At 53.9% G+C, this 64,052-nt stretch overlaps 1 protein-coding gene across 4 annotated transcripts; it reads right to left on the reverse strand.

Moving 5' to 3' along the window:
- Positions 1-51,133: 51,133 nt before the first annotated feature.
- Positions 51,134-59,455, reverse strand: PSMG1 (proteasome assembly chaperone 1). Of its 4 annotated transcripts, none has more exons than XM_040986627.1 (7): positions 59,272-59,455; positions 57,432-57,538; positions 55,129-55,280; positions 54,808-54,855; positions 53,734-53,932; positions 53,215-53,351; positions 51,134-51,330 (listed from the first exon to the last, which is right to left on the reverse strand). In XM_040986627.1, exons 1-7 carry the CDS (start codon positions 59,406-59,408, stop codon positions 51,256-51,258), a joined length of 855 nt encoding a protein of 284 aa, XP_040842561.1. In that variant the 5' UTR covers positions 59,409-59,455; the 3' UTR covers positions 51,134-51,255. The 4 variants fall into 4 exon arrangements, with proteins under 4 accessions (XP_040842561.1, XP_040842560.1, XP_040842562.1 ...); XM_040986626.1 differs by having other exon boundaries at positions 54,808-54,870; positions 59,272-59,451; XM_040986628.1 differs by lacking the exon at positions 54,808-54,855 and having other exon boundaries at positions 59,272-59,454.
- Positions 59,456-64,052: the final 4,597 nt, after the last annotated feature.

Below are 64,052 nucleotides of genomic sequence, written 5' to 3' on the forward strand. Positions count from 1 at the left end.
CGAAGAAACTCTGGTTTCTAAGACAGTGCAGGGGCCAATGTAAACAACAGCCAGAGGCCCCGGTCTTGAGCCTTTGCCCCTGGAGACCACCCTGCAGCTGTGATGGTCAAGGTTAGTGTCAGTGTGAACGCCATTCCCCATGTGCTTGTGAAGCTGTTCTTAGATCTGAACTGGGAACAAAAGGGAGCGCGTTGAACTTGGGTGTGGTCTGGATGTGTCAAAATTAATTCCCATAGTGAAGCATGGAGAGAAAAGGAACTTCATCCCACGACGGCTTAGACTCGGGGTGCTGGGAAGTGGCAAGCATTACACAAGGTCATCAGAATGGAGCCCAAGATCAAATTCCAGTGGCTTTGCGAGGAAAGGAAGAGGCCGGAGTGCACACACAGGCTTTGCTGGGTAGGGCCACACTGCCTTGGGACTCTGCTAGAACCACCAGCTGTAGCCCTGCAGTCTCCAGGACTACGTGCTCCCCCAGGCTCAGTCACAAAGCTCACTTGGGCCCAGAGCTTCCAAGAAAAAACTAATTAGTGGTAGGAATGGGTGTTACCAGATTAGAATCTGCAGTGTGCTCATGTTCCGATAACTGCGCCTGCTGTCTGCTGGAACCTGTGGCAGGCACCTACATGCTCTACGCCTTCGTCTCGTTGGTTGTGTAAGTTCTCATGGAAACCTCGATGGAGGCTCTCCGGGAAGTGTTGAGACATGGCTACTGGAAGTGTATCCATCTGGCACCTGCTGCAGAATGTGGAGTAACACATTACGCCTTGAGAAACCTCCCCACGTCATTGGTCAACTGCCTTCCAGCATCTGCTCGAAGAAAGTACTGCCTGTATCTATCTTTTGAACCTAACCTCTGCTAGCCAGAGGCGGAAGGCAAATCCATCAGCAGAAATTCGCTCCATTGAAATTGTAACCAGATGTCAATAAGGCTCTCTTTTCCCCCAGCCTAGAGGAAGTGAGTTTAAACCTTCAATTGCACACTGCCTGAGACTGTTGAAGGCCACAAGGTCGCGACCCCAGGGAACACACTCCAGACTGTGGTGTCTTTGGCCTCGGCTGTGTTGACTTAGCTGGAAAACGCAGCCCACTTCATCCGCCTTAGCCAGAAATGCAGATGCGCTCAAGAGCGCATAGGCACACCTGCACATGTGTGCGCTGGCCTGAGCTGCAACAACGGACGTTGAGTTCCCCCAGAGCCTGATGCAAGGAACAGCAGGTTTATTTAAGCGCCTACCTAGAGGAAGGCAGACTACAGATTCTTTCAAAGGACAGAAGCAGAGTGGGGCAGGTTTCTGCAGTGGCCGCTGACGCTTCTGTGATCTGAGGCTGGTTTTGTTTTCATTTGACGGGGGATGCTTAGTGACCCCAAATTCCACTCTAACCTGGTGACTGCTGTTTCAGACTCACACCTTCTTTCAGTCGGTGAAAGTCTTCCACAATCAGCTACCAGAACCAAAACCAACTGGCTTTTGTTCATTCGAATATGAAAGGAATGAAAGGAATATGAAGGAATGAATATGAAAGGAAGAGGTTCTCTTTGCAGTTGCAAATGTGAGGCCCCCAGGGTGGAGCTCCAAGGGCAGACTGGGAAAGGGAAAGGGGCGTATAGTATGGTTACATTCAACAAGGAGAGCCATGCCAGTGTGGTGCAGAGCACATGCATGAAGATTAACATTTACAGGACTTGGCACAGTAGCCTAGCAGCTAAAGTCCCATGTGGCGCCAGTTCGTATCCCGGCAGCTCCACTTCTCATCCAGCTCCCTGCTTGTGGCCTAGGAAAGCTGTAGAGGACCTCCCCAGTCCTCGAAACCCTGCACCTGTGTGGAGACCCGGAAGAAGCTCCGGACTCCTAGCTTTGGATTGGCTCAGCTCCGGCCATTGCGGCTGCTTGGGGAGTGAATCATCGGATGGAAGATCTTCCTCTCTGTCCCTTCTCCTGTCTGTGTATCTGACATTGCAATAAAAATTTAAAAATAAATAAATAAATAAAATCTTTTTTAAAAGACCTTCAAAAGATTGTATGGCTCAAAGAAGAAGAGCAGGTGTCTAGTTTAAGTAGAGAAGATTTTAATTTCCAGGCAGAAAATGGGGAGAGGAGTAAAGAGAGAGTGGTATTAGAGCTGGCCGGCCGCCCCCGCCACAAAAGGCACACTGCCACACGTGTGTGCGCCCCTTCGCACGTGTGGCCCTTCCCTCATCCTCCATCCCGCTCCCCGCTCCTTCGGCCCCTCCGCCCGGCCACAATGGCAGGACCTCTCCCTCTCTCCGCCTCCACTCCTGTCCATGGCCCCTAACCTGTTCCAATGAAGCCCCCTGCACGGCTTGCTGCGTCTGGTGTTCCGGTTTATAGAGGCAAACTCAAACCACGAAGGGCTTATCCAAGAAGACCTAACAGTGGCTCTGTTGCTTCCCACAGATATGGGAAGTGACCCTCAAGTGTTCTCAGAACCACAACCACACTTGGTTTGCCAGCTTAGTGCAGGCCTCCAAAGTCCACCCTGTCAGTGTCACAAAGGAATTTCTGAAATCCTCCCACATGTGCCCTCATGCCCACAAGCGTCTGTTTAGCCCCTCTTATCTAATCCTACCAACAGACCTACGGGGGTATAAACCTGTACGAATTACCAGAGCAACTAAAGCCTCCTTAGCATAGATTCCATGTACATTCAGGCTTGTTGCCTGCAGCCCTCACATTGTATGCAGGGTCTCCACACTTGTCCATCACACATCTGGGGCTGGCGTGAATGTGTACCCTGTATCTGCCCATTGACTTCCTACCTCAGCTCCTGGCAACCACGGCTTCCTTCCCCATCTCTCTTTGGGGTTCTTTCTAATTCCACATATGCGTGAAATTGTGCACTGTTCCTTCTATGGCTGGCCTACTTCACCTGACATGATATTTCCCAGGCTCACCTATGCACAGGTAGATGGTGGTGTGTTGGACTGGACGCTCTGTCATATACACATACCCCACTGTTTATGCTCTCATCTGTGTGTGCATTCAGGCTGCTTCCACAGCTTGGCTACTGCAGATGCTATTCACAATGATATCCCTTCCTGGAAGGATTCTAATCTGGAGCTGGCATTACAGCACAGAGGGTGAAGCCACTGCATGCGGTACTGGCACTAGTTCAAGTCCCAGCTCCCCATCCAAGCTCGTGACAATGTGTCTGGGTAGACAGCAAATGATGGCCAGAAGGTTTGCGCCTCTAACACTCAAGTGGAAAACCTAGATGGAAACCGGCTCCTGGCTTTGGCCTAACCTAACCTGCACCATTAGTCATAGGGGAATAAATCAAGCCTTGGAATCAATCTCTCCCTCTTTCTCTCATTCTGCATTTCAAAATAAATGAGTTTTTTTTTTTAAAGGATACAAAATGTATTGAATTAGAGCCCAATCATTCTGGCCCCATTTGACCCTAATTGCCATCCTGGAGACCTGGTCTCTAGGTGTAACCACGCTGGCATCGGGACACCAACAAGTAAATCACGAGGCAGCAGAAACATCCACTCCGTGACACGGCTTTCCGCCAAACGACCCCGTGTGCGTCAGCGCCTCCATCAGCAGACGTACACGCCACCCGAAGCCGAGACTCGGAAATGTGCTGTCTTCTCAATATTTTTTCTTTTACACTAAACTTTTCACTGAAATTTTTTCTTCCTTATTTGTGCTGAGAGCGCAGAGACAGTTAAGCAGTGAGAGCATGCGTTAGCAAGCTAGAGCAGTTCACCGTGGACAATTTCCAGGAATCCATGACCGAGCCAAAGTTCTCTTTCCTCTTCTTTTCGTTTCAGGCATAGACCTTACAAATACTTTCTCCCAGCCTGTCACCTTCTAGTCACTTCATCTCTGGTTTCTTTCCATAACCACAGACTCCTCATTTTAGGGTGCTAGAAGGAATGGGGCAGAGACAACCAGAAGGACAGGGACAACTTGGAGTCTGGCTCTGTGGTGTGTGGTTCGGGGATCAGCAGGCGGTAGGTCTGAGCACATTGAGTTGAAATCTTCCCAGAAGACTCCTGTATCAGCAAACCAATGAAAGATGGAACCAAGACAAAACTCAGCTCCGCTCCCCACTGTGAACATCGTGGTCATTGCAGAGGAGAAATTGCTGTCCTCAGGTTGTCACACCCAAGGGACTTTTCATCATGGAAGATGCACAAGCCGGCTCCCCAGGGCTCTCAGACAGGCCCGATGGCTGTGTGCAGGGCAGGGGGAACCCAGCAAGCAGCTGTTGATGTCGCTCCAGGTGCCAAGCCGTGATGGCCCCCTTCCACTCCCCGGGCAGGGGGAAGATCAGCCTGGCCCAGAGAGACGTGACTCGGCCAGCTTTGTCAGACAGCAGCACAGGGGCCATGGGACACACAAGAGGCAGCCAGACGCTCTGACAAGAGACCTCAGGGTACATTGGGAGAGAAGGAAGGCCTTGCTGTGACGAGCAGAGAGGGACAGTTGGAAGAGACCCACAAGCGTACACTCCCAGCTCATGGCACTTCCCAGCGGCAGACACCCCAGCAGTACCCTAACTGAAGAAAGCCTGGTGGGAGACACAGAAAGATGCCCCCCAAGGATGTGGACCTGCCCCTGGTACGTCGGTGCTCAGAACTCAGGGGCAGGGCTGGGGGATACTGACTCTCGAGGACAGAGGTTATATTACAAACCAAGCATCTTGACCACTGAACAGGAACACACCTGGCTTCCTGGCTCCAAGGTCAAGTGTACAGCCTGGCCAGGAGGCCCCCTGCTGGCAGCAGCCAGGACCCAGGACTGTCACGTGGCTGCTGAGAAAGAGCCTGCTCAAGACCTCCGCTGGGCACAGCTCACAGTAACTCTTCTTTGACTTTTTTTTTAACTTTAACTTTTATAAAACAGTTTTTACTTTCGTTATGCCCTCTTCTGAACTGTGATAAATGCCATGTGACATAAAACTTAGCTTTCAAAGCATTTTTCGTGGTAGGGATCAGCAGTTTTCCCATTCACATTGTTTGGCAACCATTACCACCACCCAGACCAAAACATTCTCAATAACCCCAGGAACCTGTGCTCCCATATCCCCTGGTACCCCACTTGCTAATTCCTGCTGTTAACAGACACAAAGAGTCTGTCCCTTGGGGTGTCACCGAACCATCAGGCTCGGCAGGAGCTGTTCAGAAGAAAGCTGTGTTTATGGTGACAAGTAAACGGGACAGCAGGAAGAAAGTGTCTCCCTGGGTGGCAAGTGGCCAGGGCTTTGACAGCCAGGGCTAGGGTCCACATCCAGGATGCAGACAAGGCGGTTTGAAGCTCAATCCTTCATGCTTAAGCAACACACGTCTTCACTCATCGTGTGTTCAAAACCCTGATTCTGCTGCAGTCTCCCGTGTCCCCGTCTGTGATGGCCTGGCCACCTCTGAACCTGACATGGCCAGGTAAGCCTCCTAGAAGCTGCTCTGGAGAACAAGCTCTGACAAGGAGGGCATGCAGTTCTGTTTAGTGTTGGAGTCACCCCCTAACCCGTGTCCCCCACTCTGGGTCCCATGGTCTCGATAGGATCTCAGGGCTGGAGTCTCACAGCAGCTGTTCGTTTTCAGTGTCCTTGGGGGCTCATCCATGTTGGAGCTTGTGTATGAATTCCTTTCCATCCTCTGACCATTGCCACCTGGCACTGACCCATTCATCCATCGGGGGGACGTGGGTTTCCTCCCCCTTTTAGCCATCATGATTGCTGCAGGCAATGAATGCACCTGTCCCTGATCCGCAGCTGGGACACAGCCTGCATTTGGATAGGTTTCTCCTGGACACCAGCTCCTTCACTGTCAGTACGAACAACTCAGGCTTTTGCCTTTCATCTTCCAACTCCTGTGCACTTGGTTGGGGTGACTGTTCCAGCAAAGCTCAGAACCATTCCCTGGAGGGTGCTGAAGGCCTCAACAGCTGGAATGGGGACCTGGGGCCCCTCTTGCTGAGCAAGGGTATGCTTGAAGGGGAGAAGGGGAGGACTGCTTAGCGTCAAGCCACCAGAGACCAGTAGGTGTTTGTCTTCCCAGCCAGTGGCTTGTAGGGCACAGAAGTTTATCTTAGAGGTTGTAAAGAGGCAACACAAACATCCGACAACAGCATTCACCCTATCAATTACTTGTGCATCTCAGGAGTAGATTCAAGTGCCCCCAACACTGGGCAGCGACAGGGACCCTGAGTCTCATGGCCCCAAAGTCAAAGGCCCTCTAGGCAAAGCTTGGTCACCAGGCCACCAGCAGAACCCTCAGGGAACCACATACCTGGTGACCAGGTGATTCCACCCAACCCTGGCTGTGAGCAGGATGGTGGTGGGCAGAGATTGGACTTGAAGACCCACAACTGAGCACTGAGTTGAACAAATTATTCCCTGAGACTTGGAGGCTCTGAAGAAGCCCACAGGAACCACTGAGCCTGGCCTGACTTCAGGCCAAGTGTTTGAGTGTCCTCCCTAGAACAGGTGGAGAGTTGCTACATGGCTCTCACACAGCTGATGGAGCCTCACACTCAGGTAATGGCTGTGATTGAAGGTGGAGCATTCGCAGACCTAGAGCCGCAGCTGCGCCTGTGAGCTCAGGGGCCTCCACACTGAATTTCAGGTGCCCATGGCAGTGAGAAGACAGGCAGCAGGCTCAGATGGCTCATCTCCATGACTGATGCACGCTGTGAGCTGGGATCGTTGCACTGCAAGCCAGACACCCAGTGGGTGCTGAATCTCAGATAAACATCTGACTACTTTCTCAGGATTCAGATGTCCCCAAAACTGCAAGAGACATGTCTATACAATGCACAAGAATTAGTCCTTGATGATCTGAAACGGAAATTGAACTAGGCATATTGTGTGTTTGTGCAGTTTTCCTGAGACATAATTAGCTCACCAACCAATCACACAACATGCCCAGGGAATGGTTTTACAAGTACACAATGTCGCATCACTGCCGTCAGGATAATTCCACCACTGACAATGGCAATTACTTCTCACTCCTTTTGCCCACCCAAGTCCCCAGACCTGGCAATCAATACTGCCAGATGTGGTCCTCGGGTTCGGCATCGGTCCCTTCGAGAAGGTGCTGTGTCGCAGCACCATCAGCATCGCACTTGTCAACATTCACAGGATTGTAACATAGTTATCCAACATCAGGCAGTGGCTCTTTGGGTTGTTTCAACCTTTTGGCCACTCCGGATGATGTGGCTGTGAGCATGCGTGTCCGGGTTGTGTTTTAGACAGATGAGTTGCTGTTTACATCTCCTGGATGTGGAGCTAGGAGGAGCACCGACTTGTGAGTCACTCAGTAACTCTGTGTTTAACCTTGAATGGATTCACCAACCCATTCACCACAACAGCTGGGTTGGTGTGAGCTTTTTTTTTTTTTTTAAGATATTTACTTTTTATTTTTATTGGAAAAGCAAAGTTACAGAGAGGAGAGAGAGATGTTTGTTCCTCTGGTTTTCTGCCCCAGGTGGCTCAATGGCCAGAGCCAAGCCAATCTGAGGCCAGGAATTCGGAGCTTTCTTCAGATTTCCCACGTGGGTGCAGAGTCGCAAGGACCTGGGTCCTCCTACCTTCCCAGTAGTGGGGAGCTGGACGTGATGTGGAGCATCTAGGACTTGAACAGCACCACGCAGGAACTCAGTCCTCTACACCACAGCACTGGCTCCATGGTGCTTTAATATTCATACTAGATGTGGAATTAACCTCCACACCCTTACAGTTCTCACTGGTAGCTGGTCTGTCGAACTGGTGCTGTGCCAAGTGGTGTGATCTCACTGTGATTTGGTCTGCATTCCCTTAATGACCAATGGCTCTCTTTCCATGTCCTACTTGAAAGAAAGAAAAAACAAAAGATAACTCTTGAAATGCCTTGACAACTTTTCATTGGGTTGTTTCTCTTTTTATTATTGATTTGTACAAGTTCTTTGTGTCTTCTGGATGCTAGACTTTCTTCAGATAAATAACTTCTAAATATCCTCCCCCCTTTGCGAATCAGAGCTTCACTTCCTGATGATTTTATTTTTATTTAATATTTATGTATTAGTTTGTTTATTTGATACCCACCACCATCCAGGCCAGAACCAAAAACTAGATACTTCATCCTGACCTCTGATGTGAGTGGCAGAGGCCCCAGTGTTCTAATTATCTTCCACCACCTATCCAGGATCCTTTTCAGGGAGCTAAACGGGAGGCATAGTCTCCAGGACTTGAAGCCCCTCTCTGATGTAAGGTGTCAGCGTTGCAAGCAGTGTTTAACCCCACTATGCCACTGCACTACAGCACCAGTTTCAGTAGTGTCCTTTCATGCACAAAGCATCCGGGGGCCAGTGACATGGCATGCAGCTTAAACCTCTGCCTGCAGCACCAGCATCCCATGTGGGCACCAGTTCGAGTCCCAGCAGCTCCACTTCTGATCCAGCTCCCTGTTATGGGGAAGGCAACAGAGGATGGCTCGGGCACTTGGGCCCCTGCATCCACATGGAAGACATGGAAAAAGCTCCTGACTCCTGGCTTTGGATCCACTCAGCTCTGGCCACCTGTGGCCAACTAGAAAGTGAACCAGCAGGTGAAATATTTCTTTGTCTTTGCTTATCTCTCTCTGTATCTTTGCCTTTCAAATAGAAATAAATCTTGAAACACAGACCATCCTGATAGTCTGTCCGTCCATTTTGTTGTTGTCGCTCATGCCTTTGGTGTCACATCTAAAAAGACTGTGCGTGTCCTAAAATTACAAAGACTCACTGCCATGCTTTCTTCTCTGAGTTCTGTGGTTTTAGCAATCATGTGTACATCTAGGATCAATATTTGGTATATAGTGCCAAGGAAGTTGTCCAACCAACACAGGAAATTCTGTTGTCTGCACCATTGTTTCGCTCATCCTAGATTGTATGTGCTAAATCCAGTTTCCTAGTCTGAAACCCCATGTGGGGCCATGGCAATCCACGGAGGCTTAGGGTTGATCCCTTCCCTTTCAGCGTGAAGTCTCTCTTTCTTCAACCCTTTGGCCTTAAACCACAGGCCGGGGCTGCGGGGGAGACGCCAAGCCTTTTCCTCCCAGGAGAATGGGGTTGCAACACTGAGCTGCACACAGCTGGCATGGTTCTTGCTGGATCCAGCTCTTGGCCACAGCTCAGCAATCTGGCTTCATCTCCTATTCTGCTCCAGATGTGAAGCTCTAAGTGCCACAACTACAAGTGACACTCACCAATGCTCCTACTCCCAGGGCCTCAACCTCTGCCCCAGGGCTCCAGGGCTTCTCCCAGGGGAAGGCGCCTGCTTTACCAAGATAGTGGCCAGAAGGTGCTGGTCTATCCTCCACGTTCAGACTTGCGAGGCACTCCCAGCCCACCGTCACCTGGTCACCTCTCTGAACATCACAGCAGTCTGCCTGCGGGAACCCCTAGACACACGCAGGCTGGGCTGTGTCAGGGCTGCTCCACAGCGCCACTCCGGCAGCACAAGGCGGGCCCCAGCAGCCTGTGCTGCCTCCTGCTGGATGCTCTGCCTGGCAGCTACCCAGGGACTCCCTAAGGCTGCCTCGCTGGGGTGCACAGCTCTCTCCTGAGCCCAGAGCAGCCCTTTGCCACCCAAGATGACCTCATCGTTAGCAAGGGGTGAATAATACCTAGATGCACCTCTGGGTTTTCCCACAATCTGCTGACAAACGTGTGTGATAGACAAGGCGCAGTCTCGCCTGCAGAAGGGACTGAGGCAAGCGCCAGCGAGGCTTCGGTGCCTCTTGATCCAGGCTGGGGACTCCTAGCTGAGCTGCCAGCCACAGCCTGCCCTGAACCAAGCGGAACATGGGGAGGGAGGCAGCATTCTCACGGCCTGAGTCACCCACATGTGCTGCAATGGCCAAGAGGCCCAAGCCAGGAGCTGGGGATTCAGTCCAGGTTGTCCACTTGGGTGACACAAGCCCAATGCGTGGAGTCGTCATCTCTGCCCCTCCTGCGCCACCAGGTCCGCACCAGCAGAAGCCCAGATAGGGGTGCGGACGTCCTCCCGGCCCTCCTCGTGCTGCTCAGTGACCTCCAGAATTCAATCGGGAGAGCCAGCAGTGCGGCTGCCCGCTCCTCCCCTCGCAGGGGGATGCATCCTGTTACAGAATTCACAAGTCAACCTCAGGTTTGCCCTAACCAGGCCAGCCAGTCCGAATTCCACCAGGACCTGAGGGCTATTTGAAAAAGCTTGTGGAAAATGGAACTAACAGGGAATTCTGGTACTTCGTCTCACAGCAGAGTCTAGTCCTGCCTCTGGCCCCTGTCTCCAGCTCCCTGCTGGGTCAGACCCTAGGGACAGAGGGCTGCCTGAATCACTGGGCTCCGACCACCCGGGCAAGAGACCCAGCTTAGCTCCCAGCTCTTGCTGTGGCCCCACCCTCGTCCTAGCCCCAGGCCCAACCACTGGGAGCATTTGAATAGTAAGCCATGAGTGGGAGTTCTCCATCTCTCTGCCTTTCCAATAAATGCATTTTCAAAAGTTTTATTTTATAAGTATTTTTAGGTGCAAGGAAATGTGAACCCCACACACAGTGTTCATGATATTCATTTTCTGTGAATGTGTGAAGACCTCACTGAAGGTGCTGTAGGAATCATCTCCAGAACACCTCCCCAGCGACACTGAAGCCAATGCCTGCCTCAGCCATGGGGGCCTGCGGCTCACAGGGGGCTGTGACCTGACCAGAGTGAGCACAGGGGCGGCCACTGTCCAGACAGAGCAGCTGAGACACAGACAAGTGAGGCTCCTCCAACTGACCCAACCTCACAGACCCAAGAAGTCTGACTTGAGGGACCCTAGGGAGCAAGCTGGGGGCCCTGGGCCAAACCTGCAGAGTACGTGGAGCCTACCCAAGCCAGCCACCAGCTCCCAAATGTCACCAGGGACCCCGTCCACCATGGAGCTCCCCTCTCCTTCCTGCCATGTCTGTCCCTTGCTTAAAACTCCTCGGTGTCTCAACAACTCTACAAGACTGAAGTCCAGACCCTTAGCGAAAGGCTGGAGGCCAGCCAGACTCCATCTTCACTCGTCCTTTGGCCTCCTCCTCTGCCAATGACATTGACCTCTTGATGTGTACAGTGATGGAGGCCCCGCGTGTCGTGGCACCACCATGTCTCTGTGCATTGAGATGCACGTTATCGGATTCCCCCGAACACCCTCCTGGCTTTAACCTCATCAAACTGCACCTCAACCCTCAAGACCTACTTCAGACACCTGAGAAGGCCCCAGCCCTGCTCTGCATTCCAAGTCTTGCCACCCACATAAGGTAGGTCACGGACCTTTCCTTCATGTGGAGCTGGCACCTGTGCATTCTGCCATCTGTACTGTCCTCATAGGGTGGCTTAATTATGCTTCGACTGGCCAAGATCCTGAGAAACTAACCCATGCTCTTGTTTCATTCTTTGTGAGAAAACAGTTGGCACAGCCACAGCCTGAAGCCAAATCGGGCCCTCAGCTTGCACTGGTAACCAATGTTTTCTTGCAACACAAGCATGCCCCTTCATCTGTCTGCTGTCCAGAGCTGTACCCAAGCTCTAACTGGAGGACTGAAAGCACTGCCCACACAGCAGCAGAGCATGCACTACCTCCTCAGAAGCTCCTTCCAGCTTCTTGGGCACAGCAGGGAGGTCGGGGTGCTCCATAGTGCTGTAACACCTCCCACTGAGGGGCTTGGAGCAATTGTGGCACTCCCGGGACTCCCTAGGAAGAACTCCCCCAGCCCGGAGTCTGTTAGGAGGAGCTTGTCCAAAAAAATGGGCCAGTACTTCATGGATAAGACTCTGGAAGCAGAGTCCAGACTGGGAAAGAATTCTCAAAGTTTGTAAAATCCATGCAAATAGGATGTAATTACTGGCTCCATTCATACTGACATACAAGTCTCAAGAAAATTCTATGGTGGGCCCAGCACAACAGCTCAATGGATAAATCCCATCTGGGAACTGGTTCTTGTTCCAGCTTCACTTCCCATCCAGCTTTCTGCTTATGGCCTGGGAAAGCAGCAGAGGATAGTCCAAAGCCCTGGGACCCTGCACCCATATGGGAGATCTAGATGAAGCTCCTGGATCCTGGTTTTGGATCAACTCAGCTCCAGCTATTGCGATCATTTGAGGAGTGAACCAGTGAATGGAAACACCCTTCTCTCTGTGTCTCCTTCTCTCTGTAAATTTGATCTGCCTTTCCAATAAAAATAAATAAATAAGAAAGGAGAGAAAGGAGAGAGAGAAAGGAGAGAAAGGAAAGGAAAGGAAAGGAAAGGAAAGGAAAGGAAAGGAAAGGAAAGGAAAGGAAAGGAAAGGAAAGGAAAGGAAAGGAAAGGAAAGGAAAGGAAAGGAAATGAAAGAAAAGAAAAGAGAAAAGAAAAGAAAAGAAAAGAAAAAAAGAAAGAAAGAGAGAGAGAATCCTACGGCAGGGCAGTATGGTGTGCAGCCAGTCAAGCCACCACCTGCCACTCCAGCATCCTGCCCTGCAGTGCTGGTTCAAGACCTTGATCCTGCACTTCTGACCCAGCTCCCTATCAGTGCGCCCGGGGAAGCTGCTGAAAATGGCCCAGGTGCTTAGGTTCCTGCCAACCACATGGTGGAAGACTCAGAGTTCCTGATGCCTGGCTTCAACCTGGCCCAGCCTCAGCTCATGTGATCAGCTGGGGGCATGAACCAAAGGGTGGAATATTATCTATCTATCTAATCTGTCTATCATCGTTGTGTCCGTTCCTTTGCAAATTAATAAACAACCAAAACAGAAAATGCTAGAAAAACCAGGTGAATTAGAGGGTTTCCCTCAAGCTCTTTGAGGTGCTCAGAAGTCAAATGCATGAGCTGACCACGTGACTGCTTGACAATATTTGAGGTTCTGGCACAGGAAGCCCACATAGTCATCCAGGAAGAGTTCAGCTCCTAGATGATCAAGGAAGAAATGGGGAGAAGCATCTTGTCTTTGGCTACCCACATGTCTGGGGCCGGCTAGGTCTTTGTAACCAGGGGTACACTACATGCGGTCATCCTCCCACAAGAGGCCACAGTGCACAGTGACAGCAGCCAGAGTCCAAGCAAAGAGACCTTCAGATGTCACTTGGCCCACCAGAAGGAGCTCTGCCCTGCCAGATTTGAGAGACATTCCAGTTCCCACAAGTCGAGAAACCGGGGGTGTTCACGTGCAAGCCACCTCCATTTTCAAGTGGACCGGTGGGAGACTGTGCCACGCTGGTAGAGGCAGGTCTTGGGAGGAGAGTTCAGCCACCCCAACAGCTGGAATGTTGGTCTATATTCCAAGCTTAAACATGCCCATGTGGGTCAGCCCACTCCAGATGGGTAAGCAAATGGCATGAGCTATTCATGTGTTACAAAGGAGAATCCATTCATTTCCTGGTGTTCAGTCCCCTGAGCAAAGCTTCAGTCCCCCAACTTCCCCTTAGGTCTTCAAATCTCCTACAAAGCCATGTGGCTCTTTATCACCCGGGTAACATCAGTTCCAAATTTCACACAAGGAAATCCGGCAAAATATCACACGTTGCTCAAGAGTAGGAGAAGTAGTCAATCCTTCCCCTCCTCCAAGCAAAGCCAAAAACGGCAACCATTCTTCTGAGACGCACACCAGAAGGGACCCAGAGAGACCTCCATTCCAGGGATTCAAGACAGTAACATTTTCAGCATGATTGCAATTGCAGCGACAGAAATGACTGATCTGCTATCCGGAAGCCTCTCGATTGTCTTGGCTTCTGTCTGCCGCGGCTTCCAGGAACCTTAGTGTTATTATTGTCTTGGTCATTTCCGAGTTTTTTCCCCTTAGAAAATGCCCCAGTGTGTTTTTGACAGTTGTTATGGTAGAGTTGGCATCACAAAGACTTCCTGGAGAAAATCGCCTCCAATGATCATGTCCTCGAAACACGCGTGCGCGCACACACACACACACACACACACACACACTTTATGAAGGGAAAAGAAGTAAAGCTTCAAGCAAAAGTATGGTGAGATGATCTGAAAATTTGTGTCCTTTGGCATACATTGGGGGTCCTCACCCACAAGTTACTGGCTTTTATCTCCAAGTTAGGCTTGAGCAGGACAGCAAACACTGAACTTGAACAGACGAGCCAGGTCTTGCCTAATACAGCAGGGAGGTTGCTCAGGAGCTGTGACCAACGGGGACAGGACATCTACAGGCAAGAGGTTGGAGGCATTTTTGTCTGGAGACTCTTGGCTCACAGCACCAGCTCACTGCTCATATCAAGTGCCTGAGGATGACAGCTGGCTGACCCACAGAAGCCCCCAGCAGGTGCACACAAGTTCCACGATGCCTGAGCCAACATTAGGCATGCTGCACTTTTCACAAGCAGACACATGCCCAAGATACTAAACAACCTCACCTAAACTCAGGATCAGCCACAAGGGGCACCTCAGAAAGTTCGCGTAAAGTGTAATTAAAAGATTTGGATGCCAACAAAATGTCAAATCCACATATACAGAGTTCCAAACATTTAGAGAAATGCATATTATAAAAAAAATATATAAAAGATATAAAATCATTACATTAAAAAGACACCTTCTCCTTGCTGGTTATTGCAACCCTATTCATATCAGCCAAGATACAGGATCCACAAAGGCATGCATCATCAGAAGAATGGGCAAAGAAAACATGGTCGAGGCTGATTGCGGCACATGGCGTAGAGCTGGTGCTTGCAACGCTGGCATGTCAGAACAGCAGTCAGGGTTCCAGCTCATGCTCCTGGAAAACAGCAGGTGAAGGCCCTAGTACTTCAGATCCTGCCATTGGTGAGGGAGACCCAGACGGAGTTCCTGGCTCTAGTTGAACCCTGCCTGCTGTTGCAAACATCTGAGGGAGTAAGCCAGAGGATGGAAATATACTTCTCTCCTCTCTTTCTCAGTCTGCCTTTCAAATAAACAAACTTTTTGGGGGGGAAGAGGAAATGTGATGGATGTATACACCTGGGAACATTTTTCATGCATAAAAAAGAATGAATCCATGTTCCTTGCAGTAAAATGGGTGGAACTGGGGGCGGACACCAAGCCCAAGTAAAATAATTCAGACACAGACTGATGAACCATACATGTGCTTCCCCATGTGTGGAAGCTAAAACAAATTCAATCCGGGCCCAGGCTGGCCATTAGCAGAGGCTGGGAGACACAGGGGCATCAGAGGGAGGCTGAGTCGTGTCAAAACAGAGTCTGATTGAAGGAGTAAGTTCCCCATGTTACACAGAGACTACGGCTCATGGTAACCTAAGGACTAGTTCATGAGCTAACGGAAGAAAGGTGCTCCAAGGCTCCCAGCACAGAGTAACATCAAAGAAGAGCTGGCCGTGACCCTGATCTCAGCACCATACACTGCATGCCTGCATAAAGGTCGCGCACTGTAGCCCACAAGTATGTGCAATTATCATCAATCAAAAAGACTTAAATGAATGTAATTTTTTGTTTTAAAAAATATTTATTTGAAAGAGAGAGAGAGGGAGTGACACACACAAAGAAAAAGAGACAGAAGGCGCTTTCATCTGCTGGTTCACTCCACATCACCCAGGGCAGAGTCAGGCCAAAGCCAGGAGCCAGAGGTTTCTTCCCGGCTTCCCGTGTGATTTCAGGAGCCCAAGTACTTGGTCACCCCCTGTTGCTTTCCCAGATACACTACCAGGGAGCTAGATTGCAAGTGGAGCGGCCGGAACTCAAACTGGCATCCATGTGGCACCGACAGCGCCAATCCCAGAATCTAAATCTCTTAATGTTGGGAAGAACCTAAACATTGTGAAACATGCAAGAAGAAGGTCTTTCTTCTTGTTATAAAAACATGTTCTTTTTCATTGTTTTTAGGACAATGAATTAAATGTTGGCCGAGAAAGAAGGAAACAGCATAAAGACATTAAACATTGGCCCCTAGGGCTTAAACAGAAAGCCATCATTTGCACGAGGGCCACTCGTAACTGCGGCTTCATTTGGTTGCTTACAATTTCTTCACTGAACAGGCTCAATCGCGGACACTCGGGGCATCTAGCGTTACAAGCACAACGGACACAGGACGCTCCCATTCAGTCTACGGAGCTGCGCTGAACATCTTAGCAAAGGACATTCCTTTTAAGTGTCTCCTCTCACACGCTAGAAAGAAATGAGAAGATGCTAAACCGCCAGACCGGGAGTCACTAGAAGATTCGCATCCTTCCTGGGGCCCACCGGCAGGTTGGTGGGCTGCGGGGGGGCGGCATTTCTCCTAAGCACACGGCTGGACCACAGTCCCTCGTGTCCCCTTCCCATTCTGGCCAAGGAACGCAAGCAGAAAGAACACACGTGTCTGCCTGCTCCAGTCCCTCAAGCCCTCGCGTGGGGCCCTCCTTACCGTGCCCACCCACCTCCTCTGGCTGAACGCAGGGAATGCCACGGCTGAGAAGAGGGAGGGAGCCTCCTGTATTCTGGGGGTGACACCACAAAGCAGCAGGTTCCTCCACCAACCTAGGGCACAGAGTGGCAGAAGGGTCGGCACCGTTTCTCGCAGAAGTGACCCATGCTGGCTAACGCTGCCTCTGCTCTCTGCACATGGGCTTCATGTTTGTCCCCCACACAGAGAGAGGGAGATGACAGAGGGCCAACACCCAACAATGTCAGAACTCAGCTGGCCTCTCCACTGCTGTGCCTCGTCTTCTCTCAAACCTTGTTGACTTCTATGGGAATCTGAGTAACACCCAGAGTCAAGCAATTGTAATTACTATTATTTTTGGCAGGTTTAGTAAAGTTATGTAAGTCCTGAAACTTTATAAATTGCGTAAGCACCCGCCCCAGTGTGTGGAAAAACACCACATTAAGTACTGCACGGCTCAGAAGGAGGCTTAGATGGTCAACGAGACCCTGGAAATAGAGCCCTCTGGGTGAACTTGATGCCCTTGGCACTTTCCTTTGTGGACCCAACAAGGTGGGAGGGAGCAAAGCTCTAGTTGCTCTGGAAAATTGAAAGCTGCTGTGGTGTTGAGTTAGGCAAAGTTCACTGAACCAGGACTTTTGTGGGTGGGGAAGAGACCAGCCACAGGCAGCGTTTAGTACAGCCTCTGCCTCCTCCCTTTCTGATCCACGGTCTGTCGAGTGGGCTCAGGAAAGAGTTAGCCCTGAGAGGACCTGGTCTTACAGCCTGCAGACGAAGGATGGAGAGAAGCCACGTGTCCAGCCCTGAGTTGCCCTTGTCACCCCCTCTTCCTGACTGTGGACCCTTGCAGCTAGGAGACCCAAGCTTGCTCCTTGTTGAGACTCCTCCACAGCCTGTAAAAGCCAGCAAGCCATCATCCCTCTCTGTCCCTTGCTGTCATCAGACAGTGCACGGGGCAGCAGCATCCTTGTCCCGTGGACGTAGACTCACACGGTCGGCAGGCAGGGCTAGGCTTGGCACCAGTCCGCCCCCCCCACCTGCCACTCTAGTCTCCCAACAGAATCCTGCTCCTGGACAGGTGTGTGGAGGCAGACGAAGCAGTGATGAGGGACTGTCACATTGACCTTCAACTGAGGACAGACGGCAGTTGCGATGGGCAGAGTGGCGTGCGGGGCCTTGTACCGCCTTGTGAGTACAATGCTATGAAGCGTTGCCGTGGTCAGGTGGGGAGGGCGTTGTGTGTGAGAGGAGACAATGCTGACTTCAACATTGCTCATGGTAGGGAACCAAAAGATCACCAGCAAAAGTAAAGGGGGATTATTGTTCTAGAAACTTCCATGTTGGCAACGACTTGGACACCACATCTTTTTTGTTTCAGTGGAAAAAACCATCACCCAGAAGGGTCCATATTCTCCTTTGCACCTGTCCCTCTGGGAAAGCACAGTTTTAATTCTTCCTCGGGGGACGCAATGGGGGATTCTGTAGCCAAAAATTTCCTGGGAGACCAGACGCCCCACCACCTTCTCAGAGCAGGACTCTGTTTTCTGGCAGTGTTTGAATGAAAGGGATTTTCATGCCACGGTCTTCTTAGGAGACATTCTTTAAAATCATCTAAAAGGAGGGCCCAGCGCGGTGGCGCAAGTGGTTAAGGTCCTCGCCTAGCACGCCCGGGATCTAATCCCGGCAGCCCCGCTTCCCTTCCAGCTCCCTGCCTGTGGCCCAGGAAAGCAGCAGAGGACGGCCCAAAGCTTTGGGAACCTGCACCCGCGTGGGAGACCCAGAAGAGGCTCCTGGCTTAGGATCGGCATAGCATCAGCCGTTGTGCTCACTTGGGGAGTGAATCATCAGACGGAAGATCTTCCTCTCTGTCTCTCCTCTCTGTATATCCGCCTTTCCAATAAAAAATAATAAAAAATAAATCTTTAAAAAAAATCATCTAAAAGGAATGTGCACATGATTTGGTTACCCACCAGCTTAGAAAATTCCAGAAGGGTTGAAATGTCCTGACTGCCATCATCAGGCCTCCTGTACTCCTGTACAGCTGTTCACATCTTCTTCATGACCCCATGAACTTCTTTGCAGCCTTTTTGATTAAAAATCTGACCTTGGACCCGGTGCGATAGCGTAGCAGTTAAAGTCCTTGCCTTGAATGCACTGGGGTCCGACATGGCCACTGCCTGTAATCCCAGCAGCTCCACTTCCCATCCAGCTCCCTCCCTGTCGCCTAGGAAAGCAGTTGAGGATGGCCCAAAGCTTTGGAACCCTGCACCCACATGGGAGACCCAGAAGAAGCTCTTGGTTTCAGATTGGCTCAGCTCCGGCCGTTGCGGCCGCTTGGGGAGTGAACCATCAGACAAAAGATCTTCCTCTCTGTCTCTCTTCCTCTCTGCATATTTCCCTTTCCAATAAAAATAAATAAATCTTTTTAAAAAAATCTCACCTTGAGGTTCCTGGGGTTTCCCACTTGGAAGTCACTGCCCCAGCACATACGCTGGCCCGCACCTGTGCTGGACACTGATGCCCTGTCCCGGACACTGATGCCCTGTCCCGGACACTGATGCCCTGTCCCTTCTTTTCCCTGAGAGCCTCCCATGCTCCTCCAGCCTCAGCACACGCTTCTCCCCGAGGGGACCTCGAGCCCTGTCCCACTCCCATCCACCTGGAGGATTTGCCAGGTGCTCCTGGGCTCTCCACCCAGCTTCAGTTCTAGGCACATCTGTCAGGGCCACATCTGCCCGAGTCAGCAAGGACAGAAGGCCAGGCCCCAGCACTCGGACCAGCTCTCCAAAAACGTCACATTATGGGATTGCCATGCTTAGTATTCCCTGACTGGGGATTCTAAGCACCAGTGTATGGCAGAGACACTCTGCCAGGCAGGAGCCAGGGAAACCATGACTGGCATGGCTCTCCAGGGCAAGTAGGAACCATCTTTACCACATATGCAACAAATGCGTCTTTGATACAGTGGCAGGGTCTGAGTTGGTGCTGACCCACCAGGACTCTACATCCTAACAAGTCCCAGGTGGTACAGCTGCTGCTGGGTCACCCAGGCCATACCTAGGAGAGCAAAGCCGTAGAGTCCAGCTGTCCACCACGGTTGCCAGGAGCGACCGTGAAACACAGCGACTCAAAATCAGGATCCCAGTGACTGTCAAATTCACACAGAGTCTCGATGACCAGGAGTGAAGCAAAAATTACAAAACAGTTCACTAGTCACTGTGACCTCGAATGTACAGAGAAATGTTCATGCTTTGTGTAAATAAATTGTATGTTTAAAATTAACTTCAGGGCCTGGTGGCGTGGCCTAGTGGCTAAAGTCCTTGCCTTGAACGCCCCAGGATCCCATATGGGCGCCAGTTCTAATCCCAGCAGCTCCACTTCCCTTCCGGCTCCCTGCTTGTGGCCTGGGAAAGCAGTGGAGGACAGCCCAAGGCTTTGGGACCCTGCACCTGTGTGGGAGACCTGGAGGAACTCCCTGGCTTCTGGCTTTGGATCGGCATAGCACCGGCCGTTGCGCTCACTTGGGGAGTGAATCATTGGATGGAAGATCTTCCTCTCTCTCTCCTCCTTTCTGTATATCTGACTTTGTAATAAAAATAAATAAATCTTTAAAAAATTATTTAAAAAATAAAATTAACTTCATTTTTGCTTTGTTTTTTTAAATGTGACTATAAAAAATTTTACAGTGCAGAAATGCTTACATTATAGACAAGTAAAAGCAGGACTAAAGAATCACTTTAATTTGGTGCAAAAAATATTTTGAACCCACACATAGGCTCCTCGTACTATACGCTTTTCATGAACACTCCAAGATCCCACATAGGCATGGATTTCAAAATTCTTGGCATCAAAACTAAACTTACTTTTTGATTCTATTTCCACAAACTTCTGGAAGTCTGTCAGAGAATATGAATCTGCAGGAGTCCCCGAGATTTGAAGCTAAGTTTTAGATCGCTATGAAAATGTGTGAATTGACCAGCTGGTCCAAAACACCATATTCTCACTGGGAAGCCGTAAGAGAAGGGGCTGATTAAAGCCAGGCACTAGATCACAGGCGGCCCCTGGAGGGCCAAGCCCTTCCTCTGGCTGTTAGTACAGTGGCCCTTGAGTTAGCTCAGCCAGCCGCAGGAATCAGAGCTGCACCGGCTCAGAGCTCTGTGAGATTCGTTTTCCACAGTGTCGTCTGAAGGCTGCTCTAGCTGAAACTCATAAAAGCAACAGACTCGGCCGGAGTCCCCAAGCTTGATCAACGTGAGACTAACAACATCATCTTCTGCCTCGTCCAGTTCCCGATGTTGTCGCCCTTAGTGGGTGTTTCTGAGACAGATTGGTTCCCTGGTCAGGACTCCATGACCAAGGCAATCCTTTAACCAAGACTCTGCTTGAGTAACATCTGGGCAGACTGCCTGGGCTGCCCCCAGGAAGTAACCATTTCCAGGCATGTCCCCTTGGCAGAGTGAGCCTGCCTGCTGGCCATTCCAAAAACTTCCACCTGTTTGCTGCATGCACGGCCACTCACCACAGATGCGCCTGGCTGCTGCCTCCAAGGGGCTACCCGTCTGCGATGCGACATGCAGCTCCCGCCTCGCTGAGGGTGTCTGAGGAGCTGGCCTCCGTTGACGTTCAGGGAGTGGCAGGAAGGTTTGACTCCAGCTGAGGCACCTGCATTCCAGACAGGAGCTCCTAGGTCCAACACAGGCTTCAGTTTGCTAATGCTGACTCAGAGAGGGGTCAAGTAGTTGGACGGACTCTCACCACCCACGTGGGAGACCTGGATGGGTTTCCCAGCACCTGGCTTCAGCCCCAGCCCTGTCCCGGCGGTTTCAGAGTGGACCAGCAGCTGGGAGCTCTCCTTCTGCCTCTCTACCTCCTAAATAAGTAAACACCTTTCAAAAAGATTAACCATGAAGCCAGCATGGTGGTGCAGTGGGACAAGCTGCGGCCTGTGGTGCCAGAATCTCCTATCAGAGCACCAGTTAAGAATCCCGGCTGCTCCACTTCCAATCCAGCTTCCTGCTAACACACCTGGGAAGGTAGCAGATGATGGCCCAAGTGCTTCAACCCCTCCCACACACATGGGAGACCTGAACGAAGTCCCTGGCTCCTGGCTTTGGCCTGGTCGTGCCCTGGTCATCAAGGCTATTTAGGGAGTGAACCAACAGATGGAAGACCTTGCTCTCACTTCCTGTATGTCACTGGGTAAATAAAATTAATCTTTAAAGAAACACAAAAGACTAGTTATGCTAATTTCAGGTACAGAAGATCTTTTCAGCACTCTAAACTTAGACGTTTCTACGAAGTTTAAGAGCGGAGGAAGTGAAGGAGCTGCAGGACACTAGAGGGTCCAGCCCAATAGCCCAGTGGCTGAAGTCCTTGCCTTGCATGCACCGGGATCCCGTGTGAGCGCTGGTTAGTGTCCTGGCTGTTCCGCTTCCCATCCAGCTCCCTGCCTGTGGCCTGGGAAAACAGATGAGGGTGATCCAAAGTCTTGGGCCCCTGCACCTGTGTGAGAGACTTGGAAGAAGCTCCTGGCTCCTGGCTTCAGATCAGCTCAGCTCTGGCCTTTGTAGCCACTTGGGGAGTGAACCAGTTTCTATAAAACTTTCCAATAAAAATAAATCTTTAAGAAAAGGGGGTGGGCACTGGAGTCTTGGCCCCTCCACCGTTGGTGGGACACCTCCTCTGCAGGTCGGTCTTTGTAGACACAATCACACCAGGGCCTAGCAGGCTAATCCGCCCACAGGGGCACAAGTTCAAGTCATGGCGTCTGATGGGCCTAACGCCGGCTGGAGCAGCCATCCTGATCAACAAACAGAAGATCTCTCTGTGAAATCTGTCTTCCAAATAAAAATAAAGAAATCATTTTAAAAAGAGAAACAATCACGTCAAGATGAGGCTTCAAGAGTGCGGAGATCTGCTGGAGCCCTGAGCAAGGGGCGTCTTCGGGCTGCACAGCCATGGCTGGGGCCCAGGACAGCTGTGTCTGAGACCGGAGCCGCTGCCGAACATGCGTTCACTGAGACCCTAGTTGGTCCCTGTGTCCACTCTTTTGGAGCTGACCAGGAGCGACTGAGGCCATGGCACCTCCCCCAGTGCCAACCTAGTTCAGTTAGTGTCTGGCTGATTCTGGAGGTTTCTCTTGACTCAGTTGCTGCCTGAGCTGCCAGCTGAGCCCTCTCCCAGCTTGGCCGGGGAGCATCCCATGCTGCAGTGACTCTGTCGACTCTGCCAGGCCAGGGCTGCTGTTGCTCAGAGCCCCCTGCCGCCTGAGTGGAGCTTTGCCCGAGGTCCCTTGCACCAGGGGCTCAGGGTGACTTGATTTCCCTTCAGTTTCCCACCAGCAGCTCATTGCCGAGTGGTGCTTGCGTGGAACCAACCCTCCCCGCCCCCAGCTCTGCTGTCCTCTTGCACGGCGGCTTTGCCCGCCCTCTGAGCCTGTCCTCAGCTTCCCTTGGCGGTGTCTAACCCTTCAACCACTCTTTCCTCTCCGTGGCCCTTCTGTTATCCTGCCAGGCAAGAAGCTGGAGTCTGGAGCTGGGGCTGGGTGTTGGACCCAGGTCCTCTGACGTGCGATGTGATGCCTGAACCAATTAGCTACCTCGCAACCCCACAACCTGAATAAGGCCGATGCTTGGTTAGTGAGGAAACTTGGAAAGCTAAACAATTCCATTCTGTTTCTATGCTAGGATCTCCATGACAACCCAAAAAACAAAAAACCAACCAGCATCAATAGAGGAGGCTGCCTTGTCATCTCTGTTCTGCGACCCTGGGCAAGTGACCTGCCCTCTCCAGGTATCGCTCCAGGACGACCCGACAAGCCAGGGGGACGGGTTTCATCTCCTCTAAGCCTGCAGTCTGAGCCTCTAACGTACAACCAGCATCACGCCACCAAGGACAGCAGGCATTCTTTTCTTTTTTAAAGATTTGTATATTTTTTATTGGAAAGTCAGATTTACAGAGACAAAGAGAGACAGAGAAGAAGATCTCCATCTGCTGGATCTCTCCCCAAGTGGCTGCAATGGCTAGGGTGGAGCCAATCTAAAGCCAGGAGCCAGGAGCCTCCTCCAGGTCTCCCACGCAGGTGCAGGGTCCCAAGGCTTTGGGCCGTCCTCCACTACGTTTCCAGGCCACAAGCAGGGAGCTGGATGGGAAGTGGAGCAGCTAAGACACTAACTGGCACCCCTACAGGACCCCGGTGCACATAGGGTGAGGACATTAGTCACTAGGCTACCCTGTCGGGCCCAACCACAGATATTTTTAACTCTGAGGCCTAGATCTCCTCTACCAACGGCAATGGCCAGAATCATGGTACCTAACAAACAGCCCAGCCCCGTGGTGGGAATCACCTGCCTGGATTCCGTGCCCACACTGGTTCTGCTGGCCTGTGGGGACAGCTGTGTTTGGGGCTGCAGCCTCAAGGGCGAACGCCATCTGCCTCTTGTTCTGGGACCAGGCACTCCTGTCGGCAATCCCTCGGGGACACGCTCTCCTTGCAGTGGGCGACAGGCACAACACTGCCAGGCAGGCCTGGCCTCTGGCTCAAGAGTGGCTGGACCTAACACGTAACATGGGTTAAAGAGCAGCACCCCAACCCTGAGCAATGCTGGAAAGAGGCAGAAACAAGCAGAGAGAGGGAGGGGATTTCCATCACCTCCCACGGCCGGCTCTCCCTGGTCAGTGGCAGGCTGGCTTAGGCCGCCTGATATCAAGAGCAAAACTCTACTGTCCACCCGAAAGATGCCTGGGACCTTCTGATGAGACATTCTAAGAAGAGGTTGCCAAAATAAAGCGAGGTTCCTTGGTGGGTCCTACTCCAGTATGAGGACATCATCACGGAAGGGGGAAACGCGGTCAGAATTCAGGACAAGGCCCCCCGGGGTTCGGGGCTCCCAGACAGCAGCAGCCATCTGGGAAGAGGTTAATTACTGAAGGACAGTCCAGGATCCAGTGACGTCACCAGTGAAGCACCTGCTGACACCCAGCACCATGGCAGCTCCCATTCCCAGTCTTTTTCCTATCGATTAAGGGAGGTCAGCTTTTCCGGTGGGGGCACACCAGGACTGTTCTGGGCTGCGGGGACCGAAGGGCCTCCTAGCAGGAGGCCAGCACTGACCACCTGCACCAGTCCCTGTGCTGCAGACACGCACGCATGCAAGCACACAGGGCATGGCCTCTGCCCCAGGCGTGGGATCCCAAGGAAACACTTTTTTTTTTCTTTTTTTTTTTATTAATAAAATTTATTTTGACATTCTCTACATACTTAGTTAGAGTAAGAAGGTTCAAGGGCTACAGGAAAGTGGATAATACTAGTATGTTTTCCATATTGTTACCTTCATGTTTAAAAAGGGGGGTATTAAGGGAGAAGGCCCACCCAATTTCCCACCCTCCCCAAGTCCCGGGTGTAGGGCATGCTCTGAGGTTCTTGCTCAAGTGGTTTTGATATTGCAACAGTTATGAATCGCTGTCAATCTTGCCACTCCAAACACTATGAGGTCTTTGAAAAATCCACTGATTGACATAGTCCATCATAGCTGAGATGGTTGGTTGACCTGTTCTGTCTTCTCTCTTTTCTTCGTTAGGGTTCTGAGTCCAGCATTTAGATTAGGAAGATCTCCAAAGAAACTTCTTGTATGTGCTAACAAGTACAGGGCCGTGGGATCCCAAGGAAACACTTTTTTTAAAAAAAGATTTATTTTATTATCATTACAAAGTCAGGTATACAGAGAGGAGGAGAGAGAGAGAGGAAGATCTTCTGTCCAATTATTCACTCCCCAAGTGGTCGCGATGGCCAGTCTGCACCGATCCAAAGCCAGGAGCCAGGAACTTCTTCCAGGTCTCCCACACGGATGCAGGGTGCCAAGGCTTTGGGCCATCCTCCACTACTTTCCCAGGCCACAAGCAGGGAGCTGGATGGGAAGCAGGGCCACTGGGATTAGAACTAGCACCCATATGGGATCCCGGGGCATTCAAGGCGAGGACTTTAGCCACTAGGCCACAGCACCAGGCTCCTATGCAAACATTCACCTTCTTCATCAACTGAGCCTTCAAGACAAGGCAAAGTATGAGTGGCCAGTTACTGTATGCCCAGCTAACCAATCAGCATCGCTAAGGTAGAGGGGCCCTGCCCGCCACAACCCCAGCCACACCCGGAGACAGTGGGGCCTCAGACCAGGCACCATGCCCACTCTGTTAGGTGAATTTGTTTGTTTGTTTAAGGGGGGGAGGGGCACCAGCTCTCACTCACTGGTTCACTTCCCAAACGGCCACATGGCTATAGCTGGGTCCAAACCAAGACCAGCAGCTGAAGCCAGCTCTCCACATCAGTGGCAGGAATCCAAACACGTGGGCTGTCACCGCCGCCTGCCAGGGCCTGCAGGAGCAGAGAGCAGGTGCTAGAGCCGGATCCGGCCTGCACACTCCTGCGCAAGACAAGGGCGCCTCCCTGGCGTCCGAACCCTCGGCCCAGTGCCTGTCCCTTTCGGGTCAATGTGAAGGAGGTAGGAGAGCTCACAAACCATGAACAAAGTTTGCTTGGCCCACCAAAATAAATAAGGAAGGAAACTTATTTTGAGTTTGCTGTCAACATTTAAACTTCCAGCCACACAGTGTCAGGTTGCCAGTGGGGTGGTGCCCAGCTGAGCAGAGCCAGGGCTGCCTTGTCAGAAAAAGCCAGGGCTCCTGCACCTGCTCCTGGCACTCCCAAGGCCCCCAGGCAGAAGTTGAAGTGAAGAAGGCTGGCATGAAACAACCTCGCTTCTATGACCCACGCTTTCCTCGTGGCTCTGCCCCATAAGCTCTGGAGGCAGGGCTCTGCTTATTCTGAAAGCTTACCCCCAAGGGCTTGACACCGTACACTGAGCCAGTGGTTGCACAACTGGCATCTCAAATGAGCACCCGTTTGATTCACAGCTGCTCCACTTCCCATCCGGCTTGCTGCTAATGTGTTGGGAAAGTAGCAGAGAGCGGCTCAATTGCTTGGGCCGCGGCACCCACACAGGAGACCTGGAGGGAGTTCCAGGCTTGTGCCTTCGGCCTGGCCCAGCCCCGACTAGTGAGGCTGTTTAGGGGAAATCTCTCTCCCTCTCTCTCTCTCCCTCTGTCTCTCTTGCAAAGCCTGCCCTTCACATAAATAAGAATCTGGAAAGAAAGGAAGGAGGGAAGGCTAAAGGAAAACAGGGAGGTAGAGAAAGATGGAGATAAGGAGGCAAGCATGCGCCAAGATCTCAGCGCCACCACCAGTGCCCACCATAGGCCAGACCCAGCTCCCACCTGGCAGTCTAGGCTGGGCTACACCCTCGTGGCCTCCACCGTGGGCCAGAGCAGCAAGACGCACCCAGGGGCCACCCGCCTGGACAGCCTTGAGAGAAACTGAAGGCTTTCTAAGACCAAAACCTTGAAAATATGCTTTAATGCCCCAATGTGAGATCTGCATACCAAGACTTTTACGTCGGACATCCCGGGCCAGGAGCCAGTGCTGGGTGAGCAGCGAAACCACTGGGACACCCACATCCCACAGTGAGGCCGGCACTCAAAACCTGCCTGTTTCTTTCTTTCTTTCTTTTTTTTTTTTTTAAGATTTATTTATTCTTATTGGAAAGTGAGACTTGCAGAGAAGAGACAGAAAGATCTTCCATCCGCTCCCTAAGTAGCTGCAATAGCCAGAACTGACCCAATCTGAAGCCAGGAGCTTCTCCCAGGTGCAGGGTTCCAAGGTTTTGAGCCGTCCTCCACTGCTTTCCCAGGCTGCAAGCAGGGAGCTGCAGGGAAGTAGAGCTGCAGGGATTAGAACCGGCACCCGTATGGGATTCCCAAAGGGATTAGGGGTGTCCCAGGACCCCTGAGCACGCTCCATGAACTGTCGTCAGAATGAGTTCCTCTTTTGTGAATGCCTGCTCCCACTGCCCTCCCACCCTGCAGCCCACTGTCTGCCTCGGGCTCCCCACCGCTCCCAGAACCAGGGCCGTGTGTCAGAAGTTTCAGCTTTCCAAACTGTGTCCAGCTGACTGACACAGGGGCTTGTCCAGTGTGTGATGGGTGACAGTGTGTAAGGCCAATCAAGAAATCAGAACTCACATTGCACTATTGTTGCTGACTGGTCCAGACGGGCAAGTACCCACTGGCCTGGGAGTGAGCGCTGACCCTCCACGGAACAGCAGGGCAGAGCTGGGCCAGCGCTCCAGGGTGAAGCCACCACTCCAACACTGGCACCCCCTGTCAGAGTGCCAACAGTCCTGGCTGTTCAAATTTCAACCCAGCTCCCTTCTGATGCACTTGGGAAAGCAATAGAGGGTGACCCAAATATTTGGGCCCCTGTATTCACTTGAGAGACCCAGAGAGAGTCCCAGACTCAGCACTGGCCAGCTTTAGTGGGTAGAAGATTCTCTCTCTCTCTCTCTCTCTCTGCCTTTTAAATAAGGAAATCCCATGCAGGCTTAGCACACCAGCTTCCAGTTTGTGGACAGAAAGAACGGGGCCTAGGTACCCACAGCCACGCACTGGCCACCTACTGTTTACATCAGTGTTAACTACTAACTCAGGGGAAAGCTTACCCATTCCCTCCTCCATGACATTGTGGGGAAAAAAATCCAGCTTCCTGCCCAGTTTCTCTCTCTTCCCAGGAGGATGTTTGGTCCTGCTTTGTGCGGTGTTGGAGTCTGGGGATCAAGACTAGGAACGGCTCAGCTGCGGCCAGAGGGAGCCGCTGTGGCATAAACGAGGGGAGAGCCGTGGACAGAGTGTGGACCAGGCAGTCCTCCGTGGTCATCACTGCCCCCAGCGGGAGGAAGCAGGCACAGCGAGGTGGAGGAGCTGCCCGGGCCCCACACCCATCCAGACAGCGCTGGGACAGCAGTGCCACAGCCTGGGCCCGGGCACCTCCTTGGGCAGCAGGATGACGCCCCCACAGCCTCTCCACTCGCTCCCCCCACCCCGCAAATTCTCAACTCCTTTTCGGAAAACTCAACCAGAGCCAGACACTTGAGACCCCAGCCCCTCCCGGCGTCGAAGGCTCATGTTTGCTCCGATTCTGCCCCCCAAGTAGTCGGCTGGGGTGTGAGCCAGGTCCTGAGCCACAGTGCCAGCCAGGGCCTGCCGCCAGCACAGGGGAGAGACGGGGCTCCCCAGGCCCCCAGCGCCTGCCCTCCGGAGGCTTGTGACTCAGGCAGCTTTGAATAGCTCTTCTGTGAGTCCGAAGTGTCCTGCTGACAAGCCCACCGCCACGGCCAGGGGAGAAAGCCCTGAGGAGCTGAAGGCGGGCTTTGCTCCCAGAGATGAGGTTACAGAGCTGTGCCGGGGACACCGAGGCTGCCCGGCACGCAACAGCCAGCAATAACACGCGAGGGCTGGAGCCGGAGTGAGGGAGCTGGCGCGCACACCCCAGACCATGCCAAACGCTGCCCTCGGGGAACCGAGCCTGCATCTAACCAGAACTAGGGAAACTCCAAATGTGCCTCCCTGGCCATGGGCAGCAGCAGGCTGAGGTACGGTCATACGCCCCCGGTGTCCTCCACCCTAGGAAGCTGCGCTCACCCCGGACCTCCCCAAGTGGCTGGGTCTGGATGGGGAAATCCAGCGGCAGTGTCTGGGCGGGTGACAGGGGAGAGAAGGTGCAGGGGCGCCGCTGGCAGGGACCCCAGTGCTCCGGGGTGCGGAGGACTGCTGTGGGGGACAGTGAGCCGTTGTCCGAGAACACCTAGAGGGAAGCCTGTGCCATTCGCACGTGTGTGTGTGTGTGTGCTGATCAGCCTCCCCCGCTCAGCCCAACCCCAAGGGCCATGCAGTACACAGGTGCCACCATCAGATGTTGCTTAGAAACTGAAAACATGCTTTACCAAAGAGAAGGCAAGAGACCTAGGAAGAAGACCTTAAGGAGAGGGTGCTGGGCAATGGTTAAGACCTTGCTCTGGACGTCCTCCGTGTGACTGCACCCAGGGGTGCTGCCACATGCTCCCAGAGCCCACTGCAGCCTGTCACATCATGTGGGGGCAGGTTTACTGACCAATGCCTGACACGAACCCCACCACTGGGGCTGGGGGTGGGGCTGTGGGGGTGGGGACAGCCAGCTGGACGCCCATGGACACTGAAGAGCTTCCGGGAAGCTCTGCCCAACAGGGAAGTCCTTGGAATTCCTGCAGGTGCACGAGCTCGGGAGTAGGGGCTGACCTCCGGGGGGGCCACAAGCCCTGCCCCGAGGGCCTGCTCCCCAGTACCCAGCCTTGTTCCTATAACTTCCTCCTCTTCTCCCAGAGCGGAGTTAGACCCTGGCAGTGAGCCACCTCCTGTGTTCTGGGTTTGAAAGCCTGGTAGCAAGTCCTTGGATTCAACTCCCAGTTTCCCCACCTGAAAAATGGGGCTGAAAACTCCGTTTTGCACCCCATGATAGCACCATGGGGGAAGGGTGTTGGTGGGTAATGTTAGTTATTTAAAACAGGTTAGAGTTCTAGTTCATACGTTATTGCGATATTATTACATGCAGCTAATTCCCGCGACCTGGTTCCTTACCGTGAGCTGAAAACACCAGACGCAACAAGGTATCTTAGGAGGTTCATTCCAGCAGGACAGGAATGGGACAGGGCAGCGGGAAGGCGAGGAGGGAGAGGGAAGAAGAGGTGGGGGCAGGCCGGAAGGAGGAGAGAGAGACAGAGCCGCACCTGGGCCCTTCTGTCACCCAGGTGAGCCTGCAAGGTGCGGGCGGGGATTGGGAGGGGTTGGGGGCAGTTCTCAGGATTGGTGTCTGAGACTGTCACAGGTGATTGCCTAAGGATGATGGGTAAGCAGGCGGGGCTGGGGAAGGGGCTGGGGGATTGGGGGTGGGATTCTCAGGTGAAATGCCTGATTGGTGAACGGCTGGACTGGCGTGAATTTTGTGAGCTGTGAGGAAGAGGAAATGGCGCCGGGTCCAGGGTGGGATATTCGAATAACTCCTTACAGGGAATACCAGCCGTCAGCACCGTCTGCCGGCCCTGGCAATGCCCCTCAAAGGTGCTGGGACTGGTCATGGTTATGGCACCGGGAGATGAGGGCCTAGGACTGTCCTTCCCCTGGCTCATGTCACACCTGCTGGTCCCTCAGTTCCTGGAGCTTTCCTGGCCATCGGTTTTTCTTACAACAGTGTTGGAGCCAGCATCCACAGGATAACACTCCACCTGCAGAGCCAGCATCCCATAAACCCACCAGTTCTAGCCTCAGCTGTTCCACTTCCAATCCGACTCCCTGCTTATAGGCCTGGGAAAGGTGGTCCATGTGCTTGGGCCCCTGCACCTGTGCAGGAAACCCAGTGAGACGCTCCTGGCTCCTGACTTCAGATTGGCTTAGCTCTGGTCATTGTGGCCATTCGTTGTGAGTCAGCACATGCAAGATCTCTGTCTCTGCTTCTCGCTGTAACTCTGCCTTTCAAGTAAAAGTAAATAAATTTTTTAAAAATAGGCACACATGGTACAGGAATTTAAGCTGTGGGAGACCCCTGCTGTCACAGCAGAGTGAGACACAGAGAGTGAGAGCTGGACCCCTTCCTGGTGACCACAGGCAGTTCCTTCTCTGTCTCCTGCAGAAGTAGAGCCACGTGGGACTGACACGGTGATGGATCAGGCAGCGCCTCTGCCTGCCTGCCAGCATCCCCTGGGAGTGCCAGTTTGAGTCCTGGCTGCTCTACTTTTGATCTAGCTCCTTGCTAACGAGCCTGGGAAAGCAGTGGAGGATGGCCCAAGTTCTTGGGCTCCTGCACCCCGTGTGAGATCCAGAAGTTCTTGGGTGCTTGGCTCCTGGTTTCAGACTGGCCCAGCTCCTGCCATGCCATTTGAGGAGTGAGCAAGCAGACGAAAGATCTCTCTCTGTCTGCCTCTTTCTCTGTAACTCTGCCTTTCAAATAAAAATAAATCTTTAAAAACAAACAAAAAAAGAAGTTATCCTACAAACACCTTCTTCGCAGCCCAAGACGGGTCTCAGCAGCTGAATACAGCAGGACCATCAGCCCAACGCAGGCCAGAGCCCCCACCCTGCGCCGCCCCCAGACCCAGTCCAACCCGGCAGGAGGCTCTGCTCCTCCCATGAGGACCAAAGCACACCTCGGCAACTGAGCTTGCCGCCTGAGATGCCTGATTGCCTAGAAGCGCCCCCTCGGAGCTCCTGCTGGCCAGATCTGAGGACTTGGGCAGGGGTTCCAGCCAGCTGCCAAGAAGTGGCCGCCGACATTGGCTGGCACAGAAGTTCTGTCGGGCAGCAGCACCACACGCACGGGTCTCCTTGGAGCACGGCCCAGTCCTTCCCGAGCGAACGCCGTGTGGGGGCTGCCAACCAAAACACAGCCCCTCGTGTGACAGCACGAGCTGGAGAGCAGGAGGTAACTGCAGCCGGGACCACCAGCCGGGCAGCGGCCACACTAGCAGGACAGATTGAGGACAGGCATGCCAGCTGGCCTCCGGGGAGAAACTGATAGTGCAGAGGATTGGAGGCCCAGCTCCGAAGCAGGAGCCAGCAGCAGCCAAGGAAAGTCTGATGCTCTCCGTGGAAGCCAGCCCAGAGTTCACATGGATGCTTATAAGCAGGCCTTTTAGTAAATTCCCCCAGAGGGGAGCAGCACCAGGGGCTGCACCTCCAGTGTGGTCCCAGCGGGGAGACAGCGAGTGCTTCGGTGTTTCCAGGCACCTGCGATGGGGTCCAGGGGGTCCAGCTGCAGGGCCCGCCCTGGCCTCGGCAGCCTCACCCTGACTCATTGGCTGCTTCTGATGTGACTATGGAAAAGCCCGGATGCTCCGTTTGGGCCCGGTCTTCCTCTACTCTTTTTCTGAAATTAGAACAAGAGCTTTTTGGTTCCTTGGAGATCAAGAAGAGAATCCTGCCACAAAACCGGTACTCAGCCCACCAGGGGTTACACATGGAATACCAATGTTCTGCACCTGCTGGGGACCAGGTGCCGACCAGGAGAGGGCGCTGTAGAGACAGCTGGTTGGGATAGAGCAGCTGTGCAGGGCCAGTGAGAAGCTGGAGAGCCACAGGTGGTGGGCAGGTCACGGGGCTGCACTGCCAGCCGAGGGGGCTGCACTGCCAGCCGAGGAGACCTGTGAAGTCTTCGCATCATGTTCCTGAGCCAGCAGCGGCACCCACCTCCCCATAGTGGGTGGCCCTGGGCTATAAAAGGGAATTTCCTAAAGTCAGGGCCAGACTTGGTTCTCATGGTATAGCACGTTAAGCCTCCACCTCCGATGCCACCAATATCCCATATGAGTCCTGGTTCCAGTCCTGGCTGCTCCACTTCCAAGCCATCTCCCTGCCAGTGTACCTTGGAAAGCAGCAGAGGACGCACAAGAACTGGGCCCCTGACATCCACCTGGGACACCTGGAAGAAGCTGCCAACACCATTGCTCCAAACATCAGGATGCTTCAGCCTGGAGACGTGGGTCCCTCCTGTCTCCCGTGGCCTCCCTTCAGCCTCCCTGCCCACACATCACGGCCGCCGGCTCTGCCGAGGTCTGGCCTTCCTCCTGGCTCCCTCGGCTTGTGTGTTCCCACTGCTTCCCCCAGGCCCTCTCAACACCAAATGTGCCTTTTCAAAAGATGCCCTTTGGCAGCAATCAATATGTTCATCTTCCTAAGTGAGATGTTAGGGACATGAGGAAGACAGGCGAGGAGCGATGGGAACGGGCCAGGCGGGGGTTCCAGCACTGCAAGGGCAGTGGGCACACACAGGGCAATGGGCACAACATTGCTATGTGTCAGTCTTCACACATGTCCTGAGCCTACTTGCTGACTGATGTCTCCAGGGCTAGGGGACGTGTCCCCAGTGCTTGTTGACCCATATGACACACCACACTCAACCCTTGCTCCCAAGCCCAAAGCCCCCTCCAAACCTGCTCCTCCTCCTCCTCTGAGCCAGAGTCCTGCAGCCATGAAAACAGTCAGCCCATCACAAGTCCATCAGAGACTCACCTTGGTTTAAGAACCAAACCATGTGGAAGCTGGTAGCAGGCTAATGCTTAGACGCCGGTTCGCGTCCCGGCAGCCCCACTTCCCTTCCAGCTCCCTGCTTGTGGCCTGGGAAAGCAGTGGAGGACAGCCCAAAGCCTTGGGACCCTGCACCACGTGGGAGACCCAGACGACGCTCTTGGCTCCTGACTTCAGATCAGCTCGGCTCTGGCTGCTGTGGCCATCTGAGAAGATCTTTCTCCATCTCTCCTTCTCTATATAAATTTGCCTTTCTGATAAAAATAAATCTTAAACAAATAAATGGAAAGGAGCCATGCTATTTCCTGGTGGATTGTGTCCATTTGCTAGTGAGCTGTCTGTGTTGCAGACAGCAGCTACAAGCCTCGGGCTAGACGCACCGAGGCCATCCAGAAGTGCAGATTCTGCAGCAAACTACGCCGAGATCACCTGAGTGCTCCAACGGAAACAGAGCTTCTAATCCCATTTCTCCACCAACTCTTCACTCACACGTCCTCCCTGTCTGTCCTGCGGGGCCTCCGAGCTCTGTGAGGGCTTCTTTGGTTGCCATGGCGTCACGGAAGCAGTCCAGGGTGAAGGAAGCTGAGCCCAGACAGACAGATGCCGCAGGCCCTCCCTCAGGTGTGCACACCAGAGCAGCGGATCTGAGACACTCGTAGAGGGTGGCACAGCAGTGACCAGTGGCTGGAGCGAGCGGAGGTGGCACAGCGATGGCCAGGGGCAGCAGCGAGCAGAGGGGAGGAGGAGACGCTGGTGACTGGGTCACTGGGGTGAGAGATGTCGAGAGGAGGCTGGGGTTAGCCTTGCCGTGTGGTTTGAGCCAGGACACGGGAGTGGGAGCTGTGTGACTCCAAAGTGCCAGATGGCTGGGAGCTCGGCTCAGCCTTTCCACAAGACGTGAATACCAGCGGTCTGTGGCTCCTGTGCGTGACAGAACAGCCACTGCCGTGGGTCCACTTGAACAGGACAAAAAGTACTGACAACAACCAGCTAAACCCCGCCGTGTCTTGCAGAACCCATGCTATTAACGAGGCACCTGGTTCCCATCAACAGCACAAATATTAGACCTTCCTTGTCCCAGCCTGCCCTGCCTGCCCTGCTCTGCCTTGCCCCAGGAGCCCACGGTGCTGAGAGACCCCCTTCCAGAAACATGGGGTCCTTGCTAATGACGCAGGGGCAGTGCCTGCGTGACCAGAGGTGACACCCAAAGCCCCAGGGTCTGGAAATCTTCCATACTCACCTCCACTGAGAGAGCAGACACCGCCCCCTCCCAGCCCCAACACGTCCACCAGCACACCTACCAGGGCAAGCGCTGTCCGGCACGCTGATTTGCGAAGTGACCGCGAGCCAGAGGACAGGAGCTGTCTCTGCTTCAGAGTGCAGGGAAGATCAAAGCAGCCGGACACAGACTCGGGGTTGGGGAGGGCATGTCTCCATAAGCCCTCCTGACCAGGAGTGCCCCTGGCCAGGAGCCATGCAGGGCACGACGGGGTGATTCTTGCCAGGTCACTGCAGAGCCCGACCTCAGACACCTACTGTCCCACGTGTACCCACAGTGGCACCACAGCCCTCCTGAGGCCAGGGTAGCCCAAGGCAGGCTCACGAGCCATGGGTTTCCCAGGAACTGACCCGGGACTGCATAGGGAAGGACCAAAGGGTCAGAAGTCACCCAAGGAGGAAATGTGAACTCAGGCCCCATGACAGGTCCCCCTGCAGCCCCAGGAGCACACAGCTCACTAGTCAGTTATGACTGCCAGGAGCCCTGGTGCCACTTGACCTCTGACCTTGTCAGTGACACCCGCAGACACCTGGAGTCACTCCCGTCCAGGTCACTCAAGGGCAGCTGATGGGGAAGAAGGGCCACCTTCCAGAACCTTGGTGCACGCTTCTCACTTCTTGGGCTTGTGTGCTGTGGGCACTGTCCTATAACAACTCCCCCACAGAATGCCACTATGGCGGCTTCACTTTCCGAAGGTCAACAAGGAATTGGATTTCCACCTTCATCTGAATTCTCTTAAGAAAAGCAGTTTCCATGGGCCAGCACGGCGACTCAACTGGCTAATCCTGTGGTGCCAGCCTTCCATAGGGGCGCCAACTGGTGTCCCAGGTGCTCCACTTCCCATCCAGCCCCCTGCTGATGACTGGGAAAGCAGCAAAGCATGGCTCAAGTCCTTGGGACCCTGCACCCACATGAGAGATCCAGAAGCTCCTAGCTCCAGGCTCCTTTCAGATCGGCTCAGCTCTGGCCATTGTGGCCATTTGGGAAGTGAACCAGCAGATGGAAGATCTCTCTCTTTCCATCTCTCCTCTCTGTGTGAATCTGCCTTTCAAAAAAAAAAAAGTTAAAAAAAAAAAGTCGCCAGGATGTACCCATGGGGGCTATGCCCTAGTGGCCTGACCAATCCACTCCCTTCCCGAGGTCTGCCCTCCAAGCCCATCACCAGGCTACGTCTCACCCTCCTAGTGGCGATCCAGACCAGCCACACCTTCACTGAGCTTGCATTCTAGTACACACACCAAGTTACACAGGTGACGTCACATCCTGCCAAAAAGGAAAGCAGAGGTGGGGAAGGAGACAGCCTCGGGCAGGAGACCAAGAGCTGCTTAGCAAACCCCTGTGAGTGGTGGCACCGCAGGAAAAAGCTAAGGGAAAGGAGGAAAGTAGGCAAACGAATCCCCAGGGAAGAACTTCCCAGCGCCGGCTTGGGGACACACCTGCTGTGCTCAAGACACCTCCTGTCTGGAGGAATTTAGCATCATCCTTCTGTCTCTGCTCTTCCCTGCCTTCCTTCCCTCTTTCTCCCAGATACTATCCTTGCTGCAACCCACTCATTTGCTCCCCAACCATGTCAAATTTACATTAAACCGTGGACTCTTAATTTGAGATTGATATCTCTAGAATCTTCTTCTGCTTCTCTTTTCAATGTATCCACCAAGAGCTCGACCTAGGTTTCCTGGCTGTGTCACACCTAATTGCTGTCATACACTGTTCAGATGCTTGGTGCTGTGGTTCTTGCCTCTTTCTCTCACTGCGTGGCCTCTCGTGGTCTCGTCTCCTTAGGAACCAGGCTAGTTTTGGTTGTATGAAACAGGTAGTGATGGTCCAATGAGAAACCACCTTTCCTTAATCAACATGATGATCGCCTGGCCTTCTCGATGCCATGTGGGACTGACACAGGGCAAAGCCAGACTTCACTGGTTGTGAGGCCAGTCAGGAGCCTCTGGGAATTTCCCAGGCCAGGGACAGTCTGCTCCCCACTCTACCATCCATCAGCAGCCAGGCAGCTCCTCCCTCCCTCAGCCTCCTCCCTGGAGATCTTCAGTCCCCAAACACTGGCTTACCTGCAAGGGTCATCAGTTTCAGCTCCCATCCAAAATCTTGGCCTTGCTACCCATCTGATGCCTTCAGATCTTTTTTCTTTTTTAGTTTTATTTTATTTGGAAGGCAGAGTAACAGAATGAGATAGAGAAGGAGGAAGAGACAGACCGGTTTTCTATCCAATGGTTCATTCCCCAAATAGCCACAATGGCCAGACTGGGCCCACCCAAAGACAGGAGCCAGGAGCCAGGAGCCTCCTCCATGTCTCCCATGTGGGCACCAGGACTGGCTGGCTCCGAGGTCAGGGCAGAGCAGGGCAGGGCAGGTCATATGGGTACAGGGACCCGAGGTCTTAGGCCGTTCTCTGATGCTTTCCCAGGCCATGATCAGGGAGCTAAATTGGAAGTGGAAGAGCTGGGACCCAAATCAGTGCCCACGTGCAATGCCAGTACCACAGATAGGATCCCACCACACCAGGATGCTGCCAGCACCAACCCCAACCATTCAGGTATTTTAAATATCTCCTTCATTTCATCCCCAGCAGACAGTTAGTTTTTATTCCACAGGAGTATGGAAGCTTGCTTTCAACTATGACCTGGGTTCCCCACGTCCCTCTCTACTCACATGCCCACACGTAAGAAACCAGCATTCCCGATGCATTGTGAACGTGCTGTGTGTTAATGCTCTGTACACACAGGGACAAGGCTTCATGCTCTCTGCATACCCCTGCTGCCAACCTGAATGGGCACAGCTGGGGGCCAGCGCTAACTCTGGCACGGCAGGCGATGATACCAGGTGGGCTTGGCTGTGAGAGTGGAATGGAGCCACTTGCTGCAGTGCATACAAGGAAGAGAACAGTCAGCGTGGCCCCTACGATCTTGCCTGGACAGTGGCCCAGGCTGGGTTAGGTAGTCATGCCAGGGCTCATGGCACAGTCGTCCATTTCAGTCCCCCAAAGACCTCCTGTGCTGCAGAATTGGGGTTCCCCAGGAGGACAACCATGGACACAGCTCCAGAGGACAGGAAAGGAACTCAGGGACCTCTCCCAAGCTCCAACTTTAATCCCCACATCCTGCTGCACACTGGACAGGTCTTTGCCATGCCAGCATCCTCTGAACTCAAACAGAGAAGAGGAAGAAGGGGAGAAAGAGAGGAGCATGCCAGCATGGTAGTTCAACAGGCTAATCCTCCAGCTTCACGTACCAGCATCCCATGTGGCTGCTGGCTCAAGTCCCAGCTGCTCCACTTCCCATCCAGCTCTCTGCTCATGGCGTGGGAAAGCAGCAGAGGATGGCTCAAGCCCTCGGACCTTGTACCAATGCGAGAGACCTGGAGGAAGCTCCTGGCTTCAGATCAGCTTGGCTCCGGCCATCGCAATCATTTGGAAAGCAAGTCATCTGCGGGTGCCCTCCACCGGAGTCCTGTGGGGTGCAGGGCACCAGGCCTTGCAAGCCCCGCTCCACCTGCCTGTGAGGAGGGATCCAGGACTGCACATGCTCACCAAACCCCAGCAAACCATCATCCACCAGAAGCTGAGAGGCTGTGCTCTAAATGCGAAGTCATCAATGGGCAGAGGACCATGTGGGTGGGAAGCTGCTAAACACTCCTCCCTTGGAGGGACCAGCGCAGGTCACTTGGCTCCCGTGCACACCACGGCATGTTTGCTGATGTTTATAAACACGGCCAAGGAGGACAGGTCACCAACCTTCAGAGCTTTGGGCCCTTCCCGTAAATAAGGCGCTCCCCACCCCCCGCCGGGTTTTATTTTTAACCTGGCCTTTAAGAGGAGCAATTGTAGGTTTCCTGCTGGACTTCTTGTTCCTGTTCCCCTAAATGATGGTTTCTATGCAATCAGAAATCAGCAGGTGCTGAGGTGGTGAAAGCTGGAAGGGGTGGGCCCGGCCTCGGGGTACCACACCCAGAAGAGAGGATTGTGCTTCTCCAGGGACCCCAGTGTCTTCCTGTGAGAATCCTGTCACAGACCTGGCACGGCGCTCTGGCATCCTGCCTGGCCTGTGACCTCCCCACCCGTGGGCACTGTCTGACACCCCTACCAGACCCAGAGCCCAAGCAGGCGTGGCCACACATCTTGAACATGGAGCCTTCGAGACTGTGGGTCTTTCACAAAGCGCTGAGCTTCTGGGACTGTGTTGCAGCAACGGAAAACAATAAACACCCCCTCCTGGACCTGCACCATGTTTCAGGAAGACAGATGAGGCCCCTCAGGATGGCTGGCCCTGACTCTGGACATGCCGTCCAGCTGATATGTGCTGGATTCACAGGCTGCCCCAGGGAACCTGGAAGGGGAAGGCCAAGGACAGCCGTGGGCAGGACTTGGGCAGCCCCATGGAGCGGCTGAGCCGTAGGCATGCTGTGAGTGGGTGGAAATTCATTTTCTCTGGGTCCAACGGGTGATTATAGCACCCAAAGTTTTCCCAAAAACGTCAGACAAGTTTACCACAGCAATTAAGTTGTCTGCCATGTGCGGGTGGCTTGGCTTCACCCTCTCTCCCTGCAGTCCAAGATATTTTGAAAAGAGTCGGGGCTGCCAGTGTTTGGCCTGTCACTCAAGCCCTCTATAGGGAGGACTGCTCTGCCCTGAAGGCTGGCACGTTGACATTTCAGAACCCAAGGAATGCTCCCAAAACCAAGGCTGCCTTGAAAAACAGCCTCTCATCCTGGGGTTGGCAAAGCAAACATTTCACTGGGAGATGGAGCCAAGCCGTTGGGATCAACACCCTTCTGCATCTTCCCAAGTGGCAAATTGTTTCCCAAAGAGCAGGCTGAGCGTTAGCTGCATCTCTCATGCCCGCTCCACAGCTTCCTGACAGCAAGCAGGCGTCTGCCAGCAGGGCAATGCAAGCTGCGGTCTGCAGTGCCGGGCAACGTCTGGGTGTTTCTGTTCTCTTGGCCAGATTCCCTGGGTGAACCCAAGCTTCACAGCAAAGGAGGAAGGGGCTGCCAGCCCGTGTCCATGCCGGCCAACCTCGCACGGTTTCGGTTCCCTGTCTTCAGCCCAGCGGCTTTTATTCTGTCTTGAAGAATGGTATTCCAGAACCAGAAAATCCACGTTTGTGTCATCATGTTGTGGGAAAAACAACAACAAAACACAGGGTTGGGGGGACCAGGGTGTCACCCCATCTCTGTCCAGGAAAGAAGGCTTGTCCTATCTTGAAGCAGGGTGTGCTGGTCAAGCAGCTCTGTGGGACGGAAAGCAAACTCAAGCTTGCTGCATCCACAGTTTCTGCGGTGCAAACACTCGTGCCACAGCCAGTTCGCAAGTACCCACGCTGAGCGCCAAGGCCCTGGTTATTGGACAGTGGTTACTGGGGAGGGGACGGGCCAGTTCAGCTCACATATCTTGACGATTGTCACTGTCGCCCACACTATGCAACGACAAGCATGAAGCCTAGGCTTGATGGGACAGACCTAGCGAGGGACCTCTGATGGCAGAAGTCACATGGGGAAGGAAAAGGCAGAGGTGACAGGCAGACAGCAGGATAGCGGCGGCGGGGAGCGGCTGAAGGGAAACAGTGGGAGCAGCAGCGGCTAAAAGCCTCCCCAAATTAAAAGAAATGCAAACGCATGCACCTATAGATGGACAGGCTCCCTAGGTACTGACCGGCCGGATCAAAAGCCAGCAGGCAGGACGCGCCGCCGTGGCGCAGTCGGCTAAGTTCCCAGCTCCAGCACTGGCGTCCAGGATGGGTGCCAGCTGGAATCCAGACTGCCCCACTTCCCATCCAGCTCCCCACGTGTGGTCTGGGGAAGCAGCAGAGAATGGCCCAAGTCCTTGGGACTCTGCACCTGTGTGGGAGTCCCAGAAAGGGCTCCTGGCTTGAGATCGGCTCAGCTCTAGCCACTGGGCCACTGGCGGGTGAATCAGCAAAGACCTCTGTTTGTTTGCTCTGTAACTCTGCCTTTCAAATAAAAAACAAATAAATCTCTTTTTAAAAAAAAATCCAGCAGATAGGAGGAAGGTGCCACTCTAAGTCTCCCAGGAACAAAAGCAAGCTCCCCAGACTGGATTAGCTTCCTAGGGCTGTGGGCTCAAAGCGCCAAGAACAGGTGCTTTAGAGCGACAGCGCTGGGCGCCTCCCGGTCCCACAGGAAGATGAGAGCCGGCACAAGCTCCCACTGGAGGCACCAGGCCCGGCCTGCTCCAGGCCTCTCTCCCAGCCGCTGGTTCTGCTCACCATCACCAGCTTGAAGACCCGGACCCCAACTGTGTCCCGTATTCTCCAGAGCAGTGCTGAGGGTTGTCCTTGCAGGGGAGCTGCGGCCCCGGAGGGGGGGGGGGGGGAGCGAGGCACGGAGGACCGATCCACCACCTTCCCTGCAGCCCCAAGCGTCAGTCTGCGTTCCCCGCAGCCGCCCCGTGGCACTGACAAGGCAACACCAAAGGGATCACCCTGCTGCGTGACAGCAAAATCATCCGGAAATACAAGAGGCTGGTACAGAGAACTTAGAGCAGTGTCAGAGGAGACGGCGAGCTGGGGCACTGCTCACCGAACGCACGGCTTGCCCGCTGGCGCTCCGAGCGTCTCCAAGTCCGCTGCGTTTATTGCTGTCCCCTCTTGAATGCCAGCCGCGTGGGATCCTGCAAGCAGCTCTCCTCTGTGGGGGGGTACCCCAACTTCCCAGTAACTTCTCTGTGCAGTTTGTCCCCCTGGACCTAGCCACCAGCCTACCCCCATCCCGTCCTCTGGCCCCCAGAGTCAGCTCTTCTGAACCAGACTATTGGACAATGGCCAGTCGGCCAGGCAGGGGGCTCCTTATGGACAACACAGGGCTGCCTCGATGCCCCTGCCTTCGTCATCCGAGCAGGCAGTGGGCAGTGAGCAGGGCCACAGAAGGCTGCTGGGCCTTCCTGGGTGACCGGGCAGGAAAGGTGCTCAGGTGGTGGCCCCACAGGGCCTGCAGCCTAAAGCCATCATGACAGGCATCGCAACAACAGCGAGGGACAGCTCTCTCCAAGTGCCATGGCCACAAGCAGAGGAGCCACAGCCAAGGGCTGCTCCTGGCTCCTGGCTCCCCCAACAGCTGGCCCAGCAACAGCCGTGTCCCCTGAGCTTGGGGCAGCACTGGGCTCGAGGGGCCTATGAGACCCTCGGCTTCCTGCATGAGCAATACCACGCCCCTGAACCACATGTCAGTCTTATCAGAGAGGATGGCAAAGCCTAGTGCATACACACGACACACACACACACTTCACACAACATACAGTCAGCAGTACGTACCACACACACACACACAGCATATTCACATGTACATCTTCTACACATTACACCCCACATATGCACACACAGTGTGCACACAACATATACACAACACGCTCCTGTAACACGTGCACAACACACGTGCACACGATGTGCATGTAGTCAGATGTACACCACACACAACCCCTGCATTCAGAATGCACACACCACACAAGGAAGCGGCATGGCTGAAGCCAAGCGCGGCACACTGGCGAGGTGTCCCGAATGGGACTGAAACGTCAGCACCACCTAGAGGTCGCTCAGAGGCACTGCTTCTCAATCCTGGGACCCAAAGGGAATGCGCAGCCAGCGACAGGGCCAACGGCACGTGGGGGAAGGAGACGGGGCCTGCGGGGCACAAGAAAGTCCCCTCTTCCCTGCGAGGACTGGGCAGCTCCCCAGGGCAGTCGGACATGCCCACGACTCCCTGCCTTTTAATTCCTGTGGGCCAGGAGCCTGACATGGTGGAGCGGGTGCTTGGCAAGATCCCAGTAGGAGCCTTGGCCAGCGCTGTGGACTCCGCGTCAGGCGTGGCCGGGGACGGGTTTGGCCTGCAGCAGGACTCAGCTCCTCGCACGTTGCTACAATGAAGAAGCCTTCAGCTTTTTGCTAAAGCTGCCTCGGGGACCTCGTTGTGTGGGGAGCCGGTGGGGAACAGAACAACCCCAGCCAGCCCTGTACGAGGAATCCCCCTGTCACACAAGCAGCACTCCCCTCCCTCGGCTGTGCAAAGCCCAGGGGTGGGTGCTGGGGGGCACCCAGGAGTTCCACTCGACCTCCCCCAGAATTCCATCACAGTTAAGGGCAAAGCAAATCAGATCCACAGGCCAGCCGCCTCGCAGCCTCCACCACAACAGGGTGCCCAGTTTTCTTAGCAGTGAAAAATGTCTAGGTTGGAGATTGGCTTCAGATTTTAATTATTTTGTGGTCGGGATTTTAAATTCACTTACGGTGTTCCCTTGTGTGAAGTCAAGGCTGGCAGTATTTTCCTTTAGAGCTGCTGTATTCTAGCATGACCCAGGGCCTTTCGTGAAGGAGACCATCCCCTCCGAGACTGGAACATTCCACCCAGATCCTCCTGGCCGGCCCGCCCATCCCCCTGAACGTGTTCCTTTCATCATCAGGGTAATTTGTTTGCATAAAGTACTTGGCTGCTGACTCTGGGCTCAAAAGCTGTTTGTTCACAATTTTGCTAATCGGTGACTTTTCTTTTCAGAGGGAGAAGTGAGATTTCAGCAAATTACTCTCACCTTTGAGATACGATGCCCAGCAGGGCTCCCAGCGATAAGACTCCACAGAAAGCTGCCTGTGGGCACAGCAGCGCCTTGCACATGTGGCCCGTGGCCAGAGCTTGCCCAGGGTGACGCGCCCCGGAGGGCACTCCCACGCTGTCCTTCCAAACAGCAACTGGCCGAGCCAAGGAGGACTACTTCCATCTAGTCACCTGCTCACAGGCAGGGGCAGCGGTGCCAGGAAATCTCAACACTGCCCATGTCCCCAACCTGACCTCCGCCTGTGCATGGCCTGAGTCCCGCTCTGAGGCCACACAGGGAGCTGCAGGCAAGGCACGCTTTGGAAATCACCACCAGTGCGCAGCATGGTGGCGCAGAGAGCTCAGCGGTCACCTCTAACACCAGCATCTCATATTCAAGTGCCAGTTCAAGTCCCAACTGTAGCACTTCCCAACCAGCCCCGTGCTAAGGGGCCTTGGAAGACTACCAAGGATGGGCTCCTGGCACCCTCCCAGGAGGCCCAGACAGAGCCCCAGACTGCCAGCTGCACCAGCCCGGTCCCCTGTAAGAGAAGATCAGTGCATGGGAGATCTCTCAAATAATCTTTTTCACAAGAAAAGAGAGAGGGAAAAATAATACCATCAGTGACTGCCGCCCACACTTGGGTCCTGCGCACTCCAGCTCTGTGAGAACACCGAGACTCATGCCCTCCCGACACGGCCCTTGGGCTGCCAGGGAAGAAGGGATGGGCTGGTATTGATGCACCTGCACCTTTCCTGAACCTGCCCGTAGCCAGGATCTCGCGTGGCCCAGCGCCAATGTCGAGTGCCTGGACAAAGGACCCAGACCTCTGGTGCTAATGGCAGGCGTTGGCAAACAGGCCTCTGTCCTCAGTCGCAGTTCTGACTTCTGCCCTGAGCCCTCACTTAGTTGGTGGCAGAAAACAGAACTCAGTGGGGCTGAGTCACGGGGAACTTGCCAGGACCCACTGATAGGCAGTGGGGGACATTGGTCCAGGCCTGCTCCCTCCATCTGCACCGCCACACTCCCACCCACCTCCCAGCCAGGCGTCTGTGCACAGCTCCTCTCTCTCCCTGATGGCCCAAGGGCCTGGCCTTTGAAAGCTCTGTCTCTGCTCACCCAAGGGCAGAAGGGAAGGCAGCAGCAAAATCCGAGACCGCAGCACCCCACACCTGGATCAGCCAGGCGGGAGATTCAGAATCGAGAGGCAGACCAGCAAACACCTCTTAAAGAGGAGGACATGGGGCAGGCTCAGTGGCACAGCGGGGAAAGCTGTCGCTTGCAGCGAGTCCCAGCTCTGACCCCTGCAGCTTCAGCTGCACTGCCTGTGCAGCAACTTGTGACCAACCCGGGAGAGAAGGTGGTAGCCCATCATCCTCATTTACAAGGCTGCAGGAAGAAAAACTGGCAATGGCATCATCCAAGATAGCGCCCGTTGCTAGCTGCAAGGGAGGCTGGGCAGCCCCACACTGGACTCCACAACCGTAGAAGGGAGTGCCTGGGTGGGCCAGCAGGGTTCAGACGTCAGTCAGGAAGGCAGGCCTGGGTCATCCACCAGGCCTCTCTGGCCTGTTCCTAACTGTAGCTGGAGGCTGAAGCAGCTCCACATGGCCTATGGCCTCAAGGAAAGGGTGGGCTGACCAGTGGGCTTGTGCCAGCTTTGGTGCACAGAGTGGCCATCTTTGGTGAGCCTGGCCTCCCAGCTGTCCCCTTGCACCAGTGGTTTCAGAAGCTGAGGACCAGGTAGCCCACTCAGCTGAGGGCTTTGTCCCCCTTGTGGGGAAAGTGAGCCCACGCTGTCTTTCCCACACTTCCCCCTGCAGCACACGGTGGCCTATGAACCAAGGCCAAGGCAGCTACGTGTATCACGCTCTTGGTTCCCCCCAAGACCTGGGTGGCCCCTGCCTGTCCTCGGCACTGCCATCACAGCCATGTGTCACTACTCACACAGAATAGCTGCTTTCTCACATTCTACCCACTCTTCAAGGCGCACGTGGCCCCCAAACCAAGGACAGCAGCTTTGGCCCACAGCACCCACTGGCCAGCATCTCACAAAAGCAGCAAAAGGGAAAAATCCAGTCCTTAGAAATATCTTAGAAAGGGACCAGCTCGGTGGTATAGCTGGCAAGCCTCCTGGGAAGCCAGCCCCACACATGAGCCCTGGTTCTAATCCCGGCAGCCCCACTTCCCATCCGGCTCCCTGCCTGTGGCCTGGGAAAGCAGTCGAGGATGGCCCAAAGCCTTAGGACCCTGCACCCACATGGGAGACACGGAAGAGGCTCCTGGCTCCTGGCTTTGGACCAACCCCAGCTCTGGCCATCACAGCCATTTGGGGAGTAAGCCAACAGATGGAAGATCTTTTTCTAAGTCTTTTAAATAAACTACATCTTTTTTAAAAACATTCTAAAAAATCATACATTTTAAAGGCCTGTGAAGGTTTTGGGTGTTATCTTTTTCATCGCTTAAGGGTCTTTGTAGAAAAAAACACACAGGTGTGTATTTTTGGAAGACAAGCGATAAGCTTCAGGCGCTCCTGCCCCAGAAGAATCTCTGTTGGCCAAGACCGCCCCCTTGTGGCCAGTTCTCACCGTCCAGGCCAAGTGAACACACCGGTTAATATACGACGTGCATGGTTTGCACCCTTTTAACACCCCTGGCTTCCCAGAGGACTCTGCATTTGCAAAACCACTTTTAAGTGAGGGGAAATGTGACTTAAGAGTCCTGTCGTCAAACTGCGCGGCTGGGATGGCATGAAGAGAGCTGCTCTTCCATCCCGGCTATTTCACAGCTGCAGGCGACTGCAGGAGCAAACGTGAGAATTCCTTCCAGCCGCCGCCGATGACTTTCCTGCTGCGTGGCCTGCAGTTACTAGAGCCTGCTGCTTCAAGCCCTTGGAGGGACCGTGCAGAAACAGAAAGTCACACTGCTCCTTTTTTTTAACCCCACGTATGAGGTGTGGCCCTAAGGCAATCTCAAGCCGCCTTCATTTGCATCTCTACCGAGTGTGCACCCAGCACGGCGGGGACTTTACTAAGAGTCGCTAAGTATCTGGCTGAGGACTCCTGCTCCTGGGTGCCCCAGGACAGCCCTCCCACCAGCACCCAGGGGCTTGTAGAGAGGCAGAATGCCAGCCCCCAACTCCTACCCAACAGGAGCCCCCCCAAGATGCAATAGAAGCCCTAGAGCCCTGTAGTGGCTTTCAGGCTCGCCTACAGGGGGCGCTGACACACAGGTTGCCGGGGCCCTAGGTGTCTAACAAGATGGCTTGGCTGTATATTAGCATGACCTGTGACCTTCGAATGATCCTGGGTCCCTTCTCTAGACACGTGGGCCATAATAGGAAGGCATGTAACACAGAAGCTGTTAGAAAGCTTCCGAGAGACTGCAACATTCAGCAAAGTCCAAAAGAGGGCCTGGAGGGATGGTTCAGTGCCTAAATCCTCGCCTTGCAAGCCCCAGGATCCATATAGCCACCCGCTCGTTCCCCAGATGTTGCACTTCCCATCCAGCTCCTTGCCTGTCGCCTGGGAAAGCAGTTGAGGACAGCCCAAAGCCTTGGGACCCTGCACTAGCATGGGAGACCCGAAGAAGCTCCTGGCTCCTGACTTCTGATAAGCTCAGCTCTAGCTGCTGTGGTCACTTCCATATCTGGGTCCGTTTTTGCGCTGCTGCTGGGCGATTTAGGACCACTAGAACTGTCGCAGCCCACAGGGCTGCAGCCTGGCAAGTCCATGATTAGGGCACCAGCAGGTGTGACGTCCGGCAAGGACTAGAGGTGAAGAGCACTGTTCACAGGGCACAAGAGGAGACGTGCCAACGCAGATACCATGGCACAGCAAGCTAATCTGGCACTCTGACACGGCACACTGACCCAACACCATGGCACAGCAAGCTGACCACTGGTCTGTGGCACCAGCATCCCATATTAGTACCAGTCCAACTCCTTGCTTCTCCATTTCCAATCCAGCTCTCTGCCAATAACCCAGGAAGGCAGCAAAGGATGGCTCAAGTGCTTGGGCCCCTGTACCCAAGTATGAGACCAAGAAGAGGTTCCTGGCTTCAGCCCGCCATGCCTCTGGCTGTGACGGCCATGCAGGGAGTGAACCGGCAGATGGAAGATCTCTGTGTCCTTTCTCTGTACCTCTCCCTTTCAAATAGAAACAAGCCTTTTTGAAAAAAATATATATACAAACGAGAGGGGAGCAGCAGACAGGGCAAGAGGGACGGTGAACTCAGCCCCTTTTGAGAGAACACTTCGGGAGAGATCTTCCATCTCCTGACTTGCTCCCCAAACATGTGCGACAGCCAGCAGGGGCAAACCCACCAATCAGGAGCCTGGAATTCCATCCAGTCTCCCACGTGGCTGCCAGGGACCCAAGTACTGAGCCCCGTCTTCTGCTGCCTCACAGGTGCATCTGTACAAGCTGGGAGAGAAGCAGGGCAGTACTGAGATGGTGTGACGTTGTAGGAGGGGTTAGGTCAGCGGAGGGGCCACTCTCCTGGGCACACCGGGACCCCCTTTCTCTGCTTTCTCTCCTGGGATTGCACCTTCACATGCCCCACCCAGCAGCTGAGGCAGACCCAGGGCCAGGGGGCAGAGGCAGCACCCTGGTGGGACTTCCGGCCTCTGGACACGAACACAAAACAGACCACATGTCTGTCTAAGTGTCCACCTCAGGTATCTCACTATGGTACCAAGAAACGGGCTACCACGGTGTGCCGTCTCTTCCCGGAGCGTGTTTGCTGCAGACTTCTCGCTGTCCCGCCATGCCTGCCAGACATGCAGTGCAGACGCGTGCAGACAGCTTGTCCTTTATCTGACAAGAAGCTGTGCTGCTGCTGTGACTGGGTGGAACCGGCTCCCCTTGGCCTGGAGCCAGCATGCCCTGCATGTGTGAGAGGCGTGCCAACTGTGGGCCCAGAGCAGACTGGCAAATTAACTGCACCCATGGTCCCAATGTCTCACGGCCCCCAGGCCCACGATGCGTCCAGACAGGGCCATCACAAACCCAGTACAGAGGCTGGACAGGGCAGACACCTGCTTCTGTTCCCTGTGGTTCTGCTGCAATCACTGTGATGGTATTTTTCGATAAGATTTTATCTAGAAGTCAGAGAGAGAAAGAGAATTTTCTTTTAAAGATTTATTTATTTATTGGAAAGTCAGATATACAAAGAGGAGGAGAGACAGAGAGGAAGTTCTTCCATCCGATGATTCACTCCCCAAGTGAGCACAATGGCCGATGCTATGCCGTTCTGAAGCCAGGAGCCAGGAACTTCTTCTGGGTCTCCCACACGGGTGCAGGGTCCCAAGGCTTTGGGCCGTCCTGGACTGCTTTCCAAGGCCACAAGCAGCGAGCTGGATGGGAAGTGGAGCTGCCGGGATTAGAACCGGCACCCATATGGGATCCCAGTGTGTTCAAGGCGAGGACTTTAGCCACTAGGCCACGCCGCCAGGCCCGAGAAAGAGAATTTTTTTTTTTTTTAAAGATTTATTTTTATTATTATTTTTTATTGGAAAGGCGGATATACAGAGAGGAGATACAGAGAGGAAGATCTTCCATCCGATGATTCACTCCCCAAGTGAGCCGCAACGGGTCGATACTATGCCGATCCGAAGCCAGGAGCCTCTTCCGGGTCTCCCACGCGGGTGCAGGGTCCCAAAGCTTTGGGCCATCCTCAACTGCCTTCCCAGGCCACAGGCAGGGAGCTGGAAGGGAAGCGGGGCTGCCGGGATTAGAACCGGCGCCCATATGGGATCCCGGGCATGCAAGGCGAGGACTTAACCACTTGCGCCACCGCGCCGGGCCCGCGAGAAAGAGAATTTTAAAAAATGATTTATTTATTTTTATTGGAAAGCCAGATTTACAGAGAAGGAAAAACAGAGAAAGATATTCTATTCACTGGTTCACTCCCCAATTGGCCACAACAGCCGAAGCCAAGCCCATCTGAAGCCAGGAACTTCTTCCAGGTCTCCCACGCGGCTGTAGGGTCCCAAGGCGTTGGGCCGTTCTCCACTGCCTTCCCAGGCCACAAGCAGAGAGCTGGAAGGGAAGTGGAGCATCTGGAATATGAACCAGTGCCCATATGGGATCCCACTGCATGCACAGCGAGGACTTTAGCCATTAGGTTATCGCACCTGGCTCGAAAGAGAATCTTCTATCCGCTGGTTCACTCCTCAGATGGCTGTCAATGGCAGGGTTGTCTCAGGCTGTCAAGAGCCTCTTCTGGGTCTCCCTTGTGGTACTTGGGCCATCCTCCAATGCCTTCCTAGGCTGTTAGCAGGGAGTGGATGGGAAGTGGAGCCGCCGGGATGTGAACCGGTGCTCAGGCGGACATGAGTGTGGCAGGCTGCGGCTGACCAGCTACTTCCTAAGACTCACACCAAGGCAGGTTCACTGTGCAGCCAGCCCCAGTCACATGGCCGAGCCACAGCAGCAGTGCACCACCCCAACGTGCAAGAGACAGTGGTCATCTTAGAGCTTGGTGCGTGGGTGCATTAAGTCATAGCTAATGGACGAGGCAGATCGCAGCCTTAGAATCCAATTCATTGGGCTTTTTAGGTCATTGTCTTCACAGCTGAAGAGCGGTTTTTGTTAGACTCACATCGCTGTGTGTTTTTTGCTTGTTTATTATTTTTTAGACTCACATCTTCTCAGTGAGGAAGATTTTCTTACCTTCCACTTCAGGGAACCTGCGTCTCCTGCACGCAGCATGCGCCCCGGCCCACCTGAAGCAGCAGGTCTTCTGTGGGCAGCCCAGGGTCGGCAGGCTATGCAAGAGGGCCAGGCTGTGCGCAGGTGCCCTGTCGCTGGGGCCATGCGACGCAGCAGGCTGGGGATGCTGGCACTGTGCAGATAGGCCCCAGAGGTGCCAGGAGAAGGGGAGGGGTCCCATTCCTCACCCACTGGTCCTCCTGCTCCACAGGCCCAGAGGTCTCCATTCCAGGATGGTCTCCGCAGGGTCCCAGCCAGCACGGCATTGAACCCCAAGCTGAGCCTGCCAACAGCCAGCACGTTTCGCATGCCTGAGTCAACAGGCTCCAGAGAAGGTGCAGTGTCAGCTGGGGCAACTGACCTGCACTACACAACGCAGCCAGTGTTCCAACACAGCAGGTTCCTCAGGGTGTCTCAGTGTTACGGTGCCCTGACATGGTCAACAGGAAACCAACCAGCCAATGCAAGCCAGAGCACACTGGCCCAGACCCTTCAAGAAGGCTGGGCCACTGCCACTCATGTGGGAAACAGAACTGGATGGAATTTCTGGCTCCTGCATTTGGCCTGGACCAGTCCTGGCTGCTGCGGGTCATCTGGGGATCAAACCAGCAGATGAAAAAAATCTCTTGTGCTCTGCTTTTCAGAAAACAAGCAGTTTGAGGTCACCCTGCCAGGTACACCTGGTGGCCAGCTCAGTTGCCTGCTGTCAGAAGACAAAGGAAGGCAGGCAGCAGAAGGCAGGGACAGCCACTGGGCCCAGGGGGACCTGCAGCAAGAACCTAGAGTCAAGAATCCATCTGCACACGTATGCACCTGTAAGTAGCAGGTGTCTCTCACTCCTGTGTACACAAGTGACATGGTGAGTGATTCCACAGTGCAACTCTCAGGTCCTGGCACTGCCTCCTGTCAGGCTGCCTCCAGACATTAACGTGAGAAAGGATTTTCCATCCGCTGGCTAACTCCCCAAGTAGCTGCAACAAGCAAATATGAGCTCTGATCTGAAGCCAGGAGCCAGGAGCTTCTTCCATGTCTCCCACGTGTGTGCAGGGGTCCAACGCCCTGGGCCATTCTTGTCTGCTTTTCCAGGCCACAAGCAGGGAGCAGGATGGGAAGTGGGGCCGTTGGAACACAAACCACTGCCCCTGTGGGATGGCAGTGTAAGGATTTAGCCATGACGCACCCAGCCTGAGCTCCCAGCATCTGTATGCAGTGATGCTCACACCTCGTGAATAAGACAGATGTTGGGCTTACTGCTGCTGTGGACACTATCACCATAAAGACGTGGAACTATCACGAATTTTCTTATAGTTTATTGCTTTATCTCAATTCAAAATATATTCCCTCTCCCCAAAGTAACTTACAAAACAGGGCACGTTGCTATCCTAAAAGGAATGGACGGGTAACACACATGAAAAGCAGTCTTTGGATCACGTATAAATATTACTTTGAACCTCATTTGTTGACATCAACTTCTTCAGTATCTCTGTGCTCTGGGGAATATTCTAAAAAAGAAAAAATTAGGAATGCAGTGAGAATTCAGCCAGAAGTAATATACACACTCAGTCTCCCTGCAGTGAGAATCTAAGTCGGGAGCGGCACCCCAGGGGCCAGGCTCTGCCTGTCACTGCCTGCGTCAAGGAAACGCAAGTGTGGGGAGCCCCGCAGACGACGGCCCCTGCCAGGGAACCAATTCCTCACCCCGCACAACCAGGGGCCGGCTGGTCTCCCCACCGCATCCCCACCACGCTCGCCCCGCTCGCCCCGCTCGCCCCGCTGGGCTCTAGCTACTCTCTCCCGCATCCCTCCCGTGCCTGAGGCTCCATCCCTGGAAGCCAGCAGCACTGCCCCTGTGCCGCGCACCGCGAGGAGCCCAACATCAGCTCACACTCACGGCAGGCATGCAAGACGATGCAGGTTCCCTACACACCCACTGCCAGCAGCCAAGTGAGAACTGTGTGCGGTGGCTGCGCTGCACTAGGGAGGCCACACCGTCAGAGCTGCCGTCAGCGCCATGCACACGTCACCTCCAAAGCAGGTGATTCCAAATGTTCGCACAGCACCTGTGAGCCCACCCCGACCCTCAGCGAACCAACGTCCCTATAACGGGGTGCGGAGATGAGGGAAGGTGTCTTGGGCGTCTGACGCGATAGTCACCGCAATCTGCGTGGGTCCCTGTCCCATGTGGTGCACACGTGCCCCCTGACACGCATCCAGGTGAGAGCAGGTGCTGGCTGAAACACTCAGGTCCCTGCACCCACTGGGACACCCAGATGGAGTTATGGCAAACCAGCTTCAGCCTGGCCTGACCCGGCTGGTTGCTGGCACTGGAACATGAACCAGGGAGCACAACATCTCCTTCTCTCTGCCTTTCCAATCATGTTTTTTTTTAAATTTACTTTTATTGGAAAGTCAGATATACAGAGAAGAGAGACAGAGGAAGAGCTTCCGTCCAATGATTCACTCCCCAAGTGGCCACAATGGCTGGAGCTGAGCCAATCCAAAGACAGGAACCAGGACCCAGGAGCTCTTCCATGTCTCCCACACGGGTGCAGGGTCCCAAGGCTTTGGGCCGTTCTCCACTGCCTTCCCAGGCCACAAGCAGGGAGCTGGATAGGAAGTGGGGTCGCTGGGACACGAACCGGCGCCCATATGGGATCCCGGAGTGTGCAAGGCGAGACTTGGGCACCGGCTAGGTCAGAGCCTCACCACCTCACTTGTCATTAGTTCAACCGCTTTTGCCTGAGGCCTTCTTCTCCATGCAGCGCACAGTGAGACAAGGACACAGCCGAAACTGTGGTCTGTGCGACACGGAGCTGATGACCAAGTAAGAAACCAATCTATGAGACGCGTGGACTGGGCTGGCTCCAGCAGAACTGGCCACGCTGGAAACAAACAGGGCTATGGGCTAATGCTGCTCGAGCCACTTTGCTTTCAGGAAGTCCGTCAACCAGCGGCCAGTGTGCCCGGGAGCAGGGCAGTGGTTCACTCCCTGTGAACCAGTACAGGTGACAGCTCTACCCACGCACTCGGCCCCCAGCCTCCGGGAAGTGAGCCCCCCAACACAGAGGGCAGCAAACAGGCTCAGCCAATGAGTATAACTCTCTTTCCACTGCAAGCCCTGTACTCTGCGCAATCACACGAATCAACTGTATAACAACCTCAAAACGACAACACTGCAAAGTAGTCACAGAGACCTCTTGGCGAACGAAGCCACCAGCCCATGGGGACCCCTGGGCTCTCACCACATTGCACTGCCCTTCGCACGAGAGCATGCCCACCGGGGCGCAAGCGCTGCTGTCAGGCCAGGAACCTGCACCACCACACGCTCCTGTCTGTCCAGGGTCTGTTACCAAGACACAGCTCTGAACTCAAACTGGAAACCTCACCTTGACCAGCCCTTTGAAACTTCTGGAAGAAAGCAGAGGCTTGAAAGCTTCCACTGTGATGAGGTCCAGCTTCATGACATCCGTGTAACACAGGTAGAGGACGGCGGGCAGGCCCCACACCTGACAGAAGCTCAGAACTGGGAAGGCACGGGGGAGAACACCGAGGCGCCCATTACACAGACAGGCACACTGATTAGACTGCAGTGCTGTGAAGCCCACGCTTTTTCTTTCCTCTTTGAATCAGGTCATTTACGGCCATTCTGAATCAATTAAAACATACTATATTCTTCCAAAACCCAACTTATTTTCCTAATAATCTGTTGCTTTTTCAAACACTATCTTTATGCCTCATTTCTTGAATGGACTGAGGCAATTTTAAGTAGCTGAAAGATTAAAATTTTACTGGTGAAAATCATACAGACTAACAAGTACATAATGCATAATGTAAAACACGTAGCCACTTGCCAGCACATGTCACGTCAAAGGAAAAGAGGCTCTGCCGATGGAGGAGGGGCTCACCCGCAGCAGGAAGGTCGTGCACGATGTTCGGCTGTTCCAGCAGGGAACAGCACAGCTGGTCTTCGAAGTTCTTGGTGTGCAGAGCTTTCAAGAAAGGAGAAGGCAGGCTGCCCGTGGATTCTGAGGTCTTATAGTCAGTCACGTGTCGACTCGTGAGAATGGTCACTTGCATGTTCTTCCTGGGACGAGAGCCAAACACCTAACACAACAAGGCTGCCCATGAGGGCTGTGAACGGCAGCAGCCTGCAGTCAGGCCCCCAACACCCCTGCCCTGCAGCAGCACTGCGCATGCGCCACGGAGCAGCACACTCTGCTGGATCGTGTCTCTACCGCCTACATGGGAATCTTGCCCAGGTCACCTTCCTCCCCTGTGAACCTGCTGGAGGGGCCACGACGTGCGACCACTCAGTGAGCCCCAACTACACTCCCCACGCTCTCCCCCAGCACAGGATACCAAAGTGCCAAAAGTGCTTTGTTAGACAAGTTCCATCATCACAGCTTGATAAACGCAAAGATGCTAACACAGTGCAGGCTACTTCAAGTGTTCACGGCAACAGAGCTGACTGTGGCACAAAATGTCTGAGGTCCGTGCGTCGTTTCACAATTTGCAGAAGGAGCATCTTCTATAACCTGAGAACTCCTCTTACCCATCAACACGTCACTTTACTTTCTATATCCTGTTAGACATTAGTACTTTTTAGAGAGAAACAAACTCCTTTCCCACATCCGTATTTCCCCACAAAGGTATGAGGGAAGAGACCAACTCCTTAAAGAGAGGGCCACTCAGGGGCAGGTGCCACAGCCAGGCAGGGAAGCCATGACCTGGGATCGCAGAACACGCCCGGACTCCAGTCCTGCCTCTGCCTTCCGATCCAGCCTCCTGCTGACACTCAGGAGGCGCAGATGTCGGTCAACCTTGTGGATCCCCAACCTCCCATGGGGGTGAGCCAGATGCAGTCCACGCCCTCTGGCTCGGGCCTGCTCCCGCCCTAGCTGTGGGCATCTGGGGGAGGGAGCCAGCTGATGGAACAGTCTACCATGTTTCAAACGGCTGCTTCTCACAGAAGCGCTCACCTTCTCCAGCCACTGGTACTGCTGATCTTCAGCAACATAGCAGCTGCACTGACAAAGGATCACCTGCAAAACCAAAACCCCAGCGTGTGCACACACCCCAAACCACACCGCTGTAACCGCGCCGTGCGAGTGCTGACACAAGTCTAAGTACACCCATTCCCCTGACTCCACAACTGACCTATTTCAACAAGAGCCAAACCCCTGCTGGCGATTACTCTCAGAGCAACTACACACTGGCAGTGCCCGAGAGATGCGGCTGGAGTCCAAGATTGCGACCAGCAAGAGCTCCAAGCTTGGCCACCCCGGGCAGGTCCCACATACCGAGTGATGGCCTTTTAGCTGATAGAACACACAAAAGGCCTCGGCAGGAGACAAGTGCGTGGAGTCCGCCGTCCTACACCACTCATTCCAGAGTTTAGCACAGCCAATTTCTTCCCAGACTCCCGAATTCATAACGAACGACGACAAAAACGCTGTGGGAGCAATTCCTGCATGTTAGTGACCAAGTCTGTAAGCCGCATTTGGTGTTCAATACAAACCATGTAATTGCTCTAGAACATGGGAGCAGACAGGGCCATGTGAGCGCACACCCAACACTGCCATTCTGCAGGAAAGGCCAGCCCAGAGGAACCTGAAGACTGGCATGAACCAGAAATGGGGCATACAGCCCTGCTGCCGGGCCTCACTGTGCCCACGGTGACACCAGCCCTGCTGCCAGGTCTCACTGTGCCCACAGTGACACCAGCCCTGCTGCCGGGTCTCACTGTGCCCAGTGACACCAGCCCTGCTGCCGGGCCTCACCGTGCCCACGGTGACACCAGCCCTGCTGCCGGGCCTCACTGCACCCAGTGACACCAGCCCTGCTGCTGGGCCTCACTGCGCCCACGGTGACACCAGCCCTGCTGCCGGGTCTCACTGTGCCCACGGTGACACCAGCCCTGCTGCCGGGCCTCACTGCGCCCAGTGACACCAGCCCTGCTGCCGGGCCTCACTGCGCCCAGTGACACCAGCCCTGCTGCCGGGTCTCACTGTGCCCACGGTGACACCAGCCCTGCTGCCGGGTCTCACTGTGCCCACGGTGACACCAGCCCTGCTGCCGGGCCTCACTGCGCCCACAGCGACACCAGCCCTGCTGCCGGGCCTCACTGTGCCCAGTGACACCAGCCCTGCTGCCGGGTCTCACTGTGCCCACAGTGACACCAGCCCTGCTGCCGGGCCTCACTGCGCCCAGTGACACCAGCCCTGCTGCCGGGCCTCACTGCGCCCACGGTGACACCAGCCCTGCTGCCGGGCCTCACTGCGCCCACGGTGACACCAGCCCTGCTGCCGGGCCTCACTGTGCCCACGGCGACACCAGCCCTGCTGCCGGGCCTCACTGTGCCCACGGTGACACCAGCCCAACAGAATTGCACATAAATGAAGCAACATTTATTTACCACATAGCTATTATGCTCTTTTTACTCAAGCTTTATTTATGTTCTATGCACTAGTTCTAAGCACTAGTTCACCCTCCAGCTGGCTACACCCTGGGGCTAGGTCGGGTGGGAGCCGCAGCCAGGAGCTCCACTCTGCACGCAGGAGTCCAAGCACCTGCACCTTCGTCCACAGCCTTTGCAGGCCGGGCAGCAGGGAGCTGGACGGGGCAGAGGCGCCAGACCTTAGCCAGCAGCAGGGAGACCCTTCGGGGCCTGGGATCTTGGCTGAAGCTCTGGAGGTGCGTCTGTGGACCCCTCGAGACCAGGGTCTTTGTGCGGACCAGCACTGTTGCTGTGCGCTCGGTTCTCATGTCAGCCCACCAAGCTAATCAGTAAGCACGGTGACCTTGGGACTCAGCAGCTACAGGTGTTAGCAACAATTGTTATTACGGTCCTCACACGTTCCCAAAGGACGCTGTTAAGCTTCAAGTGCAGGGCCACCTGGCACACACACCCTCTGCGGGCCCCTGGGCTCATCCTGTCTGCTCCAATCCCACTAATGCACACCGCGAGAGGCGGAGGTGAAGGCTGCATTTGTGGAGTGCCTGCCACCTCCACGGCAGCCCAGGCTGGAACTCCCGGCTCCTGCCTGGCCCGGCCCCAGCTCTGTGGGCATCTGGGGAACGAACCAGCAAACAGAACACAGACTTACTGAGACAAGAGGGGTGAGAGAGAAAGATCTTTCATCTGCTAGTTCATTTCCCAAGTGGCAGAGACAGCCGGAGCTGAGCTGATCTGAGGCCAGGAGCTTCCTCCAGGGCGCCTCCATGGCTGCAGGGGCCCAGGGTTTTGCCATTCTCTGCAACTTTCCCAGGGAGCCGGCTGGGAAGAGGAGCAGCCTGGACATGAAGCAGAGCCCCACCACGTGGCAGCACTGCAGAGGAGGCTCAGCCTGACTGGCCACCATGCTGGTCCCTCTGTTTTTTCTCTCTCTGCCCCTGTCTTTCTGCCACTTTAGCTTTCAAAATTTTTAAAAATGCTTTAATTTACATAAATGTGGCTATTTCAACACAGTGCCCTTCCCTTTAATGTGCAGGTACCCGACGGGCAGGACACAGCTGCATTCGTCCTACAAGGCGGGCAGCCTGCTGTGCCACACAGAAGCAAGCGGCTCCGCACTGAGAAGGGTCGTGGTCTGCGTTAACTCACCCACTGCATTGTTGCCTATGGCGATTATAAACCTGGAGCAAGGATGTTTTTCTAGCAGAGAAACTTCCAAACATGTTTTTGTCTGTCTTCGAAGGAGTCGCACCTCCCTAACACAAGAAATAAAGAGGAAACTAAAGTGACTTCAATACAATTAGCATATTAGGGACAAAAGTACACTAAATGGTACAATGCTATCACAGGTATAAGGTACTTTTTAAAAACACGGTTTTATTATTATTTTCTTGAAATACAGAGAGGAGAGAGAGATCTTTCACCTGCTGGCTCACTCCCCACGCAGCTGCAAAGGCCGGAGCGGGAGCAGTCTCCAGCCTGGAGCCTCCTCAGGGTCTCCCACACTGGCGAGGGCCCTTCTGCTTTCCCAGGCTGGAAGCAGGGAGCCCCAGCACAGCATGGATGCTGAAGCCAGCAGGCTCGCTGGGCCACCACACTTGCCACTTGGCATAGGGCACATTAAGAAGAACATAATAATTAGAAGCGAACAATGGGTCCAGGAAATGGCAGCCAATAAACCACTGCCCAGTGAGGGCCAGGCCGCCATCCGACCCACTCAGCAATCTTTGCATCACTGGAAGTGAGTCCACGGACAGACGGACAGGCCAGGCAGGCCGTGCAACAGGAAAGAGCAGTACTGCCCGGCACTCTTAAAACAAAACAGTCATTTCCAAAATATAATAAAAACATATATATGTATTAAAAAAAAGTCAGACACTCTGGTTGTCAGCAACGTGGCCCAGCGTGTTAAGGCACCCAGACGTTCCTGCCAGCATGCCTAAAAAAGCAGCAAAGAATGACCCAAGTGCCTGGGCCCCTGCACCCACGGGAGACAGGAGGAGGCGCCCGGCTCCTGCCTTCAGCCTGGCTAAGCCCTGGCCATGGTGGCCGTCGCCAGAGTGATCGGTGCCCTTCCTGTGACACCTTCAAATAAATCAGTCAGTCAACCACTAAAACAAGCAAGAAAGCTAAAAGGGGCTTAGGCCAAGCCTCCGAAACACACGCTCATTTGCAGACAAATGTGAAACGACAGCACGAGGCGGCGTCACACAGACTCAGGATGGACAGTCTCTCAGCAGGGGCAGAAGGCACGAGCGGGAGAGCTCTAAATGTTTGGGTAACAGGGCACTGGCTGCGACGCCTTAGTCTGGGGATTGCACGTAAAGCCCCCACCTGGGACGACAGCACCCTACACGGGCGTCAGTGTGTGTCCCACCTTTTCTTCCGGTCCAGCTCCCTGCTCACCTGGGCAGCTGCCCGGACACCCGGACCTAACCCCTGATTCCCAGCCAGCCACGTGGGAGTGAGCCAGCAGATGGAAGCTGTCTCTTTTGGTTCTTCCCCTCTTTCTCTGTAACTCTAGCTTTCGAATAAAAACAGTAATAATAACACGTCTTCGGAAAAAAAAAAAAAAAAGGCCGGAGTCCCCAGGCCCCAGGCCGCCCCCCGACCGTCGCCCACCTGGCGGTCCTGGATCCTGTTGCCCGCTGCAGGCTCAGCCTGGCCACCGCAGCGCTCAGAGCCGGGTTCCCTGTCCCTCCCTCCCTCGGTCACTCTGCCTTTCCAGGGCTGTGACACGATGCCCAACCCGGGTCCCCACCCGGCCAGCCACGATGCCGAGTGTTCGCGAAGCATCCAGAACCAGGCAGGGGGTCAAAGGCCGCGAGGATCCGGCTCCCCTGGGGGCGCTGGGACAAAGGCGACAGAAGCCCCGCAGCCCACGCGCAATGCCCACCCGGCCCCCGCGGACCGGACGGCCCGGGCCAGGCGGCCGAGGTCTCCGGAGAACGCAGCTCCCTCCACGCCAACGGCCCGCCCGGCGCCTCACCGCTTCCGCGCCAGCTGCTGCCGGACCTCGCGGTCCTCGGGCGTCTCCCTCCGTCCTTCCTCCTCCTCGTCTTCTTCGTCCTCAGTCCCGGCTCGGCAAGGCGCCTTCACCACCTCTCCGAAGAACGTGGCTGCCATGGCGCCTCCCGGCCGCTCGGGGCACCCCGCGCCGCGCACGCCCACCTGCCCCGACTCTGCGTGCGGCCACGCCCCCGTGCGTGCATCGCCCCCCCACACACGCCGCTGTGATCCTGCAAGCGCCGGAAGTCCAGAGCGGGCGAGGAGACCGAGACGGGGGGGACGGCGGGCTAGAGGGACGAGCGGCGAGGCGGGGGCGGAGCCCGCGGAGGCCGGAAGCGGGGTACGCTCCCAGCTGGTGCTGCACCGGGCGGCGTCCACTCCCGGCCGGCGGGTGCTGGACCGGGGCGGCGCCCACTCCCGCCAGGTGCTGCACCGGGCGGCGCCCACTCCCGGCCGGCGGGTGCTGCACCGGGGGTCTCCGGCGCCCGTGGAGAGCACGTTCCGCAGGCCTTGGCCTCCCTCCGCCCGCGTTCCCTTGCGTGGTGCCAGGGCTGACCTGGGTGCCCCACCTGCACCGCCCCCGGTGCCTGGCGGTGCCCTAGCCTCCGCTGACCAGCCCGAGCCCGGCGTGCAGGGCCGGGAGAACCGCCGGGGGCAGGAGTGTGATACACACACCCCAGCACATCCCCAAAACTGGTCCAAAATAGATTTTGTAAAAGTGGCCGTTTGCGAGCCATACAAAATTTGTCGGGGGTTTGAAAAGGTCTTTTTGAGATCATGTTTTAAAATCTCAAAGTTGCTAGAAATATCTTACGATAATGAAAAACAATGACCACAAAGCCCCCTCATGTCACAACTGTACATGTCTAAAAACAAAACGAAAACCCACGGTGCCAAGCAAAATAATAAGAGGTAATTGGACGAAACTTTTTCTTAATCCTTTTGTCTAAAAAAATTTTTTTTAATTGCCGTTTTTACCAGTGAGATACTCATTTGATCTCACAATGACATTAAGAAGGAATCTTTTATGGAAAATGGTTGAAGTTGCTGTAATGTTGAGAAATTTGGCCAACATGTCTGAGAACACGGTTTTACAAGACCCAGTAAATAGAAGATATTTCTAGATATTTGTAAATAAGTATTTTCATGTGGTTGTTAACAAATTCAGCCTAAGCATGTTTTCAGAAGGCAAATTATATGTTCAAGTTAAATACTAAGCCAGCAAAGAGAATTCCATTCGGGAAGTCATACTGTCTCCCACAGGCACTAATCCCACACAGTGGGTTCCGAATCCAGAACTGAAATTATTTCAACACTGAAATTATTCAACAATTCTACATGGAAGTCTTCACTGAGGCTTGAATACTGTATGGTAATTATTTAGTATTGAATACACCCCAGAAGGAATTCCAATAAAATTAAATATAAGTTTGGGACTGGAGACACACTTAGGCATTTCATAAAGTACAGAAATCAAACCGCATGCACCTAGAAATTATTTGATTTAGGAATTCTGCTTTTTCGCTCCTGGACTAGCGATGGACGCTGGCTTCAGCTGCTCGGATGGAAGCGCTCCACAGAAGGTTAGCGCCGTCTGCCGTATAACTTTTTTTAAAAATAGCCTTTTTTTCAACAAACATGCAACCACAAATTTGTCAAATAACCAAAACACTTGGTCCATCCATCTGGTAATCCAAAAAATATGCATTAATTGTAAAGAAAAATAAATACCTAGATTCTCCATTTTAGTTTCAGCTGGACACATGCAAATCATGTATTGATCATCACAGATTTTTTTAAAACTGGAAAACAACTGACTTAGGACAATTTCAGTAACACCATTGCTTTGACAGCACATTCATTTAACCTGGTTGCCTTAGTTCTGACAAGCTGCCTCCTTGCAAATGTGCTCTTTGTCGGGCCGTGGCCAGGTTTCCCGCTTGAAGGAACGGCCACAACGAACAGGCCAGGCATGCGCCACGAAGCTTGTGATGAGGGTGTGGCAAGCCTCCTCAGGGGTCAAATGTCTTATGTAATATAAAGAAATGTGAACGCTTCCACTCTATCCAAAAAAATATGAGTTTTGATCTTAAGCTGTACTTTATTTTCTAATTAAGACCTGCCTCATCATGAGGTACATTTTGGCATCTTTGCAAATGCGGCTATGTGCAAGCAGAAGTGCGACACTCGTGTTCGGCCTACTCCTTTCCTAGAAAACTAAACACTCCCTGAATTAATCATACCAAGTGGTCACCATCCAGTGTAAATAGTAAGACCGTGGGCTTTCTCTGTTTAATTCCAGTGCTTTAGTCCCGAGTGCCTGGTCTGTCCAGCTGCTGTTGGTCGTGGGCAATGTGAACAGCTGGACCTCACCGGGTTGCCCTTTGGAAATGTGGCTTCACTAATGACACATCAGTCTGGAACCTTTGGACTGGGGTAAGCTGGAGATTTTGAAGTTGGGGTTTTCCTCCACAGCCTGCACGTTTCCCGTTCTGTTCTCTAAAGAATGAAGACTCTCCCACCCAGACCCCCACGCCGGCTTCCCCGATTTCCTCCAGCTGGGCTAGAGCTGCGGGAGGCACCCCTCCCACCGACGCGCTGCAGTCTACACGACTTTGGAAGCCAACTGTGCTTGTGGCCTGATTCAGACACCACTTGTACACCCTGAACATCACTGTTGTGCCTTTTCGTCCCGGAACCTGAACCGCCTAAGAAGCCATTTTGCTATGACACCTTCTAACTCCTTTTCACTGTCAGAACTTAGAGCTGGGTCATCCTCCTGATAAACATTCAGTAACCTCTTAGCCGCAGCAGAAGCGGTCCACTGGGGCAACTTCCTGCTGCTCTTCCTAATCTGGACATCCTCTGCTCCTGAATTACTCATGGTCTTTGACTTGCAGCAACAGCAGCGTCTGCGGGGAACTTTCTCAGGCACCATTTTTGTGTTCAGTCTCACTAGGCATGCCCATTGCATCCTTCTGATGCACACAAGCTCTCACGTTTGTATTGGGTTTTCTGTCTCTGGGAAGATTCTGAAAAACGAGTGAAAGTTCACGTAAACGCAAACACCTTGTGATGTAAGGCTGCACCACTTAACAGTGCCCTCCGTCACTCCCATTCCTAAGCAGAGCCTTAACGCGCGGCAGCACGGCAAGCTCTGACAGGCAGCTTTGCTGAGTCAAACACTTTCTGCAACACAAAGCTAATGTAAAAACATGTTAAAACTCACTTCAAATATAGAGCCCTGTGTTCCAAGCTTTTGCCATCAATGCTGATGTTAAATTTCTTTCTCATTTAAGATGTGACCTTATGTCAGATGACACTGCATCAGCACTGGCTTCAAGATGATCCTTAACGTTTTAATTCCAGGAGCAATATCTCCTGTATTCAAAAAACTTACACTGGTAACCAGACCCTTCTGCTTCCCCCACCCCCGGATACCATGATGAACTCTGACTTTAATCTTCAAGTATTTGATCATTTCCTATAACTGGAATTAGTCTGTCTTCTGAGCAAGGTGTATGCCAGACAGAGGATTAGGATAAAAAATGTTACAAACGGCGCCCATACAGGATAGCTGCTCTAAGAAACTCCAAAGTGCAGGCTCTATGAAATCTTGCAGGAAGTGGCGAGGCAGGCTTCACTTCAGGACGTTAAAAGCTATGCTCCAGTGTTGGCCAAAGGACACGCAGCTTCAGAGAGGCGCTTTCCAGGCGACCAGAGGTCGCTCAGTGCAGTGCAGCCACATGCGCTTCCACGCTGAGGTGGGCACACTTAAAATACTGCCAGTCCCTCCAAAGGCACACTGGGCCAGGGTGGGGAGTACCCAGTCGGGAAGATCGTCATCCCTCCCTGGAGTTCTTCCCGGGCTCGCTGGCCCCTCTTCTTATCCTATCAGAAATAAACTTTTTTTTTTCCTTTGGTCAGGTACTTTTGTCTAACCATTGCTGTGAAGCAGTGAACATTACCGGCCACCTGCTTCAGTTGCCTAAGGAGAGTGTGCTGTTCTGTCACCAAGCGGATCTAAGGCAAATGGGTGCAGGTAAAAGCCACTTTTGTGGCCCGACACACTCATGCAGTCACAATTAGGAGCCAAGTGGTCGGCCCTCATAATGAAAGCCCCCCTCCTCTTTTTAACCTTATGTACAGAAAACAGAATAAAAACTCTGACAGAACAGGCCGTAGCAGAGACCTGCACCCACCCATCCCTTCCGCGGGTCATGTGACTCCAGGAACTGCAGGTGATGTCCCAGCTGGCAGACAAGCACGGCTTGCTGCCACTCAGTGCATGCTCCTCACCTTCGGCTGGCTCCGTGGGGAAAGCTGTGGCTTAAAATGCACTGTTCCCCTTCAAAGTACATTTTCTTAGGAATTTCTCAGATTATAGGCTTGTATTTCCAATAAATCAACACTATTAAAAATGAATCAACATTTTAAACCAGTTGGGCAAATGTTAGAATACAAATATGCTTCAAAAAGTGAATGAGGGGTCCAGTGCAGTGGCCTAGCAGCTAAAGTTGTCGCCTTGAACGCACCAGGATCCCATATGGTTGCTGGTTCGAATCCCGGCAGCTCCACTTCCTATCCAGCTTGCTGCTTATGGCCTGGGAAAGCAGTCCAGGATGACCCAAAACCTTGCAACCCTGTGCTCATGTGGGAGACCTGGAAGAAGTTCCTGGATCCTGGCTTCAGATCGGCATAGCATCGGCCATTGTGCTCACTTGGGGAGTGAATCATCGGACGGAAGATCTTCCTCTCTGT

This window comes from Ochotona curzoniae, unplaced genomic scaffold, assembly GCF_017591425.1.
Source record: "Ochotona curzoniae isolate NIBS_2020 unplaced genomic scaffold, NIBS_Ocur_1.0 contig_4516, whole genome shotgun sequence".
Taxonomy (NCBI): domain Eukaryota; kingdom Metazoa; phylum Chordata; class Mammalia; order Lagomorpha; family Ochotonidae; genus Ochotona; species Ochotona curzoniae.

Bases quoted from the DNA above. Each gene is read 5' to 3' on its own strand.
- PSMG1 (XM_040986626.1), bottom strand. From the start codon at position 59,408: ATGGCAGCCACGTTCTTCGGAGAGGTGGTGAAGGCGCCTTGCCGAGCC. The intron at 54,871-55,128 runs GTATGTGGGACC...TTGGTTTTGCAG, and splicing joins AGCTAAAAGGCCATCACTCG to GTGATCCTTTGTCAGTGCAG. The intron at 53,352-53,733 runs GTGAGCCCCTCC...GTGCCTTCCCAG, and splicing joins GCACGACCTTCCTGCTGCGG to TTCTGAGCTTCTGTCAGGTG.